Source organism: Chlorocebus sabaeus, chromosome 16 (genome assembly GCF_047675955.1).
Source record: "Chlorocebus sabaeus isolate Y175 chromosome 16, mChlSab1.0.hap1, whole genome shotgun sequence".
Taxonomy (NCBI): Eukaryota; Metazoa; Chordata; class Mammalia; order Primates; family Cercopithecidae; genus Chlorocebus; species Chlorocebus sabaeus.
In genome coordinates this window covers 52,325,657-52,394,421 of record NC_132919.1, presented here as the reverse complement: position 1 = coordinate 52,394,421, position 68,765 = coordinate 52,325,657, and the positions used below count along the sequence as shown (strand labels likewise).

The window sequence follows — 68,765 nt, the reverse complement described above, 5'->3', positions numbered from 1 at the left end:
CTTTTCCTGGCATGCACGGCCAAGTGCCTGGTTTGGCAGAGGAGTCAGTGGGCACCAGGAATGAGGGGCGGGGTGGAGTTCCTTGGAGGGGTGCCAAGACTCTGCCTAGAAACAGAGCTTTCAGAGAAATGGTGGCTTCTGAAACATAGAGGAAGGCATGGGACATAGAGATGTTTGGGATAGTCAGGTGGGAAAGTTCTGGAGCCGAATCGGCCTTAGGAGGATAAAACATCCAAGGAAGAAATCAATGGAGACAAATTCTGTGGGCAGAATCCAGAATCCACTGAAAGCCATGAGGACCCTCCAGCGAGAGAGGGCATCAGCAGCTTAGAAAAAGGGCCTAGGTATGAAGGACTTTCAAAGTGACTTAAGAAGCTGGGTGTGGTGGCTGGCGTGTGCCTGTGGTCCCAGCTACTCAGGAGGCTGAGGCGGAAGGATTACCTGAGCCCTGGAGTTCAAGTCTGCAGTAAGCTATGATCATGCCATTGCACTCCAGCCTGTGTGACAAAGTGACACCCTGTCTCAAAAAAATAAAAATAAAGGCCAGGCGCGGTGGCTCATGCCTGTAAACCCAACATTTTGGGAGGTCGAGGCAGGTGGGTCACTTGAGATCAGGAGTCTGAGACCAGCCCGGCCAACATGATGAAATCGCGTTTCTACTGAAAATACAAAAATTAGCCGGGTGTAGTGGCAGGCGACTGTAATCCCAGCTACTCAGGAGGCTGAGGCATGAGAATCGCTTGAACTCAGGAGGCAGAGGTTGCAGTGAGCCAAGGTCGCACCACTGCACTCCAGCCTTGGTGACAGAGTGAAACGCTATCTCAATAAAATAAAATAAAATAAAATAAAATAAAATAAAATAAAATAAAATAAAATAAAATAAAAACAAATAAATAAATAAACAAAGTGACTTAAAAGAATTGCCTGCCTATGCTGCTATCTGCTGATTATGTCACTGACAAGGCAAGCCAGTCTAATCATCACTCTTTCCTCAGCCTGCATGATCGTGATTTCTCCCAGCACCGCAGTAATGAAGGTGACACTGACTAATATGTAAACAGGACTTTTCATATCATAAAGCCTGGGTTGTAGGTTAAATTGTGCTCCTCACCGCCCCTGCCCAAAGATACCTGAAGTTCGAACCCCCTGAAACTGTGAATGTTATCTTATTTGGAAATAGGGTCTTTGCAGATAAAATCAAGTGACAATGAGGTCATAGTCGATTAGGGTGGACCTAATCCAATAGGACTGGTGTTCTTATAAGAAGAGGAGACATAGGACAAAGGGAGGCCGTGTAGCAACAGAAGCAAGCAAGCATGGTGGCTCATGCCTGTAATCCCAGGACTTCGGGAGACTGACGCAGGAGGATTGCTTTAGCCCAGGAGTTCGAGAGCAGCCTGGGCAACATGGTGAAATCTCATCTCTATGAAAAACATAAAAAGCAGCGGGGTGTGGTGGTGTATGCCTGTGGTACCAGCCACTCGGAAGGCTGAGGCAGGAGGATCACTTGAGCCAGGAGCCTGAGGCTGCAGTGAGCTGTGATTGTACCACTGCACTCCAGCCTGAGCAACAGGGCAAGACGCTGTTTCAAAAAACAGCAGCAAGCCGGGCGCGGTGGCTCACGCCTATAATCCCAGCACTTTGGGAGGCCTGAGGTCAGGAGCTGATCTGAGCATGGTGAAATTCCGTGTCTACTAAAAATACAAAAAGTTAGCCGGGTGTGGTGGCATGCGCCTGTAGTCCCAGCTCCTCAGGAGGCTGAGGCAGGAGAATCACTTGAACCCGGGAGGAGGAGGTTGCAGTGAGCTGAGATTGTGCCATTGCACTACAGCTTGGGCAACAAGAGAGAAACTCCATCTCAAAAAAAACAAAGTCAACTATTGGCTGGATGCAGTGGCTCATGTCTGTAATCTCAGCACTTTGGGAGGCTGGGAGGCAGGAGGATCGGTGGAGGCCAGGAGTTCAAGACCAGCCTGAGCAACATGGCAAGACCCTATCTCTATAAAAAAATTAAAAATAAAAAATTTAGCCAGGCATGGCTTGCCTGTGGTTCCAGATACCCAGGAGGATCACCTGAGCCCAGGAGGTCGAGACTGCAATGAGCCATGTTTGCACCACTGAGCTCCAGCCTGAGTGACAGAGCAAAACCCTGTCTCAAATGTTGGCTGGGCATAGCGGACACCAGTAATCCCAGCACTTCGGGATGCTGAGGCAGGAGGATCACCGGAGGCCAGGAGTTCAAGACCAGGCTGAGCAATACAGTGAAATCCCATTTCTACAAAAGAAAAATCAACTATCACTTACTAGCTATTGACCTTGAGTAAGTTGCTTCAGCCTTCTCTGAGTCTCCTCATGTGAAAGCAGGTAACATAACTGTATCTGCCTTATAAAACTGCTGGAAGGCCAGGTGTGGCAGCTTATGCCTGTAATTGCAGCACTTTGGGAGGCTGAGGTGGGTGGATCGCTTGAGGCAAGGAGTTGGAGATCAGCTTGGCCAACATGGCGAAACCCTGTCTCTAATAAAAATACAAAAATTAGCCAGGCCTGGTGGCACACACCTGTAATCCAGCTACTTGAGAGGCTAAGGCAGGAGAATCGCTTGAACCCAGGAGACAGAGGTTGAGTGAGCCACTGCACTCCAGCCTGGGCAACACAGTGAGACTCTGTCTCAAAACAACAACAACAACAACAAAAAGACTGCTGGGAGGACCAAAGGAGTTAATATTTAACTTTTGATGGTCCCTGTGGCGTAGTAAATGTTAGTCATTATGATTTGCATGGGTGACTAAGGAGATCAAAAGAGGTGAAAAGACAACTCCAGGGCAACACAGCCCGTGACTCATTGGTCAGGATGAGTCCTGAACCTGGGTCTCCTGGCTCCCTGTACAGAGCTCATGGTTCAACTGAAACCTGGAAGTAGAATGGCCAGTGAAATCCGATGCTCTACACGACTGTAACTTCTGTTATTCCCTCCTGTGTGGCAGGCTATTTCAGCAGCCGTGCACTGTCTCCCATCTAAGTACTAATCAGGCCCAACCCTGCTTAGCTTCCTAGATGAGATGAGATCAGGTGCGTTCAGGGTAGTATGACCGTAGACGCAGCCATGCACTGTCAACAGCTGGCTATGCACCTGTGCTGCGGTGGGGAGGGCAGCCAGTTGGGTCAGACTGTGGCTCTGGGCCTGACCCTGGGAAGAGAGAGCCCCTTGGCCCCTGCAAGAGGGGTGTTAGGAAGGTGTGCTAGGGCAGGCAGACAGCAGGCTGCATAGCCTCTGAGAGGGGCTTTTCTGGATCACATTTCATTGTCAGAGCAGGTCCAAGGACAGGGAAGGAGCCGAGCTGCTGCTTGTAGTCCTGGTTAGGAAATGGCCAGGAGAGCAGGACAACTGTTTTGAAAAGCAATACAACATTAGGGCAAAAGGGCTGCTGGGAGTAAATCCCTGTGGCACAGGCTGCTTTAGTTTAAGCCGACCAAAATGACCTAGGACAGGCCGGGCACGGGCGCTAATGCCTGTAATCCCAGCACTTTGGGAGGCCGAGGTGGGCGGATCACCTGAAGTCAGGAGTTCAAGACCAGCCTGGCTAACATGGCAAAAACCCATCTCTACCAAAAATACAAAACTTAGCTGTCCATGGTGGCGGGCACCTGGAATTTCAGCTACTTGGGAGGCTGAGGCAGGAGAATCACTTGAACCTGGGAGGCAGAGGTTGTAGTGAGCTGAGATCCCGCCACTGCACTCCAGCCTGGATGACAGAGTGAGACTTCATCTCAAAAACAAAAAACAAAAAACCCCAAAATGACTTATGACAAGCGGAGGCCCAGGAGCCACAGTTCCCCTGGAAGTATCTACTCCTTTCTTCTAAGTCTGTGGCACCTGCCCCACATCTGAGAGCAAAAAGCAGTGAATGGCCAGAGTGATGCAAAGAAAAAAGAGCAGAAACAAGAAAAGCTAGTGGCCTGTGCAATTCACCTTTGAACGGGCAATAATCTCTATGAAAATTGGATGCAAAGAACCTCCAGGTGTGCTTGTAGCTTTCTAAAGACTCCTCACGGCTAGGTTTTTCCTTAACGGAAAACATCAAGGAAGGTTACTGAGTGTGGTTTTTCTGAAATTGCCATCAGGACCTAAAACGTCCCATACTGAGGAGCTCAGATCATTTAGGCTGATTTACTTTTTCTCCGGAGCCTTACCATTTTCTAGAAAGAGGAAGTTAGGAGTGATGGGGCAAGACCAGACAACAGCAGATGATCATTCCATGATAATTGCCTTTGATGTCCGGGAAGAGACAACGTGCAAAGAGTCAGCTCCCAAAATATCTTGATAAGATCTTGCCTTTGGGGTTGGCTCATTTTCTCTGTGCACTCTGCCCCTCCCTCCCTACGGCCTTCTCTGTGTGTGCAGCTAACCAAGGCTTCTCACTGTAAGCCTCCCCACTAAGGATTCCATGCTCTCTGACTCTCACTGCTTCTCTCCCCATCAAACCTCCCTTCCCAGGAGTTGGTTTAATCGGATTGCCATCCTACCACACACCATTCAATCACAGCTACAGCTCCTCAGCCCCCAGACTCCACTTTAACCCTCCTGGGAAGCATTTGCTTGTTTTGAAAATAGATTTGGGCCAGGTGCGGTGGCTCATGCCTGTAATCCCAGCACTCTGGGAGGCTGAGGTGGGTGGATCACCTGAGGTCGGGAGTTTGAGATCAGCCTGACCAGCATGGAGAAACCCCATCTCTACTAAAAATACAAAATTAGCCAGTTGTGGTGGCGCATGCCTGTAATCCCAGCTACTTGGGAGGCTAAGGCGGGAGAATCGCTTGAACCCGGGAGGGAGAGGTTGCAGTGAGCTGAGATCATGATATTGCACTCTAGCCTGGGCAACAAGAGTGAAACTCCGTCTCAAAAAAAAGAAAAGAAAAGGATTTGTATTTCATTGGCTCTCTATTAGACTAACAGTCACCTGGAGCACTTGTTAAAATATAAATTCTGGCCGGGCGCGGTGGCTTATGCCTGTAATCCCAGCACTTTGGGAGGCCGAGATGGGTGGATCACAAGGTCAGGTGATCAAGACCATCCTGGCTAACACGGTGAAACCCCGTCTCTACTAAAAATACAAAAAACTAGCTGGGCGAGGTGGCGGGCGCCTGTAGTCCCAGCTACTTGGGAGGCTGAGGCAGGAGGATGGCATAAACCCGGGAGGCAGAGCTTGCAGTGAGCTGAGATCCGGTCACTGTACTCCAACCTGGGTGACAGAGCAAGACTCCATCTCAAAAAAAAAAAAAAAAAAAAGGTATATATATATATAAATTCTGATAGACAGGTTTGGGTGAGTGTCAAGAACAGTGCAAGGTTAGAGACAACCAAGTACACACGGGCTTATGTCTTTCCACAATGTCAGGCTTTTACTGATGCCATTTCAATCACAAAAGCCATGGGCTACATGGAGTTCCCAAGGAGGCAATTCTCCTTAGTACTTCCTGTTCAGTTCTCCTTAGTACTTCCTGTTCACCTGTACTCAGAGCTGCACATAGGCTCAAGCCACTCCACAGTCTATCAATACTGCAAACCATACATAATAATATACTTAAGCAATATATACATGTTATACATTAACCATTCCACAACAAACAAAGTAGCACTTAACATCCAGAGGAGAGAGATGGGAGAAAGAGTTAACAAACCAGTCTAGCAGGAGCAAAGAAGACAAAAGCAGTCCTGGTCTGGGCCCTGCTCTTCAGTCTTTCAAGGAAGAGTCTTTGATGTGGTAGAGCCTTCGAAGGCAGAGACTGGGTTCTTATTATGAGGCAGTGCAAGGCTGTGCTAGAACCACTAGAAGGTCTGCTCTTTTTTTTTTTTTTTTTTTTTTTTTTTTTGAGATGGAGGTTTCGCTCTTGTTGCTCAGGCTGGAGTACAATGGCGCAATCTCGGCTCACTGCAACCTCCACCTCCCGAGTTCAAGCAATTCTCCTGCCTCAGCCTCCCGAGGAGCTGGGATTACAGGCATGCACCACTACACCCAGCTAGTTTTTGTATATTTAGTTGAGACAGGGTTTCTCCATGTTGGTCAGGCTGGTCTCGAACTCCTGACCTCAGGTGATCCACCCACCTCAGCCTCCCAAAGTGCTGGGATTATAGGCGTGAGCCACTGCACCCGGCGGAAGGCCTGCTCTTTTAATGGTTACAGAATCATTTGGTGAGAAGTGATGGTGAGAGTGTGCTTGTTTGTCCATCCTTATCTGGTTGGATGCAGCCGTTGTTTGTTGATTTATTAAGCAAAACTTTTCTAGGGATTGGGGACAGGGTCTCACCCTGTTGCCCAGGCTGGAGAGCAGTGGTGGATCTTGGTTCATTGCAACCTCTGCCTCCTACACTAAAGCAATCCTCCTGCGTCAGCCTGCCGAGTAGCTGGGACTACAGGCACACGCCATCACACCCAGCTAATTTTTGTATTTTTGGTAGAGACAGGGTTTCGCCATGTTGCCCAGGCTGGTCTTAAACTCCCAGGCTCAAGCAATCCATCCTCTGAGGCCTCCCAAAGTGCTGGAATTACAGGCATGAGACATGGCACCTGGCCAAGCAAAACATCTTGTTCTCGTTGGGAAAGTACTCTATGAAATATAAAATGAAATGTTTGTCTAAGGTGGAGTTACTTATATTAAGGGTGTTTTATACAGTGGGTAATAGGCTTTTTAAAATTCATTCATTTTTTGTTTTTTTGAGACAAGGTCTTGCTCTGTCACCCAGGCTGGAGTGCAGTGGCAGGATCTCGGCTCATTGCAACCTTGACCTCCTGGGCTCAGGCGATCCTCCCCTCTCAGTCTCCCAAGTGACTGGAAACACAGGCATGCACCATTATATCCAGCTTATTTTTGTATTTTTTTTAGAAACGGGGTTTTGCTATTTCACTGAGTCTATTCTCAAACTCCTGAGCTCAAGCAATCTTCCTGGCTTGGCCTCCCAAAGTGCTGGGATTATAGGCATGAGCCACTGCACTGGGCCAGGTTATGGTCTTAATAAAGCTCGCAGGAGATTGTGAAGGTGGGGAACCTATAACTCCCAGGAATCATGCCCTCATGGGGATGACTTCAGACAGGCATGGGAAGTATTTGGGGAAGGGGGAAAGAGGGCACAAGAAAGGAGGAGATGCCTAATCCTTTAATTATCTTTCAACAGAGGTAGGGCAAAACACAGGGAAGAATAGAGAAAAAGAAATGTAAGACTCTCATTTTCTTTTCTTTTCTTTTTTTTTTTTAGATGGAGTCCCACTCACTCACCCAGGCTGGAGTGCAATGGTATGATCTCGGCTCACTGTCACCTCTGCCTCCTGGATTCAAGCGATTCTCCTGCCTCAGCCTCCTGAGTAGCTGGGATTACAGTCACCTGCCACTACACCCAGCTAATTTTTATATTCTTAGTAGAGATGGGGTTTCACCATGTTGACCAGGCTGGTCTTGAACTCCTGGCCTCAAGTAATCCACCTGCCTTAGCCTCCCAAAGTTCTGGGATTACAAGCGTGAGCCACCATGCCCGGCCAAGGCTCTAATTTTCTTTTCTTTTCTTTTTTTTTTTTTTGAGACAGAGTTTCACTCTGTTGCCCAGGCTGCAGTGCAATGGTTCGACCTCAGTGCACCGTGACCTCCACCTCCCAGGTTCAAGCGATTCTCCTGCCTCAGCCTCCTGAGTAGCTGGGATTACAGGCATTCACCACCATGCCTGGCTAATTTTGTATTTTTAGTAGAGATGGGATTTCTCCATGTTGGTCAGGCTGGTCTCCAACTCCTGACCTCAGGTGATCCGCCCTCCTCAGCCTCCCAAAGTGCTGGGATTACAGGCATGAGCCACAGCACCCGGCCAAGGCTCTAATTTTCTAGGTTTCATTGTGGACCCCTCTGGGCCACCTCACCTTGGCCCTACCCTATGCTGATCCCTCTTTCTCCAAGCAGCAGCTGGCCTGAATTATTCTTCATGGGGCATCCACACTGTTTGTATTGTGGCTGTTTCTCCTTTCATTCCTCATAGTTAACATCCACAATTCTTAAACTTGCCTCCCTGGTTCCCAAGGCCAGTGTGCATCACTGCATTAGTCTGTTTTCACGCTGCTGATAAAGACATATCAGAGACTGGGCAGTTTACAAAAGAAAGAGGTTTAATGGACTTACAGTTCCACATGGCTGGGGAGACCTCAGGATCATGGTGGAAGGCAAGGAGAAGCAAGTCACACCTTACATGGATGGCAGCAGGCAAAGAAAGAGAGCTTGTGCAGGGAAACGCTGCCTTATAGAGCCATCAGATCTCGTGAAACTTATTCACTATCATGAGAACAGCATGGGAAAAACCTGCCCCTATGATTCAATTACCTCCCTCCAGTTCCCTCCAGCAACACTTGGGAATTCAAGATGAGATTTGGGTGGGGACACAGCCAAACTGTATCAATCACTAACCACATTTGGGGGATGGGGATGTGAAACAGGTTTGGAGGCTTGTCAGCTAGATTCAGATTCAATGGTCCAGAAAGGGGCCCAGGAATCTGCTGTCTAAACAAACAGTGTAACTGGTTCTGAAGCTGCGCACTGATGCTGGAGGAAGTCGAGGGGCCAGTTTCATCGCCGTTTTTGCCAGCTGCTTTCCCCACCACAGAATTGTGGAGAAGAGGATAATGAGCCCAGAGCTAGCTGCACCCAATCACCGAGCTCCGCTACCAGGGGCTCTGGGATCTGTGGTTTCACTTAAGCTCCACAGCAAGTCCCAGAGGCAGGGGTCATTGCTTCGCCTTTTTTTTTTTTTTCCCTCCCCCCCCCCACCCCGCTACGGAGTCTTGCTCTGTCACCCAGGCTGGAGTGCAATGGCACAATCTTGGCTCACTGCAACCTCCACCTCCCAGGTTCAAGCGAGTCTTCTGCCTCAGCCTCTGGAGTAGCTAGGATTACAGGCACCCACCACCACGCCCAGCTAATTTTTTTTGTATTTTTAGTAGAGACAGGGTTTCACCATGTTGGTCAGGTTGGTCTTGAACTCCTGACCTCAAGCAATCCACCCACCTCAGCCTCCCAAAGTGCTGGAATTACAGGTGTGAGCCACCGCGCCCAACCCATTGCCCCATTTTATAGATAGGCAAGTTCTGTGCTCTTTGGACTCCTCTGCTGCCCCTCTGGCTCTAAAACTGTGATTCCATGTGGAGAAGTCAAAACCCAGGCTTAAGGCCAGGCACAGTGGCTCACACCTGTAATCCCAGCACTTTGGGAGGCAAAGGTGGTTGGATCACCTGAGGTCAGGAGTTCGAGACCAGCCTGGCCAATATGGTGAAACCCCATCTCTACTAAAAATACAAAAATTAGCTGGGCATGGTGGCAGGCACCTGTAATTCCAGCTACTCGGGAGGCTGAGGAAGGAGAATCGCTTGAGCCTAGGAGGCGGAGGTTGCAGTGAGCTGAGATCACGCCACTGTACTCCAGCCTGGGTGACAGAGCAAAACTCCGTCGCAAAACAAACAAACAAAAACCCAGGCTTAAGCTTTATGTCCATCGCCAGGTGACCTTGGTAGGCTCCTCCCATCCTCCCACCCTGGCCTCCAGCTTCCCCAAGAGGATAACAAGTCAGTCCCATTGTCTGGATGGGGGCGAGGAGGGCTTCTCAGAGGCCAAGCCTGGGGCACTTTGCTTTGCTGGAAGTTGAGATGGATTATACCTCGAATCATTTGTCCTCCAAACTCAACTTTCTTTTATTGCTTACACTGCAGAATCATCTAGTCACAATTAAAAAAAGAGATCCCACATAGTCTAGTGGTTAAAAAAAAATTTTTTTTTTTAATAGGAAAAAAGACCCTCAGAGGCAATTGGTCACTGGGTTTAACTGGGAGGGATTGTTTCGTGCCTGTGAATGGGTTAATGTACCAGGGTGGGCATGAGGACAAATTATAAAACTAAAGGAAAATGCCGAAAGGCCATGTGAGTGACAGCAAGAATGAAGCCCTTTGCATCCGAGGGTTGAAGTATAGACCCAGGTCCCACTTTAGCATAACCACAGCTGCTATTAAGACCCTCAAACGCACCATCAGTGGTTCTGAATTTTGCATAATGATTGAACTCTGCCGTATCATCAGAGGGGAGGAGAACGGTGTGGAAACCAAAGGGCTGAAATTTCAGCCTCTGCCAAGCCTTCTGGGGCTCCATCACACTCCCAGAATAGTGCGGCTAGGTTCCCGGCAGCCTCGGGCTGAGTCAAGCCCCAAGCACTGCTGGGGACAGCTGGGGCTGGACACCGCCCAGAAGCCAGCTGGCTGGCCCTGCCCTGCCCTGCTGGAAGCACCATCTTTGGTGAGTGGGAGCATGTCTGGCTCCCCTGCGGCTCTCCCACCATCACCTGGGGTCCCAGCTGAATCCAGTTGAGTCTGGGGTGGCCTCAAATCCCAGGCAAGAGGGTGGCATTAGTGAGTGGGTCTCCTGAAGTCTTTGGTGGCAGTGGCTGGAGAAGGTGTTAAAGGGCTGAATGTTCCTGCAGGCAGGGGAGGCTGCAGTGTGTGCCAGGCAGATGTGACCCTAGGAGGCCAGTGGCCACCAGCAGAACAGGGATGGGAAATGAAGATGGGCGGGCAGGGAGACACAGCCCTGCCTCAGGCCAGGCCATTGCCCCGTGCAGCACGGTCTTGAGGCTTCTGAAGGTGAAGGGATTATTGGGAAAAGGGAAGGTGGCCAAGCTCGTTTCTGGCTTGACAACAGTTATGTGTTTTCCAGTGTCCACCTTCATTCATTTATTCCCTTGCAAGTATTAACTGAGGCAGGGACTCAGTTAATGAAGGGTAACACAAAGATGGGTCAAGCACACATCTTCCCTTCCCAAGAGCTTATACCTTGGTTGGGGACATAAAGCATGACATAAATAACCATCAATAAGGTAGAAAATGTCAGGGCTATATAAGAGATAAGAGAAGTGTACTGGGGAGCACACGATAGAGAGGTGCAAGTCCAGTGGGCTAAAGGAAGATAGTTCTAATCCACAGCTAGCCACTGAGCCTCTATGAACCTCAGTCTTTAAATATAGAAGATGGAGACAATAACATCTGCCTTACGGTGGCTTATAGGGTTGTTAGCATCAAATATATATAAAAGGTGCTTGAAATTGTACAGCACTATACAGATGTAAGCTATTATGGCTATTGTATTATCCAACTAGCCAGCATCTCTCTGAACTTCTCCGCCTGGAATTCTGGGAGCCACAGGAAGCCCAGGATCTGAGTACTGGGTTCTCATCAGCAGCAAAGTAAAGTCTAGACCCTGAGCCCTCCCTTCCCCTTACAGAAGGCTAACAGCCCCTCTCAGCTCTTGGCCAATCAATCCAATCAACCCACAGATATGTGGTGCCCATTTTTTGGATGTATAAAGCACTATGCTAGGGATTTCATGGAGAGGCATGAAATCCAGAGTCCATTCCCTACAGACCTATCATGAGCCAGGGAGGTAAGATCTCTGTTTATAAGATACGCGGGGCCAGGCACGGTGGCTCATGCCTGTAATTCCAGCACTTCGGGAGGCCAACGTGGGCAGATCACCAGAGGTGAGGAGTTCGAGACCAGCCTGGCCAACATAATGAAACCCTGTCTCTACTAAAAATACAAATAAATAAACAAACAAACAAACAAATAAATAAATAAAAATTAGCTGGGTGTGGTGGCGGGCGCCTGTAATCCCAGCAACTTGGGAGGCTGAGGCAGGAGAATCACCTGAACCCAGGAGGCAGAGGTTGCAGTGAGCCAAGATCAAACCATTGTACTCTAGCCTGGGCAACAGAGTAAGACTCCATCTCAAAAAAAAAAAAAAAAAAAGGCAGAGCCATGTAAGAGTAGCAAATGCACGCCAGTGGTGGGATCCCAGGAGAGCAGAGGGGGGAAGAGGACTACGGGGTGGCGGGCACCAGCAAAAGCTTCTGGGAGAAGCCAAGGGCTTTAAAGGAGGATGGAATCAAGGGGTCGAGAGGAGGAGAGAGGCATCCTGGATTGAGAATACGGGACATGTGAGCGAAGTCACAGGAAGGCAAGTGCGGGGGCGAGGCAGACTCGCAGCAGGCTTCTCAGGCTGGAGTGACAATTTCCCGTGGGGGAACAGGAAGGAGAGGAGGCTGGAGCCAAGGTTAGGGTACCTACAGGTTGCAGAGGCCTTGAATGCCGGGCAAGGGAGCCTGGACTTTCACATAAAGGCACCAGAAGCCAGTGAAGGTGTTAGGAGTGAAAGGTGTTGGGGTGAAGTCAGTGAAGGTCCTGCCCCGGATGGGGGTTTGCAGGGTGACTGGAAGAAGACTGCCACCAGAGGCCATCAGTCTGGGGACTGCTGTAGCCACTGCAGCAAGGCAGAAGGAATGCTTCCCCCTGACCTGCTTACTGATTGCGGTGAGATGCTTCCTGAAGGCAGGGGAACGAATTGCAGGGCTGGCTACATGTTTCCGTTTTGATTTTGATAGAGACGGGCAGACTGAGTGGCCTGGATCCCTGGACCCTTGGCCTTGGCCTTGAGGTCTGGCTCTCAGGATTGGCTCAGTCTGAGGGTGGAGGCTGACCAGATCAAAGCAGCTCAGGAGACCCCGTTCTCTCCTTCCACAGGGAGTTGGTTAGTGGCTACTGAGCCCTGGGCAGGGAGGGGGATGAGGGAGGAGCAGATTTTGCAGCCATGGGGGAGGGTTCAGCATCAGGTGACATTCCGGTGGCCTCTGCCCAAGGCCTGCTTCCGGGTACACTTCCAGAGCGATCACCCATGGGCAGCCGGTTGTGGTGAGTGACTGTTTCACTCGCCTGCTCCCTGGCCCTGGTTTTCTGCTTCTTAACGGGCCCGGATGGGACCAAAGTCCTTTCAAAAAACTGGGCAGTTCCCGCTGCTCCACACAGAAAGTCCTATGAGCCTACGAGAAAAAGAGATTTGGCCAGACACTGCAGTCGGGGCAGTAACCAGTTAATATGAGCCTGGGAGCAAGGAGAGGTGAAATGCTAACTGTTTACCAGCAGCCGGCTGTGGGTTGCAGGGCACCCAGCCACCTAGCACAGGATTCCAGGCCCCAACTTGTCAGGAAGCAGGAGCCCCACCCTCAGCTCCGCGAGGGACTATTCCTCCCCCACTGGGGCCTGGCTGTTCGACCTGGGGCCCTCCACTCCCCAGGCAGAGGGAGCAGGCCTTCTACTCTGTGGAGGAGGAAATGGTTCCTGTTGGAGATTCTGCAGGCTGAGACTGCAATCCAGAATTCCTGCTGCCCAGGCAAACTGGGAAGTCCCTCGAAACAGCACAACTGACCTTTGGCTCTCTCTGGATAGGCCCCTCCATGCCCCAAGCCGGGGTGCCAGAGCCTCCTACCCTCACCTCTGATGCAGGGCATTGCAGCCCCAGGGGAGGCGACTTCTCCAGTAGGCACTGGGGCTTGCCTGCTTCCCAGAAAGTGGGGTACGGGAGGCAGGGTAGGGGTGGTGCTGTTTGCAAGGCTGCTGGTGTGAGGGGAAGATCAGCCGCGGCCAGCCACAGAATAACGGACATTCTATAAGCATTTACTGAAAACATTTACCCACACCCGTCTGAGTGCCAGATGCCAGGGAAAACAAGATGAGTGAGACGTGTCCCTGGCTCTCTAGAAGGGCACAGTGTAATTGGAGAAAAAACCAATTTAGAAGGCTAATTATGATACACTAGGATAAATGATAAATAAATGAATGCGTAACAGGCTGTGGGTAAAAAGGGCAACTCACAATGGGTCTTTCGTGGGAAGGTGTGGATTGCCTCGCAAAGGAAGGAACACTGGAGCTAAGCTTTGGGGCAGGGGAGATTTGTAAAAACTTTTTATTCACACAGAAAAAGGAGGGTGAGAGGCATAAAATGTTCGAGGTGGAAGGAACATCACAGGTGAAGCCTCAGAGCATGGCATGGCAAAGCTATTCCAATCATGGTGAAACAGAACAGAAAGAATGCCAGCTTCTGCAAGAGCTGGAGTCAAAAACCATTAGGCCAGGAGCGGTGGCTCATGCCTGTAATCCCAGCACTTTGGGAGGTGAGGGAGGGAGGATTGCTTGAGCCCAGGAGTTCCAGACCAGCCTGGGCAACACAGTGAGACCCCATCTCTACAAAAAATACAAAAATTAGCCATGCATGACGATGCACTCCTATAGTCCCAGCTACTCGAGAGGCTGAGGCAGGAGGGTTACTTGGGCCTGGGAAGTTGAGGCTGCCCTGAGCCGAGATCGCACCACTGAACTCCAGCCGGGGTGACAGAGTGAGATCCTGTTTCAAAAATAATTAATTAATTAATTTAAATTTAAATTATAAATAAAAACTGGTAGACCTGTCAAGGCTTAGAGGGAATGACAATCATACCAGGAAAGCGGAGGCTGATCGCTGGCTCCCTGTGAGCACCAGGCTTGTGTGAGGAACATTCCAGACACAGCTTCATTCTGGGGGTGATATCATCCAGTTTTACAGTTGAGGAAAGCAAGGCTCAGAGAGATAAGACCACTTACCCAAGTCACACAGCCGGCAGGTGGCACAGGTGTTCTCACCCCTGGGCCTTGTCAAGACCTCAGACATCTCTGAAGGAAGCTTTCCAATGAACAAAGGTGGTTTCTCACTCTGCCAGTAGGAACCCAACTCAGGTGGGGGTGGGGGTAGTTGGGTGGTGGACACAGACATGCTTCTCCGCAATCCAGAATCTTTTTCTTCCTTTTTATTTCATATATTAAAAAAAAAAAAAATTAAATAGGCTGAGCACAGTGGCTCATACCTGTAATCCCAGCACTTTGGGAGGCCGAGGCAGAAAGATCGCTTGAGCTCAAGATTTCGAGACCAGCCTGAGCAACACAGTGAGACCCCATATCATTTTCTTTTTTGTTTGTTTGTTTCAATAGAGATGAAGTCTTTGTTGCCCAGGCTGGTCTCCAACTCCTGGGCTCAAGCGATCCTCCCACCCAGGACTCCCAAAATGCTGGGTTTACAGGCGTGAGTCACTGTGCTGGGCCCCGAGATCTCTTTGAACAGTAGCACTCTTTGAACACTTCTCGGAGTGTAGTTTTTTGGTGAAAACGGAGTTCGCAATGGGTTCTACACCTACTGGGGTATTAAATTAAGGCGAAGGACATTTGGGGGCACAGAGGACCCTGTGGCTGGAGTTTCTCGGAAAGCAAAGCCACCTCCCACGAAACTTTCCTTCTAGCATCACAGGCTTGCTGTGTCCACAGCCCCCACCAGGGTCTGACTCATGGTGGAGGGGTCTCATGCCTTCTCCAACTCTTGCCTCCCCACTCTGGACCAGCACAGGCCCGTGGGATTAGAGCAGAGGCCAACAGGGACCCTGAAGGCTGAAGCCCATGTCATCCGCCCCAAAAGACTTGCTTTGTCCTTTAAAGGCAGATCCTGCCCCAGAAGTGAGATGGAGTGAACACAAAAAGAGCAAACAGCTCTCAGGAAACCTGCCTACATTTCCACCGCCATCTACCATGCAGGGCTGGCGGTAGGCAGGGCTCCGCTGCTGGGGTGCCCAGGCCTCACATGCCCCAGCCTTTTCCCTGCCTGAGTGGGGAGGGAGGGGCCAAGAGTTGCCTTTTTGGAGAATCTAGGTAGGGAAAAGAGAGTCCCGATGCTTGAAAATAAATTGAAACACACCTGCCAGATGCACAATTCATCTTTGGCTTCTTAAGGTCACAAGCAGTCTCGGAGACTATTTCCTTTCCACCTTCCTCTAGCTCTTATCTGGCTTTTCACATATGCTAATGAGCAGCCCCTCCCAGCACACTGTGTTCAGCACTGGTCGCCTGGTTCATGAGAACTAGTCCCAGCCCAGAGTCATGGATGCCCCTCGCTTAGGTCTGACCCGCCGTTTGCCTTTCTAGCGTGGGCACCCAACTGCTTGGACCCTCACAAGCGTTTGCCTCCCTGGCATGGGGGCCTCTGAATCTTAGGGTGGGGGGTGGAGCTACGAGAGGGAGTCCAAGAGTGAGGAACAAATCAGCAGCAGCACTGCGCCCCTCTTCTTGAAGAGACGTGAAACAATTCAGTCTCCGCCACCGCAGACCAGCCCCCAAAGGCAAGGCCAGGAAGGGATACAGGGTTCTAGAGAACCAGGGCCTCTCCGCCAGCTCCAGCCGCTAAGCAAACATTCCCTGCTAGAGTCAGAGAAGCCGGTGTGCGAGGGGAGGAACCAGCCTGAGGTTTATCGCTCCAGCAACTCCGGGTGATTCATAGAGTTTAGGCTCCCAGTTGTCTTACACCGGGGCAGGCACGCAAACAAGCAGCCCGGGAGATACCCACCCTTTTCCCTGCCCCCGCTCCTCCACCTTGCTACCCCCTAGCCCGTGACCAGCTACCTCCCCTCCCCCTCGCGGGCGCTCGGGGTTGAGCAAACACCGGCCGCCCGCCCCGCCTGCCCCGCCACCAGCTGGCTCCGACCGGCGCGCCGCTGGCGATCCCCCAGGCAACTCGGCGTCATGAGAACAGGCACCCCGAGACTCGGCGCCCTGCCCTCCCTCCGCGTCCCCAGGGCCCCGACCAGACCTAACAACCTCTCCCTCCTCCGTGCGCCTCGGCCCCTACGGGCCTCTGGCGCGGGCTAACTAGGCCTCGCGGCCGGTCCCTGGGACGGCGCACCCCACCCGCCGCGAGGCCAGCAGCCCCGGGGGAAGGCGGCCGGAAAATCTCCTCTTGTTTACCGGACTGGAGAAGTCCCAGCCTGGATTCGCTTCCCAATTTCTGCGGTCCACCTTCAGCAGATTCCTGGGGCCGGAGGGGAAAGGGTGGCAACCCACAGATCCACCCCGGTACAGGGAGTGGGGGTGGGGCTGGTGGGAACCTGACCTCTTGGAAAGGTCCCCCGGCTGCTGGAGGGGACGGACTCGGAGTCAGAGCCGACGTGTCCCGGAGCGCAGAGACCGAGGGGGCCGCGCTGAACACTGTACCTCGGGGAACAAAACCGTGAAGGCTAATTAGGACAAGTCGGAGCAGGGAACGGGGACGCTGGGAGGGGAGCGCGCGCTCCGAATTGGGCAGAACCTGGAACAGTCGCAGGAAATCCGGGCGCGGGATAGTCGGGCCCAGGGTGACCTTTGCCCACGGTGCGGAGTGGCTCTGGACTCGGCCCACGCGTGAGAGGAGCACTTGGTAACGATCCCACGTACGCTTTGTGACCGGTGGGGGGGTCCCAGAGAAGGACCGCGCGTGCAAAAGGCGAACCTCGGTGTGTCCACGTGTGCAAGCTGGGGAGGGGAGGGGACGCAGAAGGCGTGACAAAAAGACAGACTCTGTGTCTTGAGTGTGCGCCTCGCTCCGGCCCGCTCCCAGCGAACTGTGCCCTAAGTGTGTCTCACGGGAGGGCCAGGATGAAGGTGACAAAGGCTAGGTGTCCCCCACGGAGACGCGTCAAGGTAGCCCCACGCGTGTCGGTACGCGCGCTCTCTGGGAGACGCGGTGGGGGGTGCGCAGGGCTGCACCCCCACACCGCTTGCCCCGGAGAAGGCCGAACCCAGAAAGTGAGTGCGCGTGAGTGTGCGCGCGCCCGCGTGCGGGGGCGTGGCAGTCAACAGCAACAAACCACACGCCGGCAGGGCCAGAAACTCCCATCTCCCTCCCAAGCCGGAAAGTGCGAGTCGGCCCAGCCTGGAGGTGAGTCGGGGCGGGGAGGCCCAGGCAGGCTTTGTTCCTGTGTAAACAGAGCGCACGTACCTGGAGCGCGACGGGCGCCCGATAAGCTCCCTGAATGGAGGTGATGTAACGGTGATGCAGGCGCCAGCCCACCCTCGCCGACAGCAAGGAGTCCTGCCTGGGGACAGGCCCGCGCGAGAGCGAGCGACCCAGCGCGCCCGGCTCAGCCTCGGTCCCGGGGAGAGGCAGGCCCTGCGTCCCGGCCCGGGTCCCGCCATCCCAGCCAGGACCAGGCCTGGCCCAGCGCCCCGCGCCGAATCCCTCCCACCCCCGCCCGCCGCCCGCCTGGGGCTGGAGTTGGCCCCAAACGCTGTGCGGGAGCGGGGCCCGCGGCGAGTCCCAGGTAAGGGCTGCTGCCTTCCCGCTCCGCCCTCCGCCTCCGCCGTCCGGAAGAGTCGGGTCGGGCCGGCGGGGAGTGGGCGAGGGCAGAGGCGGGGGCTGGGACATCCTGCGGGCGGGGGACGCCGCACCAACTCCGCTCGGTCGCTGAAAGTTTTCAGACCCGAGCAGGCTGGGGGCTGGGGATGGGAGATGGGGGAGCCCGGCGCTGCGGCTCAGGCTGGAGGGAGGGGAAAGGACTCCACGATCGGGGTCTCCAATGGGAGCCCCTCCACCGCCTGCCTCTCGGTGGGAGTCCGCGGTCACCCTCTCTTGTGGGTCGGCGTCCTCTCCGCCGCCTGCTACTGTGGATGGGGAGGGCAGGTTTCTGTAGCCCTAAAAATGGGAGAGAGAGACTGGTTGCCTTGCTCCCCATTCCAGCCATCCGGGGAGCGCAGGTGTAGACCCCAGTACCGTCGACCCAAGGAGGGACGAGAGGGCTCAGAATCTCCCTGAGGAAAGTTTGGAAATTCAGACTATCAAAACGCCTCTCCTTCTGGCAGCCTGGCCCCTAGATCCCGAACCCCCACTCCCGGCTGGCTTTTCCAGCGTCCTTTGCACCTCCATCCTCAGGCCCACAGTATTACACCCTGGAAGACCCAATCACTTACAGACTCCACGATCAAGATCCTAAAGTCCAGGGGAGGAGACTGTGTTGAAGTAGGGTTTTGTGCTCCTGGAGCTCCGGCCCCCCACCCGTGCCTTCAACGGTGACTGGGGGAGGGAGTGCCTTGGGGGCCGGGGCGCATTCCAGAGTGACATTCCAGAGCAGACCCTTGACGATTTCCAAGTCTCAGAGTGCTCAGGGCATTTTGGCCCAAATGCCTGGTCTTGGTTCGAGGCAGGGATAGGGGAGGTAGAGGTGGGGTGTCTAGGCTGAGGTTCGAGGAACCCCTACCCTCCCCCCCGCCCACCAACCTACACACTGAGCCCACTCCTTCCAGGCACAGGCTTCTCCTGTGCGCCTTCTTATTGATGGGGTAAACGCCTGAGCGCCCTGGACAGAGGGGTGAGACAATGGGACCTAACCAGGGACTGGGAGAGGGGGATGGAAATGGAGGTAGGAAGGCTGTCAGTGAGGCCATCCTCTTTCCCGATATGCTGTATAGTGTGTGGGATGGGAGGAAGGCAGGTGCTCTGTGGTATACCTAGGTGAACCTCCCTGGAGAGTGCCCTGGTCACAGCACCCTTGAAGACAGCCATTGGCCATGGGTCAGTGTTGAGCTTGGTTGGCCCTGTGACATGGTGGAGCTCTCTTTGCAGGGTGATATCCTTTGCCCTGGTGAGTGGAGGGGGTCTCAGGCTTGTGTGTGGATGATGCTGGAGCCAGGAAGGGGGTTTTGCTGTGGAGAAGTGAGAAGGTCTGGTTGTCTCCCCTGTTGCTGGATGAAGCCACTTGTTGCTGGGGGAAACCAGTCAGGGCTGCTTGGGCCTCAGCCTCTGAGCCCACCAGGCCTCTGCGCCCCCTGCAGAGAGAAGGAGGGAGGAGGGAGATTCAGCAACTGGACTGGACTGATTCAGAGGAGAGCTGGGGGCCGGGTGGCTGAGCCTGGGGAAAGGCCGATTTCAGAGGCGATTAAAAATATTTGTACAACTGATTCCAGGGAAGTGAAGCAAAAGGCCCTTTTGTCCAGAAAATAATCTGAGGCTGGGGCTGGGCTTCAGCTGTGGGATGGGGGAGACTCAGGGCAGAAGGAGGTTCCCCTCCTACCCCACTCATTGTACCCTCTGAGAATCTTTAAGCAGAAGATGCAACTCCAAAGTGGAGGGGGCAGCCCTGGGTACGGATCAATGCACCTGAGACCATCCAGAGGTGACTTCCAAATGCCCAATGTGTTCAGGCACAGCACCCGCTGTGACAGTGGATTCTAGAATTCTTGTTCACCAGCTTCAAAGACCTTCCAGCCCTGGAAGGGAAACACGGATATGATTTGAATGTTCAGGGATCAGAGGCTCAGTCTTAGTGAGGGATCTAGGGACCTACAGGAAGCAGAAGGTTCCTCCAGGGTCCTGAGGAAAAGCCTCTGACCAGAACTGAGTCCATCTTGTCAGTCCCTTAGCCACCATCTTAAAAGTGGCATTGGGCCGGGCACGGTGGCTCACACCTGTAATCCCACCACTTTGAGAGGCTGAAGTAGGCACATCACCTTAGGTCGGGAGTTCGAGACCAGCCTGGCCAACATAGTGAAACCCTGTCTTTATTAAAAATACAAAAAATTAGCCAGGTGTGGTGGCAGGCGCCTGTAATCCCAGCTACTTGGGAGGCTGAGGATGAGGAATTGCTTGAATTTGGCAGTTGGAGGTTGCAGTGAGCCGAGATCACCACCATCGCACTCCAGTCCAGGCGACAAAAGTGAAACTTTGTCTAAAAAAAAAAAAAAAAAAAAAAAAAAAAGGTGGCAGTGGCTGAATGTGCACTCCCGGCATCAGAGGGCTGGAGCTGTGCTCTTCTGAGCTTCTCTTAACTCTCTGAGGGTCCTTGTCCTAGGCAGTAGATGAGAGCCACGCCCAGAAGGCCCAGCTTTCTTACCTGAGTCCATGCATTTCTGTCTTCCCACCTGCTCTTCCATTTCTGGGGGTACCAGAGAAATAAGGTCTTTCAGGATGGGACCAGGTTGTTTCCTCTGAGGCTATTAAGTTGCTCAGCAACTTCCTAAAAGCAGCAGCCTGGCTGCTGGGCAGCAGCATGGTACCCGGATGTGGTAAGGGGCAGATACAGGTTCCTCTCTCATTCCCTGGAAGTTTCTATATTGAGGGGGTTGGCAGGAGAAGCAAGACTTGAAGGGTCAGGTGCAGAAGGAAGTTGCTGGTCACCAACCACAAATTCAGGGGGAAATGGGAGGTGGGGGCTTGGGGACAGAGAGCTGTGATGCTTACCTGACCCTGGCCCAAGTGCCTGTGGGCTTCTGGGAGCTGGCAGGGTACACGCAAGTATTTCTAGGGCAAGATGGATCAAGAAGAATGAGTGGCATTGGTCCCTGGCTTGGTTTTCTGTAATGACGTGCCTGTTAGATTTGAACTTAGTGTGGGCTTTAGCATCCTTTTCCCCCACCTCTGCCCACCAACCAGTCCTTCGATTGTTTTTTGGAAACTATCTCTCAGAGCAGGCCATTATGGCTTTACCTTTGGCCTTGACCTTTAAACTGGGATGAATGTGCCCCCCGCCCCAACAAACCGATTGCCTGTGCATTTTTCCCAGACTCATTTATTAAAAGTACAACCCTGGCTATGCCCCCATCATGCTGAAAACAGCCTTCAGTGGCTGGCTGTTACCTTTAGAATAATGCCCCCAGCCTTTAGAATAATGCCCCCAGCCCCACCCCGTAGCATTTCCATTGTGTCAGCCAGCAGCTGCAGCCTCCCTTTGCAAACTCAGCTGATACTTAGCAAACTGAATTCTTTTTTCACTTGCTCTGGACTTGGGCTCAAAGGGCTTTGATTCACACCATCTTTTCTGCCTTGTTCCTCTCCTTGTTCCCTTCACCTGCTCAGCCGTTCCTCAACATTCTTCAGGGCTTAGCTTCTGGGTGTCCCTGTCTCTTGGCGGTGTCTGGGACCTGGTATGTTTTTTATTAGGTTCTGAGTAAAACTCTGTGGAACAGTCTTTCTCTGCTCTGCCTATTTCTCTTCTGTGTTCCTGTAGCCCCTGTCTCTCTCCTACAGGTAAATTCCATTGTGTGGCCCTTAATCATATTCTTCCTTGTGTAATTTTTGTGAGTACCTACCTTATCTCTCCTGATAGATTTTAAATGCCATCAAGTCAGGGATTATGTTCATGTTTGTATTTTCCACAGCTCTGGGAACAACAGGGCCTTTCCTTCCCAGGCACACAGTCAATATTTGCTGATTTGGAGTAATTGCCTGCTCTAAACTGGGCGCTGGCCGAGGGAGGTGGGGTGAAAAGCCCTTGAAAGTACAGGTGCCTGGAGGCTAAGTGGCAGTTCTGAGGGCTCTCTTCCCTATGTCCACCGTCAAGCCCAAGTTCTGGCTGATTGGCTGTGGACCCCAAGATGAAGTTGAACATTTAGGACCCCACAGAATGTTGTTATCCATAAATTATGTCCCGGGAGTGGCTCCATATTACTCCTTAGCTTTTTTGTTGTTGTTGTTTTGTATTTTTGAGACAGAGTCTCGCTCTGTCGCCCAGGCTTAGTGCAGGTGCGTAATCTCGGCTCTCTGCAATCTTCTGCCTCCCGGGTTCAAGTGATTCTTCTGCCTCAGCCTCCTAAGTAGCTGGGATTACAGGCATGCACCACCACGCCTGGATAATTTTTATATTTTCAGTAGAGACGAGGTTTCAGCATGTTGGTCAGGCTGGTCTGGAACTCCTGACCTCGTGATCTGTCCGCCAAGAGTCCTGGGATTACAGGTGTGAGCCACCGCGCCCGGCCTACTCCTTACCTCTTAGCCCTCTCTTACTCCTCTTTCCTCTTTCCATCACTTGTAAATAAAATACAGTTGGTGCTTTATTGATTTCCAAAGTCCCCTACAGAAGCTTATTTAAGTCCTGCATTAGAAGTGAAGAGAAACTAGCCGTTACAATGCCAGTTATTTAGGAAAACAACAGTATATTTGCATGAGATGATTAATTTTAAGAGTTAATCTTAAGTAAGCTTAATTGAAAGATGAGGTAGCTGAGATGGCTAAGACGACCTAAATATTTTCAAGTGGCCTGCAGACTATTTGAAGGGACTTTGACAATGGATCCTCTTTATTGTGTCCATTTCACTGAATTTTATGAGTTTCATTGCCCCTGATTTAGTAAGTGTTCTTTCACATATCAGTTATGGACAGAATTTTTTTTTTTTTTTTTTTTTTTTTTTTTGCTTCTGTGCTGAAAAGAGGGACAATTTCTATCAACTGTGGGATTTAGGGCTTTTGTTTGCCTATTAGAAATTAAGTAGCCAGGAATGGTAGAAAACAGTAAGGAGGTAAACTGTGTATAAACAACCTCACAATCCCCCTAAGAAAGGAAGAAGGGTAGCAGCCTTACAGAATACAGTTAGATAATGCCATTACCCTACCAGCCACTAGTGGTCACTGTCAGACCAGGAAAGCTTGGTTGCCGTTTTCCCAGAGAGTTCCTGATGAAGCGGGGTTACAACTAGTTATTTCAACACGGGGTGACTTAAATGTGGACTACCTGCATTCATAGAATTTTGAAATGTATAACCTGCTTCTTAAAGCATTTAAGATTTCTCTCTTTTTCTTTTTTTTTTTTTTAGTTTTCTTTCTTTTCTTGGAAACAGTCTTGCTCTGTTGCCCAGGCTGCAGTGCAGTGGTGTAATCACAGCTCATTGCAACCTCGATCCCCTGGGCTCAGATGATCCTCTGATCTCAGCCTCCCAAGTAGCTTGGACTACAGGCGCATGCCACCACACCCTGCTAATTCATATATATATATATGTATATATATGTTTTGTTTTGTTTTCTTTTGTTTTTATATGGAGTCTCACTCTATTGACCAGGTTGGAGTGCAATGGCACGATCTTGGCTCACTGCAACTTCCACCTCCCGGGCTCAAGTGATTCTCCTGCCTTAGCCTCCTGAATAGCTGGTATTATAGGCGTGCACCTCCACGCCCATTTAATTTTTGTATTTTTAGTAGAGACGGGGTTTCACCATTTTGGCCATGCTGGTCTCGACCTCCTGACCTCATATGATCCACCCATCTTGGCCTCCCAAAGTGCTGGGATTACAGGCATGAGCCACTGCGCCCGGCTGCTAATTTTTGTATTTTTTATAGAGACGGGGTTTCACCATGTTGCCCAGACTGGTCTCAAACTCCTGAACTCAAGCAATCTGTTCACTTTGACCTCCCAAAGTTCTGGGATTATAGGCATGAAGCACCGTGCTCAGCAGCATTTAAATTTTCAGTGTTAGGTTCCTGCAACTACATTTAAAACTTTTGATTGGAAAAAACTCATTGATTTGGTCTTTAATGTCTCTTAACCGGTTAAATCCATTACCTCCACTTCACATGGGAAAATCCAATCGGTATTGGGAGCAGGGGTTTGGTGTTCTTCTCTGACACAGATCTGTGGCATTTGGTAGAGTGGCAGTGAGTAGATGGAATGAAAATTACCTTGCTGGTGTTAATAAAAGCTAACTTTCTTGCCTTCTAGCTACGATGTCTTTTTTTTTTTTTTTTTTTTTTTGGAGACAGAGTCTTGCTCTGTCGCCCAGGCTGGAGTGCAGTGGCACAATCTTGGCTCACTGCAACCTCTGCCTCCTGGATTCATGCCATTCTCCTGCCTCAGCCTCCGGAGTAGCTGGGACTATAGGTGCTTGCCACTACGCCCAGCTAATTTTTTGTATTCTTTAGTAGAGACGAGATTTCACTGTGTTAGCCAGGATGGTCTCGATCTCCTGACCTCGTAATCCGCGCGCCTCGGCCTCCTAAAGTGCTGGGATTATAGGCGTGAGCCACCGCGCCCGGCTGCTACCACATCTTAAAGTCTTCTATTAAAGATTAATTCCTTTGGGTTTTGCATTGCCCTTGCCTGGTTCTTGCTTTTAAAATGTTAACGCTCTGAAGGAAAATTTTGGCATTAAGTCATTAACTCCTTAGCTGGGGACTTTGTTTATTTTATCCTTGACTTCCGCTTCTGAGTTAGGCAAAAAATGTAGGATTCTGAAGTGGAGACTTGGCACTAAAAGTGGGAAAATGACTATTTCTTCATTTTTCTTTTTTTTTTTTTTTTTTTTTTTTTTGAGGCGGAGTCTCGCTCTGTCGCCCAGGCTGGAGTGCAGTGGCCGGATCTCAGCTCACTGCAAACTCCGCCTCCCGGGTTCACGCCATTCTCCTGCCTCAGCCTCCCGAGTAGCTGGGACTACAGGTGCTCGCCACCGCGCCCGGCTAGTTTTTTGTATTTTTTAGTAGAGACGGGGTTTCACCGGGTTAGCCAGGATGGTCTCGATCTCCTGACCTTGTGATCCACCCGTCTCGGCCTCCCAAAGTGCTGGGATTACAGGCTTGAGCCACCGCGCCCGGCTATTTCTTCATTTTTCCTGGCTGTCGGTTATGCCTGATGCAGGTGCTTGTTAAGGGCTTACTGAATGAATGAATGAATGAATGAATGAATGAATGAATGAGTGAGTAAATGAATGCATGCATAGCTGACTGGCTATGGATTTAGGCCTTACAGGAATGGAGTTTAGGGACATAGCAGCTGACCTCCTGAAGCCTGGAAGTCCCAGGGCGGAGAGGAAGTGCTGGGTGAGTGGTATGCTTAGTCTTGACTTGTTCACAAAGCCCCTTCATCTTCCACCCTAGCCACCAGAGCTCAGGGAATATCTGAACCCAGGTTATGGTTGGCGGAAGGGAGGGAACTGAAAATTCAGTGACAGGTTTTTCCTTTGCCATGGCTAGGAATAGGGCTGAAAAATGGGCTTCATCTCATTTGCCTCTCTGGCCAGTTGAAATGGCTCTCAGGAGTTCTGTGTGAAGAAGGATTCTGAGGTCCAGAGAGCCTTATGGTCAGCCGGCACTGTCTGCCTGGGTTTGGGGTGGGGAAAGCAGCAACATGTATATTGGAGTCTGACTTTGGAGGACTAATTTTGTTCCTTTTCCTTCTGTCTCTAGGGACCCAACCAGAGCCTGGCCTGGGAGCCAGGATGGCCATCCACAAAGCCTTGGTGATGTGCCTGGGACTGCCTCTCTTCCTGTTCCCAGGGGCCTGGGCCCAGAGCCATGTCCCACCCGGCTGCAGCCAAGGCCTCAACCCCCTATACTACAATCTGTGTGACCGCTCTGGGGCGTGGGGCATCGTCCTAGAGGCTGTGGCTGGGGCGGGCGTCGTCACCACGTTTGTGCTCACCATCATCCTGGTGGCCAGCCTCCCCTTTGTGCAGGACACCAAGAAACGCAGCCTGCTGGGGACCCAGGTGTTCTTCCTTCTGGGGACTCTGGGCCTCTTCTGCCTCGTGTTTGCCTGCGTGGTGAAGCCTGACTTCTCCACCTGTGCCTCTCGGCGCTTCCTCTTTGGGGTTCTGTTCGCCATCTGCTTCTCCTGTCTGGCGGCTCACGTCTTCGCCCTCAACTTCCTGACCCGGAAGAACCATGGGCCCCGGGGCTGGGTGATCTTCACTGTGGCTCTGCTGCTGACCCTGGTGGAGGTCATCATCAATACAGAGTGGCTGATAATCACACTGGTTCGGGGCAGTGGCGACGGCGGCCCTCAGGGCAACAGCAGTGCCCGCTGGGCCGTGGCCTCCCCCTGCGCCATCGCCAACATGGACTTTGTCATGGCGCTCATCTACGTTATGTTGCTGCTGCTGGGTGCCTTCCTGGGGGCCTGGCCTGCCCTGTGTGGCCACTTCAAGCGCTGGCGTAAGCATGGGGTCTTCGTGCTGCTCACCACGGCCACCTCCATTGCCATATGGGTGGTGTGGATCGTCATGTATACCTACGGCAACGAGCAGCACAACAGCCCTACCTGGGATGACCCCACACTGGCCATCGCCCTTGCCGCCAATGCCTGGGCCTTTGTCCTCTTCTACGTCATCCCCGAGGTCTCTCAGGTGACCAAGGCCAGCCCAGAGCAAAGCTACCAGGGGGACATGTACCCCACCCGGGGCGTGGGCTATGAGACCATCCTGAAAGAGCAGAAGGGTCAGAGCATGTTTGTGGAGAACAAGGCCTTTTCCATGGATGAGCCGGCTGCAGGTGGGTCTCTGTGGATGCCCCCAGTGGCCCCTTTCTCCATCCTATGTCTTTTACTACAGGACAGGGATCCGGTCTCTTGAGCAAAATGGAAAGTTTTTGAGGTTTTCTGTAGTTTTCTGCCTACGTGTCTCTAAATTCCATTTAATTTAAAGATTTTTTTTTTCAGCTGGGCATGGCAGATGATGCTTGTAATCCTAGCACTTTGGGAAGCCAAGGCAGGGGGCTCACTTGAGGTCAGGAGTTCGAGACCAGCCTGACCCATATGGTGAAACCCCATCTCTACTAAAAATCCAAAAAAATTAGCTGGGTGTGCTGGCGCATGCCTGTAATCTCAGCTACTTGGGAGGCTGAGGCAGGAGAATCACTTGAACCCAGGAGGTGGAGGTTGCAGTGAGCCAAAATCAAGCCACTACACTCCAGCCTGGGTGACAGAGTGAGACTCCATCTCAAAAAAAAAAAAAAAAAAAAAAATGATTTTTTTTCTATATTCATATAATTCATGCATATATTCTCACCTTAAAATTTCCAACATTACAGATAAAATGAAAATTTCCCCAGCTGCCTCCGCAGGCCTACCCATCCCATCCTGTTCCATCCCCCGAAGTAAGCGCTATTGACTGATATAATATCTATGTGCCTCCATTTCTCCATTTGTAAAATGGGGATAATGACAGTGTCTATTTCATAGGGTTCTTGTAAAGATTAAATTCATTAGTGCCGGCTGGGTGCTGTGGCTCATGCCTGTAATCCCAGCACTTTAGGAGGCTGAGGTGAGTGGAGCTTGAGCCCAGGAGTTTGAGACCAGCCTGGACATAGTGAGAGCCCGTCTCTGCAGATAATTTTAAAAATTAGCCAGGTGTGGTGGTGTACTCCTGTGGTCCCAGGTCCTCAGGAGGCTGAGGCAGGAGGATTGCCTGAGCCCAGGAGGTTGAGGCTTCAGTGAGCCGTGATTGCACCACCACATACCAGCCTGGATGATCTCAAAGAAAAAAAAAAATTACTTAGTGCCCGGCCCATGAAAAGCACTCTTGAAGAATTAGCTATTTGCTGTGTGTGCGTGACTATTATTTTACATATTTTACTAATACCATCTTTCCAGAACTTGTTTTTCTATTATATATGTATCCATAATCACCTTAGTTTTCTTTAAAAGGAAGTATTTTTCAGATAATTTTTTTTCTCTTTTCATTTTTATTTTTATTTTTTGAGACGGAGTCTTGCTCTGTCACCCAGGCTAGAGTGCGGTGGCACGATCTTAGCTCACTGCAACCTCCGCCTCCCAGGCTCAAGAGATTCTCCTGCCTCAGCCTCCCAAGTAGCTGGGATTACAGGCGTGTACCACCACACCCGGCTCATTTTTGTATTTTTAGTAGAGACGGGGTTTCACTATGTTAGCCAGGCTAGTCTCGAACTCCTCACCTCAAGTGATCCGTCTGCCTCGGCCTCCCAAAGCGCTGGGATTACAGGTGTGAGCCACTGCACCTGGCCTTTTTCTCTTTTTAATAAAAGTACTTGGGGTGCCGCGTAGTGGTCTCAGCAGCGCCCTTGTTAGCTGTGCAGCCCACTAGCATTTCCTCAGCACCCGCTCTGTGCCAGCCCCTGTGCTAATCCCCTTACCTATGTGGCCCGTTGTGCGCTTCCCACCTGCTCTTCCTCAACCTGCTGGCTGCAGCCCCTCATCTGAAAATGACCTGGAAATCTGGGGGTACCATCTCAAAGGCCTGACCCTGTCCCCAAACTGTGCTGATGTGGAGGCCTAGGGGCTTCAGACTTTCTTAACTGCCCGGTTAACAAGCACCGGCTCTGGGGTCTCTGCCGGGAGGTCAGAGTCAGGCAGTGGAAGTTCCAGAATTAGAGACATTCCTTTCTCTTCTACAAACTCTGAAATCCTCATAATCCCTGCTTTGGGGAAAGAAATGACCGTTGTCCTGCCGGGCACTTGATCTTTGATCTGCCCACCTGGGCTGAGGTGCTGGCCGCAGCCCTAGGTGGTCCCTGTCACACGCACAGTGTGCATGGGGGGGCGGAATGGGCAAAACCCTCCGGAGAGGCGGGGCTTATGGACAAGTGCTGGGAGGAGCCTCAGGCCCCGCCCCCACACCGAATGCCTGTCAGGGCCAAATGGTTCTCAACCTTAGGGCTGAGTTTTTATTTCCTATTTTTTTTTTTTTTTTCTAAATGGAAAAATCAATAGAGTGAGCCCAGCCTCAGCACTTAAGAAACCCTATATAGGTTGCGGTCCCTCAGAGCTGCGGGACCGTCAGCCTTGCTGGAGCCAGACATCCGCTGTGCTGTCCTCACAGCAGGGCCTGCTCCGAGGCCCCGGGGTGGGTCAGCAGCCCTCCTCAAACACCCTGGGAGTGCCCAGCAGGGCGGAGCACATCGGGAAACCAACACCCCAAAGGCACAGGGAAGTATCCCTGGAGCTAAAAATAGTTCTGGAATTTTGCCAGGGGGCTATAGGATGGGACGTGTGTTAAGGCTCCCTGGCCAGGCTCCGGGTTGGTGTAGTGGGGAAGGGGCTCCCAGGTCGGCCCTGGGAAGACATGAAGAGGCTTAGGCCGTGGGGTCTCAGATGTATTTGCCCCTGCGCCTGGCAGCTGGCCCGTGGTGACAGGCAGAGCTGGAGGCTGGCCATCTTGGAAGGTGGCCGAAGGTCCATGTGTCCTCTTGGCCCCTGGCCCTGGAGGGCGGATGGGGATGTGGAGGTTGCTGACAGAGCATTTTCTCAGGTGTTGGGTCAGGGGCGGGGGGGTCTACAGTGCAGGGAAACCCAGCAGTGTTGTTCACTCCCATGCATCTGTACAAAGGGGTGCTAGGTTTGGGAGGGGGCCCCCGTGTTCACAACCTCATCCCCAACTTGGCCACTCCTGGGTTAGAGACTATGCCAGGGTTGGCCTGCCCCCTGTACCTCTTCCCTGCCCCCAGAGAGCCTTGCTTGGCTTGTGGGAGGTGGGGAAGGGAGCTGAGAGCCCTGGAATCTTCAAACTGTTCCTGCTTTTCCTTGCAGCTAAGAGGCCGGTGTCACCATACAGCGGGTACAACGGGCAGCTGCTGACCAGTGTGTACCAGCCCACCGAGATGGCCCTGATGCACAAAGTCCCAGTAAGTGGGTTCCCCAGGTCCCCGTGATGCAGCTGGGCTGCAGACACCAGTCTCAGCAGGCCAGCGGGAGAGGGCCATGTGGCCAGAGCTGGGTTGGGTGGAGATGGTAGGGGGAAGGCAAGCTTCTCCATCTGGTGCTTCTACCTGGGGAATCCAGAGCCCCAGTTCTTAAATTCCTTGTCCTGGAGTCAGCGTACCCACCACCTCCAGCTGCACTGCAGTGGGACCCGCCCTGTGTCACTGGGGCATTGCACACAGGCTCTGTCAGGATGCTTACAGGGAGTGCTGGGTAGCCTCTCCCTGGTGGGAGCTGCCAGCTTTACCCTGGAGAGCCTGTGGAGGGACAAAGGAGGGTCTCAGCCAGGTGTTTCCAAAATGGACCAGGGTCCAAATGTTGCAGGTCTGGATAGGTGTTTCCTTCTCAACCACAGCTGTGCCAAGGGGGCCCATGACTCCCCTCCCGCTCCGGCGGGGAGCAAGTCTCGACCTTACACCTCCCCTGGGTTCTGGAAACTAGATGCTCCATTAGCCAGGGGAGGGGATGGGAGCAGGAAGACAGTGGGTTGGATTCTACTCGCTCCTGTATGTGTTCCTCCTCCCGGCTGGCAGAGGCTGTGGGGAGAGGTCAGTGACCCGTCTTGGCAGGACACTGGGAACAGGAAGCAAGGAGGTCAGCCGGGTGGCGTTCTCATCCCCCTCCCCGCCCTCTCTGTGAGAGCCGCAGGGCAGGGGGAGGCGAGTGTGGCTGAAACTTCCAGTCCCAGCGCCTCCCCTCTCCCTGAGCCTGAACCTGAGCCTGGGCGGAGGAGAGTTTTCGGAGGACCAGGAGTGGAGGCTGTGGGCCACCAGCTCTGGTGGGGAGTGGGTAGCTACAGAAGCTTTTCCTGAATAGCTTCCCTCACTGTTGTTGTGCCTCACTCCCCAGCACCTTCGGAGTCCGCTTCCTGGGGGATGATCTGGATGAACAGGGGTATTTTATCTGACCGGTTCTCAAAACATGGTACCCGGACCACCAGCATTAGCCTCACCTGGGAGCCTGCTAAAAGTGCAAAGGGGGCCAGGTGCAGTGGTTCACATCTGTAATCCCAGCACTTTGGGAGGCTGAGCAGGTGGATCACCTGAGGTCAGGAGTTTGAGACCAGGCTGGCCAACATGCCGAAACCTCATCTCTACTAAAAACACAAAAATTAGCCAGGCATAGTGACATATGCCTGTGGTCCTAGCTACTGGGGAAGCTGAGGCCAGAGGATCCCTTGAACCCGGGAGGCGGAGGTTGCTGTGAGCCGAGATTGTACCACTGCACTCCAGCCTGGACAACACAGTGAGACTCTGTCTCAAAAAATAAATAAATAAGAAATAAAAAAAATAAAAGTGCAAATGGGACGGGGCCAGAGCTGGGATGGAGCTGACTGTTAGCACCCCTTCAGGGCATCGGCACCATGGGGGTACTACTCAGCGCAGATCCGCAAGCCCTGCTTTCAGCACTCCCTCCCCTAGCCCCAGTTGTTGCCAGCTGCGGGGGGCCCACTGTGTAGGGTCCGGCTATGAGTCGGTGAGGCTTATCAAGCAGTGTAGGTGATTCCAGTGCATACTCATCCGTGGATTGGGGCCACGGACATAGATGTTCCAGGGGCCACGTGGACAGGGCTGAGGGCCTCCTGGGCCTGATTGACTTGAAGGCTGATTTGGGGCCTGGGAGCTACAGAGATTTGGTTGGTAGCAGCTCTTTCCCATAGGGCTAAGACAGATGGGGCCAGGAATTCACCTTCCCTCCAGCATGGGAGCCAGAACAGGTACTTCAGGACCCTCTTCACCCCACAGCTGGTGTCTCTCACCCACATGGGAGCAAGACCCAGCACCAGGCAGAGAATTCAGGTTTCAAGACTCCAAATCAGGGCTGGATGCAGTAGCTCAGGCCTTTAATCCCAGTGCTTTGGGAGAGTGACATGGGAGAATTGCTTGAGGCAAGGGGTTCAAGAGCAGCCCTGGCAAGGTAGTGAGACCCCCCTCAATCTCTACAAAAAAAAAAGACTCTAAATCAGACCGGCCAGCCTAGATGCCTAGAGAGATGTGTGGGCACACCCAGAGCCATGTCCTCGGCCAGAGAAGCCAGCAGCTGTGATGCTGGGGGATATGGTAGTGACAGGCGGTAGACTCGGGGTAAGATTCTTGGAGGAAGGGGCCTGGGAGCTATACCAGACAGGTAATAGCAGCTCTATGTGGCTGACCCTCCACTGGCCCTAGCATTTCCCTAAACAATTAGAAGCGGGAGGGGGCTTGAGAAGAGGACCCCACTCTGTGAAGCCCCAGCACCATCGAAGGTCACCAGGGGCCTTGTTCCCATGCCCAGAGGCAGGACAAGATAAGGGGCTCAGGTGTGGCTGTCCCAGGCCGTCCCTAGGGCCCAGCCAGAGGGGGCAGAGGAGCCAAGGGGGGAGTCGGGGGGGATCTGGCAGGCCCAGCCCTGCAGGAAGTGAGTGTTTGTGCATCCGCCCCGGCGGAACCTGGCTCCCGATCCCCGACTGTGAGACCGCCTGTTCTTCCTTCCAGTCCGAAGGAGCTTACGACGTCATCCTCCCACGGGCCACCGCCAACAGCCAGGTGATGGGCAGTGCCAACTCGACCCTGCGGGCTGAAGACATGTACTCGGCCCAGAGCCACCAGGCGGCCACACCGCTGAAAGACGGCAAGAACTCTCAGGTCTTTAGAAACCCCTACGTGTGGGACTGAGTCAGCAGTGGCCAGGAGAGGCGGGCGGATTTGGGGAGGGCCCTGAGGACCTGGCCCCAGGCAAGGGACTCTCCAGGCTCCTCCTCCCACTGGCAGGCTCAGCAACATGTGCCCCAGAGCTAGAAGGGCCTCTCTCTCTGCCAGTGTTCCGGTGGGTGTCCTGGGTGTCCTCGCCCACTCCTCAGTGTTTGTGGAGTCGAGGAGCCAACCCTGGCCGCCTGCCAGGGTCACCTCCGCGGTCACACTCCAGCCAAATAGTGTTCTCGGGGTGGTGGCCGGGCAGCGCCTATGTTTCTCTGGAGATTCCTGCAACCTCAAGAGACTTCTCAGGCGCTCAGGCCTGGATCTTGCTCCTCTGTGAGGAACAAGGGTGCCTAATAAATACATTTCTGCTTTATTAACTCTCGCTTTGGGATTGTGGTTTCTGAGCTGGGCTCCTGGTTTCTGATGAACCTCTCCTCCTCCATGGCCTGTGGGTGACTTCTCTTTCTTCCCTCCAAATCCAGCTCATATTTAAAGCTGCTACAGATTTTTCCTGTGCAATTAAGTAGCTGATGCCTCTCCCCAGTGAGGGGTTCTTTAGCAGGTCCTCTGTCTGTATTGTGTGCAATCAGAATGAACACCCAGGCTCAGTGCGTGCCTAGGATGCAGTCCTACACCTGGGCTTGTCTGAGGTCAGGCAGCTTTCCTCTGGGAACCCCCCTTCAGTGGCTGCAGGGACAGGACTGGGAAGGTGGGCCTTGAGCAGGTGGCTCTGTGTATAAGGGAAGATGAACTAATTTCAGCTTCTCCTGGGATGAATAATGGTGAAGATCCCATAGCGGACAAAGTGGAGACTCATTCTGCTCCATGCTTTGAGATCACACCGTGTGATACGTGCAAAGGAATGGCCTAGAGAGGGTCAGAAATTGTTTACAAATGGGTTGACAAAAGTGCAAAGGGTTGGGCCAGGTCCTGGTTGGGTTCGTTCCTGAGCGGTCATTGAAATGTCCATTTGTGCAGGGCGCGATGGCTCAAGCCTGTAATTCCAGCACTTTGGGAGGCCAAGGTGGGAGGATTGCTTAAGCCCAGGAGTTCCAGACTAGCCTGGGTAACATAGTGAGACCCTGTTTCTACCAGAAAAAAAAAAAAGTGTTTTAATTAGCCAGGCATTAGTCCCAGCTACTCATGGGGCTGAGGTGGGAGGATCTCCTAAGCCCAGGAGGTCGAGGTTGTAGTGAGCTGTGATTGCACCATTGCACTCCTGTGTGGGCAACAGAGCGAGACTCTGTCTCAAAAAAAGAAAGTCAGTTTGCTCAGTACTTTATACTAAGCAAAAGCCTTTCTTCAGCAGCTCATTTTTTAAAAAATTTAATTTAATTTTTTTTTTTTTTTTGAGACAGAGTCTTGGTCTGTTGCCCAGGCTGGAGTCCAGTGGCGCAATCTCGACTCACTGCACCCTCCACCTCCCAGGTTCAAGTGATTCTCCTGCCTCAGCCTCTTGAGTAGTTGGGTTTACAGACATGCGCCACCACACCTGGCTAACTTTTTGTATTTTTAGTAGAGACAGGGTTTCACCATGTTGCCCAGGCTGGTCTTGAATTCCTGGCCTCAAGTGACCTGCCCACCTCAGCCTCCCAAAGTGCTAGGGTTACAGGCACGAGCCACCTTACCCGGCCCATCAGCTCATTTTAATCCCCAAGGCTGCCCTGGAAGGTGGGCAGGACTAGTATGCTCTCCCTTTTCCCAACTCAAAATCGCAGAACTGTACCACTTTGGGGTGAGACAGGGCCTCAGAGTGGTCACACCGCCCCCTTTTACAGGTAAGCGAACTGACCCAGAGAGGTCAGGCCAACCCCAACCAGGTTTTCCTAAGACTCTGACGTCCAGCAGCCTTTCTCCGTGGCCCACCCTGGGTAAGCCAGTCCAGTGGGTGGCACTTCCAGCCGTGAGGATGAGACAACAGGGTCCTGACCTTTGGACGCTGCTCAAGGCTTTGCCGGGGGCTGCCAGGCCTGCCCAGGGGAGCCTGCTCCTCCCAGGCTTGGGAATGTTTCTCCCCAACTAGTCAGAAGCTATTTTCTGATACCGGTTGTAGGGGAAAAACTGTTTTTGTTGAAAGGGAGAGAAAAGTTGCTGGGGAGAAAAAAAAAAAAAAAACTTGAAAGGGAGAGAAAGGTTGCTGGAAAAAAAAATAAACTTCTCCCAAACTTCTTCTTCTGTGCTCAGATTGCATCAGCCTCCTGGGGACTGAAACACTATTTTTAAGTAAAAACTAGTGCTTGGGCCCTGCGTGGTAGAGTCCCCTTTGACTCTTGTTCTTTCTGGTCACTTTAGGCTCAGTCCCCGCAAAGTAAAACGAGATGGTAGAAGCCCTCTTCCCGGGACCGCACGGCATCCTGATCCTCATTCCTCTGTACCCAGGTTGGGCTGGGCCCAGCACCTTTCCTGTCCTTGTCATTGGAGCTGGGAGGGGCCAGAGGCCACCGACCTGAAGCAGTGGACCGAGTGGGCCCCTGTGAAGCCCTGAGTGTGTGACTGGAGCGCCTAGGGCCACCTCCCTTTCCTGCCCAGCCCATCTTCCTGGTTCCCAGGGGACTGCAGCTGCAAGGAGCTGTCCGCAGGCCCCCAGGCTGCCTCCAACCCCCACTCTTGACACCCCCTGCCCCTCACCAAATCATAGCCCCTATGTCCCCAGGCTGTGGTTCTTCAGATTGCCATCCTCCCCTCTGTGAACAACAGGCCTCAGGGCGCCGTCTTGACTCTGGACCTTCCTGGCCCTGCCATTTTGGTGTCTGGCACTGGCTTGTCCCGCCCTCTGCCTAGATGGATCTCCTGCATGAGTCTTTGAGGCCAAGCCAGGACAGCAGTTGGCCCTTGCTCTTCTCACCAGGGCCTCCTGCCACCACCTGGACTGTGGAAGGCCACTGAGATGGGGGCAGAGCTCAGCCCGAGGCTTGGGCACACTGCTTCTCTCCACGGCCTACGGGTCCCGGATCTGAACCCCTGGGGTGTTTCACTTGAGAGCCCCTGAGCCGTCCCCATCTTCCACGAAGCCGGTCCCACCTGCAAGCCAGGGCCAGCCCTGCCTGAGCTCTGCCCCCAGTGCCCCTCACCGTCTGTGACGAGGATGAGCATGCTGGGATGGGGGCTCTCTTTATCCAGCAGTACCTCATGGACAGCTCACTAAGGAGTTGGGAATGGCAGGCCACCCTGGCATCTGGGGTTCAAGGTGGCTCCTGTGGCAGGAACAGGTGTCCATGACCCTGATTACCTGGATCTCACAGGTTCTGGGAATGCAGTTGGATTCCCCGAATGCCTGCTGTGGCTATTCCAACATCTCTGGTCAGGGCCTGGAAGTACCCTTAGGACACGTGGGGTCGGGGTTCGGACTGCATTCTCAGGGACCAGTGGAGAGCCCTGGACCAGATGAACTGGAGTCTAGGCCTCTCTCGTGACTGGGACTTGTGGGACGTGGGAGGCCCGTGAGATCCAGGACTAAAGATTATGCTATTTCCTGATGGGCAGATATGTAAGTAGGTAAGTGGGATCCTCAGGTAAGTGGGATCCAGGACTAAAGACTCTGCTGTTTCCTGATGGGCAGACGTGTTGAGTTTCTACCTCATCTTGAGCAGCACCTGGATGTGCTGGTGCCGGTTCATCACTGGAGGAGCCTCTTGTGTTCTGAGCCCTCAGACATGCTCCAGAGGATCCTGACGGGCACCCAGTGAAGAGGGTGCCTTCTCAGGGCCTCCATGGTGCTGGCACTGAGGAAGAGATGGGCACAGCTCCAGGCTTGCGGAAATGAACTCTCTATAGCATTGGCTTCCTGGGGTTTTTCCTGCCCTTATCCAAGGTGGGCCCTAGAGCTCAGTCCCCAGCCCAGCAGCACCTCTGGGTACCGGGGTGGAGGGTGACGACCAGAGCAGCTCTCTGGGTGGGGGTGCCCTGTAGTCCGTCCCACAGCCCTCCGGTGCTACTCCCATCCCCAGCAGCCTGTGCCTTTGTCACTGGCGTACTTTTCCAGAGCTAAATTGGGCGAGCAATCCCTGCAGAGTAGGACTGCAGCCCTGACTGTGGCCCCCGGCCTGTCTTTGTTGCTTGCTAAAGTCCATGAACAGAGTGTTGTTTCCCTCCAGTGGAAGGGAAGCAGGGAGCTCTGTGGACTTCACCCTGCGCTTGGTCTAGCTTAGCAGCCCCAAGATCCCTTAGTGAATCGAGGCGCTGCGTTGCTTTCCTATGTGATAATTTCAAAGGAGTCCCTGGCAGTGCCTGTTGCCCAGAGGCTGCAGTCTCCAGTGGATGCGGGTTTGTGTATAGCCTGAGTCCTCTGGGGGCTCCGCGCGTGAGGCCCAGGGTGGGATGGGCTCCTAAAAGATGCAGGCCTGCCTGTATTCAGGAGTACGCACCGGCCCTGCTTACTCCTGCCCGGGCTAAGTGGAGAAGAAGTTAGATGAGTTCTTAAGAGGAGAGAGGTGGCTTCTTTGAGGTGGTCGAGTGGCATCACAAACAAGCACTGAATGGAAGAAAACTAGAAGAGGCAGAGCCTGTCGCGGGTTCACCACCATCCAGCCAACACCGTGGGAAATCTCACACCCACCACTGTCAAACCGAGGACTCTGGACTTCATAACTGCTCGGAATTAAATGACCTTACCCTCTGTGGGTGAGGGCTTACTGCCATTGAATTCCTGTGTGTTCATAAATTCTTCTGGGAGTTACTAGTTTTTTTTAAAACTACTATTATTTTATTTTTAGAGACAGGGTCTTGCTACGTTGCCCAGGCTGGTCTTGAATTCCTGACCTCAAGCGATTCTCCATTTCAGCCTTCCGTGTAGCTGGGATTCCCGGTGCCTGCTCCCCCACCCCCCACCCTGCCTCTGGGATTTTTTTCATGTGTATTTCCCTGCTAGTCCTCTTGCTTTTTATACCAACAAAGGCTGTTTGATTCCAACTAACCTTTTTCTCTGTTGGGGAAAATCAGGCCTCCAAAAACCACTGAGCTCTCTACCAGTCAAGGACAGAGAACTCTGACACCTACACAAGATATGAGTGGGGAGTGGGGCAACCCCAATAGTATCCCTGTTGCTGCCTGGCATGGCTGGAAGAGGCAGCCAGGACACCTATTGGGTGAAATTCTCAGTGCACAGAAAGGCATACCAGAACCAGGGATGGCTGGTAAATCCCCCGGGCCATAAAGACCTGCCGAGTGCCATGCCTGACTTTCCAGTTTACTCATGGCCCTGCACTTGTTCGTCAGCCCCTCGCAGCTCATAGAAGAAAGCAAGCAACGGAGGCTAAGTGCCTGTCCCGTGGGGGTGCTGCTCGGAAGGGTCTGTCGGCCCTCCAAGCCATTCTCGCCAAGGCCAGCATTTTCACTAGCCCCAGAGGACGCGCCAAGGTCAGGCACAGGTGCCAGGGACCAGAATGTGTTTCCTGTCTGCTGCCTCCACTCTGGGCCCTCCAGGAAGCTGCAGCCCCTGTTCACAGCAGCTGCATGAATTATTTAGCACCTGCACCAGACCGGGAGTGCTCTGACCTCATCCTCCTTGGGCTCGGGGTGCGGCTCTGACCTCATCCTCCTTGAGAAAAGGTTGCTGATGGGCAGAGGCTGGAGTGGCGCATCCCTCTGGGGTGCGGGGGATTGAAAGGGAGACATCAGTACCCTCAGAGAAGGAGGTGGGGAGCAGGGACCCATGCCCCTGTAGCAGGGACCCATGCCCTTGTAGCAGGAGGCAATTCTGCAGCACGGAGAAAATACGACTTTGGAATCAGAGGCTGTGGGTTCAGATCCTGGCTGTTAGTAGTTCTGTGACCTTCAGCAGCTCCCTTGGTCCTTCCTCAGTCTTCTCATCTGAAAAATGGGGGTACCAGCCTCCTGAGTTTGTGTTTGGCGTTCTGTCCCCTCCAGGTAACCCCCATGAAAGTCACAGCCAAGGCAGAGCATCCAGGCACCATCTGCCCAGTGTTTCCTGCCCAGACAAGCAGGTCTTCCAGCCAGATTTCAGTTTGGCACCTCCTGGTGCCACATCCTCCCTTCCCTCTGCGCTGCCTCATGCCCTGGGTCCCCAGAGTGGGTGGCTTGGCAGGTTGCCGCGATTGGAAGAGGATGCTAAGGAGAGAGACCCTTGGCAGTGCCCGCGCCCTGACTGGCAGGGGAGAAGGGCTATCAGAGGCATTAGGAGGGTCTCCAGGTGCACAGGAAGTCTAGGAAGCTAGGCTGAAGAGCTGGGACAGAACTGCTTTCTGACAGCAAAGTCCACTGTCTACTGGGTGGACAGGAGGCAGTGGAGTTAAGAGCGATCTGGTCCCTGCCCTCCTTTGCCAGGTCAGGCCTTAGGGCTGAAGTGGGAGCGGCCATGTAAGTTCCAGCAAATGCGTTTTGAGATTAAGCAGGCAGGTGCCTTCAGCAAGCTTCCCCGGGCATCCACTTCTCAAGCGGCACCTTCGTGGCGGGCAGGGCATCTCGGACAGGTCCTGGCTCCAGCTAGCTCTGTGGCCTTCAACAGCTCCCTTGACCCCCTCCCCATCCCCACAAGGGTTTCCTCATCTGTAAAATGCACCCTGATGTCTCCAGCTCTGTCTAAGCCCTGAAGTTGGTGTCCCCAGCAGTGGAGAGGGGACCTAAAGCCCCAGGGCTGTGCCACAGATACACCCCTAGGGGTTCCGACTCAAAGTCTCGAGCAGAACTGGGTGGACACAGGGTCACCGCCTGGCTATGCTTTGGACAGAGAAGCTGGGTCCCGTCGGGGGTGAGTGGTGCTTGTCCCAGCCGGTTGTCCGCCCCATCCCCCCACCTCTCACCCCCGCAGACTCCTCCAAGCCAGGGGCCTGGAAGTGGCTCCTTCTTCTGATTCACCCAAAGGCGACAGTGGCTTGCCTCATCCCCAACTCCACCGACGGCATGAGAGGGCCATGGAGGCCAGGGCCCAGGGAAGGTTTTACGCTCCGTCCTTAACCCAGCGTCATAATCTGACCGGGTTGGGAGAGGGCGCGGGGCCCCGGAACCCCAGCCGCAGACAGCCCACTCCTCCGCACGCACCTGGGTCGGGGGAGGTGGGGGTGGGCCCGAGCAGCAGGCGCGCCCACGTGCCTCTCCCGCGAGGGCCCGGCCACCTCAGCTCCAGCCAACCTGAGGCCGCCTCTCGTGCCCCACCTCAAGCCCCGCCCCGGCCCCTGCAACCCGATCTTCGCTGCCGGGCGGCGGCCGGAGCCAGCTGTCCCAGCTCCTGCTGTAGCCTGGGGCCGGGCCGCCGCGCTCCGCCCCTCCCCGCCCTCAGAGCCGGGCCTCGCAGCAGCCGGGGATTGCGGGGGCCGCATTCATCCACGTGTCTCTCAGGCCAGCGCAGAGACGGGGGTGGGGTGGGTTAGGCCAGGGAAGCAGGCCCCTTTTCCCAAGGGAAGAATCCCCTCCCGGAGGCCCGCCGGGTCGTGGAGTTTCCACGGGTGGACGTAGTGGGGCCGAGGGCACGGGGAGCCCTGCCGCTGCCTTATGTCTGGTTCTAGACCGGGGTTCCTCGGCTCCACCAGCGACATTTGGGGCCGGATCGCTGTGTAGTGGAGCTGGCCTGGGCACTACAGGATATTATCCCTGACACCCTCCACTGGATGCCAGGAGCACAGCCAGCCCCCTAACCGTACAAACACAAACGTCTCTGAACACGGCTAAATGTCCCCTGGGGGCAAACTCTCCGGGTAGAGACCCACTCCCCGAGGGTTTTACGGTGGGCATTTGAGGCAGCCACACGGCCTGGGGGGCAGGAGCCCGAGGTCCCTGCAGCCAGGACGCTGGTGCTGGCCTCCCCTTCTCCCCGCCGCTGCCAGCTGCTTCAGGCCGGCCTAGGGACTGTGACCCTTGACCTGACAGTATTTCGGCAGCATGTGACCTGCCAGGCTTTCTCACCATAGGGTGCCCCCCACCCTGATGGGGTGCTGGGACAGGGGATGCTGGGGACAAGCCCATCACTAGCAGTCAGGCCAGCTGGGGCACCAGAAAGGGATTCAGGCACTGGGTGTCCATGGGCAGCTTGAGTTTCCCCAGGAGAACCTGGGCTGAGGCTACCGTGTGAGCCCAGGGGCTGTCAGGACTGAAGGTCAGAGGGCATCGTGGCCCACAGGGTCCACCCCTTACACACACACACACACACACACACACACACACAGGGTGGGGCGTGGGAAAGACAAAAGGAGTTGGTCCCAGCCGGGGAGGATCCCGCCCTGTCCCTTCACCAGGCCCATTTGGGGGCGGTCATCAGAGCCAGGAGGGCCGTGAGAGGGCTGGGACAGGGCACTGTTGGCCCCAACCCCCATCTGCATGCCACCGTGCCATGCAAAGCAGAATTTTCAGAAGAATCCAATTCCAGACTTCACAGGGGAGGTTTTAGTAGTCCCCCTCCCCCTGTGTATTCACAATTGGCTGTATTTGCATGGGAAATCTGGAAAGAGACAAAAGGCACCATAGCAGATGTTAAAGTGGACCATTGGTGGGGTTGGCCGGGGGTGGGGGGAAAAGGGAGCTGGGTGTGGGGGTGGGAATCCACAGGTACCAAGCAGATGCAGGACAAGAAGATTTTTTGTCTTGTTTTGCTTTTTCTGTCTCTCTTTCCTTTCTCTCTTTTCCATAAAAATAAATTACGTAATTTAAAAAAGTTCATCTGAAAGAAAGAAAAAGAGCCAGAGGTAGCAGTGGCCCTCCATCAGCAGCTGCAGTGGCCTGCGACGTCCCTGCCCTAGCCCACACAAAGACCAGAGTGAGCTACTCTCAGCCACACTCCCCTTCCTCATCTTTCCCCCTGAGAAAGATGGGCCAACTTTTACCCTGCCTGAATTTTCAACTCGTTCTCTCCTTGGGAGGGTTTTCAAGGAGGCTGGGGTGGGGAGTGTGTGTTCATTGCATGTATGTGGCCTGGGGCGCCCACCCTCCACCCAGCCTTTCTAAATGATTCTTCGAAGGCAGAATTAGATTTATATCCGTGGAGTAGATTGGTGTGCTGTTTCTCCGCGTGTAGCTCATCGTTATAAAACACGCCTTGTCCCACGGGGCAGACAGCAACAGACATGGGAATAGCATTTGGCTCATTAATTCATTCGTTCATCAGGTTTTCATCCATATTTATCAAAGGCTGCTCTGTGCCATCATTCTAATTAACATCGATTCCCACACTGATCTCTCTTCTAGTATCCCAGTCTGTGTGGCACACAATTCTTTCACCTCCTCAAATCTGAGGCTTCTGTCTCCCCAGCTCACTGCAGCCCGGTGTGCTGGGTCTCTGAGGGGAACCTCTCACTGTGTGTGACAATTCCTCAGCCAGTTGACGGTGTCCATAGATGCTGACCTGCTCTGAGGTCTACAAGGGCAAAGACACCCCCATCCCTGCGTCCGTGTTCATGTCTCTGTGTTGGGGGTGAGAGTTCACTGATGGGGACTTTGGTCACTTGGGGACAGCTGTGTCCCGGCTCTGAAAGTGAGGCTGGTTGGCTAGGCATGATGGCTCACACCTATAATCCCAGCACTTTGGAGGGCCAAGGCAGGGGGATTGCTTGAGGCCAGGAGTTCAAGACCAGCCTGGCCAACATGGTGAAACCCTGTCTACTAAAAATACAAAAATGAGCCGGGTGTGGTGGTGCTCACCTGTAATCCCAGCTACTTGGGAGGCTGTGGCAGGAGAATCACTTGAACCCAGAAGGTGGAGGTTGCAGTGGGCAGACTGTGTCACTGCACTCCAACCTGGGTGACACATTGAGACTCTGTCTCAAAAGAAAAAAAGAAAAAAGAAAGTAGGCCAGGGAGATGGCCTGGGTTGAGGTGGGGGACTCTCTCCTTTGGTCATAGAAAGATTAAGAGGGTGCTCTCCTGGGCACCAGTGAAGTGCCAGGTATTCTCATAACCCCTATGCACTCCAGTTCCTAAACTTGTCTGATTCTAGAAATCATCTGGCGGCGTTTGTTAAATGACAGATTCCCAGTCCCCACTGGAGAGATTCCTGATTCAGCTGGTCCGAGGCAGGCCCCAGAATCTGCATTCTCAGCCAGTACCCCAGGTGTTTGTTACATCAGCCAAACTTGGGCCCCACTACTGTAGGGGAGGCTGAGATGGGTTAATGCTGCCTCCACCATTGCCTGGGGGTATCGGGAGAAGGAGCTGGGTGATTGAGTGACTGGGAGGCCTTTTAAGCCATCACCTCACTTTTTCAGTGGTGGAGGTGGGACCTTGTGGAAGGAGTGTGGTGCGGGGTTGGGGTAGGAGAGGGAAGAGTCAAGAGATCTAAAGCTGTGGTTCCCCAGCTTCCCCCACGACTGAGGACCCATTTGAGGACACGCTGGATGTTTTTCTGTATTTTTCAAGGGTTCTGTTCACCCTCCTTCCAGAATTCCTCAAGGGGGAGAGTGAGCAAGTGGGCTGGGAAGGAGGCACGGGGCTGGTGTCCAGGACCCCTGGGCCACTTGTCTCCTGACATTTCCCTGCATCTGATAGAAGGGGGCCTTCCTACCTAGGCCCCTGGGATTTCTGCCTCTCACCTTTTAAGGCAATCCTGTGTTTTCCCGTCTTTGTTTACATGTTTTCCACAAAACGATGAGCTCCTGAAAAGGAGATAGTGCGGTATTTTTATCTTCATGTCCCCATCTTTGGACCCAGTGCCTGGCTCAACGGGGACAGCCATTAATGTTTGTTGAACAAATTGACAGTGCCTGGGCACCGAGCGCCACCTGGCGGCGTCAGTGGGCATGGTGGTGCTTAGATCTCAGTTGGAGCAGCAGACCTTGGGGGATGCGTCCTGGTCCCCTGGTTTGGGGCGGCCCATCCAAGTGTGACGTCATGTAGGGGTGAGGTAGGGGTCCCTGAACAAGGTCTGGTGGGGAGGTGAGGGGTGGGCCTTTGAAAAATGTGACTCTCTCAGGATAACAAGGGGCAGGTGGGAAAGGGAGCTGGGGACACTCAGGGCATGGAAAAAGAAGAGGGAAAGGAGACTGTGTGATGGACGGGGTGAGGCCAAGGAGGCTCTTGTGCTCCTTCTGGGTAGGGAAGAAGAGGCACAGGCTGCAGCACCATGCGTTCCCCGTGAGCATGGAGGGTGGTGGTGATATAATAAAGACTGCAGATAACAATAATCCCGACATTTATGGAGTGTGGACACTGTGGAGTGGTGTGATATTTTTCCCCATTTTGCAGGTGGAGAAGCTGAGGCTCAGAGAGGTTAGTAACTCAGCCAAGGTCACACAGCTTATCAGAGGCAGGGCTGGGATTTAAACCAGGCAGTGAAACCCAGAATTCATGCTCCTCATCACTCTCGGCATCCATCCATCCATCCATCCATGCATCCATCCATCCATCCATCCTTCCATCCATTCATGTATTCACTTTCAGAACCAACTTTATGGGCAGGATTCAGCAGGAGGCTGGGACTTGTCATGCTGAGTCCTCCCTGAAGAGACCCCCTCCTTGTCTGTGGCGAGCTTAGGTAGTCCCAGGGTTGGAGAATATCTCCCTGAGTTGGAATGGCCAGCTGACTTCTGCACTTCCTCCACCCCCTCCTATGCACTGTCTGGTGTCTGAAACCTCTTTTCTCCCACTGCAGTGCCCTCCCACCCTCCCCCTTCCTCGGGGTGTGGAATCTCTGCCAGGGCTCCACTCATGGACTCAGGCATGGATGTTTTTATGATTCTTCTTTAGAGACAGGGTCTCCATATGTTGCCCGGCCGGTCTAGGACTCCTGGGCTCAAGCCATCATCCTACCTCAGCCTCCTGACTGACTGGGATTGCAGGTGTGGGCCACCATGCCCGCCCCCGAAGGTCCCCAAAGAATTTTCATGTGCACCTAGGCTTGAGACTTCTGCCAGAATCTGTGTATGCAAATGTGGTCAGCGGGACCGGGAAGCTGCATTGGAGTTATGTCTCTTTCTCCTTCACCCCACAGAGCTCTCTTCAGGTCGCTGCTGTTTTTGCTACACTCTGAGTCCCCACCCCAACATGTACACTCTGACCTCCTGTGATGGTTGATACTGAGTGTCAGCTTGATTGGATGGAAGGGTGCAAAGTATTGTTCCTGAGTGTGTCTATGAGGGTGTTGCCAAAGGAGACGAACATTTGGGTCAGTGGACTGGGAGAGGCAGACCCACCCTCAATCTGGGTGAGCACCATAAAAGCAGGTATGAAAAGAGCAGACCGGCTGAGTCTTCCAGCCTCCATCTTTCTGCTGTGCTGGATGCTTCCTGCCCTCAAACATTGGACTCCAAGTTCTTCAGATTTTGGTCTCTTTGACCTACACCAGTGGTTTGCCAGGGGCGTTGGGCCTTTGGCCACAGACTGAAGGCTGCAGTGTCAGCTTCCCTGCTTTTGAGGTTTTGGAACTCGGACTGGCTTCCTGGCTCCTGTGCTTGCAGATGGCCCATTGTGGGGTCTCACCTTGTGATTGTGTGAGTCCATACTCCTTAATAAACTCCCACTTTATATCTACATCTATGTTAGTCCTGTCCCTCTAGAGAACCCTGACTAATACACCCCCAAAACCGCCCACGATAAAAGTTGACCCTCCTATTGTCTAGAAGCTAGAGATCTCAGCAGTATTTATTTATTTATTTTTTATTTTTTGAGATGGAGTCTTGCTGTGTCACCCAGGCTGGAGTGCAGTGGCATGATCTAGGCTCTCTGCAACCTCTGCCTCTTGGTTTCAAGCAATTCTCCTGCCTCAGCCTCCCAAGTACCTGGGATTACAGGCACCCGCCAACACATCCGGATAATTTTTTGGAGTTTTTAATAAAGACAGGGTTTCACCATGTTGTCCAGGCTGGTTTTGAACTCCTGACCTCAAGTGATCCACCTGCCTCAGCCTCCCAAAGTGCTAGGATTACAGGTGTGAGTCACCACGCCCGGGCCCTCAGCAATATTTAAAGTCACAATGCTGGGTTCCTGCACCTATGACCAAAACACATGTTCACAAAGGGGTCACTGCCAGCTGGGAGCCCTGGGGCGGTGTCCCTTGACCCCAGAGCCTTAAGGTAAAGCATGTAACCTTACTCAGGGGAGGGGAGGGAGGCGTGAAACCCAGGTTCCTGTCTTTGTCCTCTCAGTCCTAGAGGCAACTCCCCGCCTGCAGCCGAGCCCCTCCCTTCTCCTGGAACAGTCCATCGGAGGCAGGCCGTGGGGCCACAGTGCTGCAGCCTGTTCTCCTGGAACAGTCCATCAAAGGCAGGCCGTGGGGCCACGGTGCTGCAGCCTGCTTACGCTACTGGGGCAGCTGGACAGTCCCAGTTTGGCCTCAGGGCTACAGGCCTTCTTGGGCATTGAGAGTCCCCTGGGTCTCCTCGACTGCCAACCAGGAGCCCAAGAGACCAGAGAGGCCAAGCCACGGCACCCGTGGACCCTCCTGGGTGGCCTGGTCTGAAGGCTGGGCATTGTGCCTTTTCCTCCTCTGTGACATCTTTTTAAAACATTTTCATTATTTTTTTAGAGACAGGGTTTCTCTCTGTCTCCCAGGCTGGAGTGCAGTGACACGATCATAGCTGTCTGCAGCTTCCACCTCCTAGGCTTAAGTGATCTCATGCCTCCGTCTCCCAAGGTGTTGGGCTTGAGCCACTGTGCCCAGGCCTCCCCTGTGACTTCTGCCTCCCCTTCTCTTTTCATCCACTCCTCCTCTCCCTTGGAGGGCTTCACCCTCTGGAGCCTTCAGATTCTCCTCCAAAGGGGCTGGAGTCTTCCCCTGTTCCTGGTCTACCGGCTGGGGAGTCTGGAAGGATCCGCATACAGACGCCTCTCCACTTCCAGACCTGCAGAGATAAGAACTGATTTGCCTGTCCAAGAAAGTGGGCAGCTCTAGCAGCCACCATCAGATGGCGACAGGGGCTGCTTGTGACTAGCCAGTTCAGACTTCACCAGAGTTCCAAGGAGAGCAGCTTCTTCAGGGGGCTGCAGACTGCACCCCTTCCTGGCTGCTGGGTCCCACTGTCTGATTGGCATCCCCTGGCTCCAGCCACTTTGGGAGTTAGGAGCAGGACTGTGGGACCCCCCCTCAAGCACCTCCCCACAACCTGCCTGTTCCAGGGCTAAGTTTCACCATCTGGCCCACCCCAGCTCCACTCTGTCCAGTCTCTGCTCACTCCCCTCCCTGCCACCGTAAGTTTTTAGGGTCACAATGTGTCCCCTTGGGGCCAACCAGTTATGGGACAGACAACCAGGGATGGGTGGGGGGTGGGGACAGAGCCAAGGCGGAGCCAGTGTTCTTTTTTTTTTTTTTTTTTTTTTTTGAGACAGAGTCTCACTCTGTCACCCCAGGCTGGAGTACAGTGGCGTGATCTTGGCTCACTGCAACCTCTGCCTTCCAGGTTCAAGCGATTCTCCTGCCTCAGCCTCCTGAGTAGCCGGGACTACAGGCGTGCTTGGGTTTGGGGCCTGCATGGAGCAGTGGCATCATGGACAGGAAACCTTGTGGGACGCTGAGGCTCCCAGGCCTCTGACTATGATCACCACACATCTGCCTACAGCTTCCTCTTCCTCTTCATCTTGACCACAATACACCCAGGACCAACCAGGAGAGCAGGTAACCAGTCATCGTGACCAGCTGGTGTGGACTATGTATGGCCTGGGGACCGTGGGACGTGCCAGGGCATGAGTTGCTGAAGCTGCCTGAGCCTCTGGGGGCTGCAGGAGGGGTGGGGAAGCTTCCCCAGAGATGGGCAGGAGGGCAGGGCGTGGGCTGTCCCCAGGTAGCATCAGGCTCTTGCAGTTGGTCTCACCCAGGCTCCTGCGGAAAGAAAGGAAGCGAGATCTTCCTAGTCCCCCGTCTCTGTCCTTCCCTAATGCCCCTCCCCCTGCAAATCTCATTCAGACCCTGAGTACACAACTCGAAGTACACACAGCAAGAGCACCAAGCCACAGCAGGTTCCCCCGAGAGGTCAGGAGGTCAGCCTGCCCCCCTTTCCATCCTGTGCTCAGCAGCTGTCAAGCTGTTCGTCCCAATGGGGGGCCACAGTCACGCCGCCCCGATCCCGCTTCTCAGCTCTGGATGCCCAGCCTCTGGGCCGCCCTTGAGTGGCACCCATGGGGCTGAGGCCCTCCCAGCTTCAAGCTCAGGGGAGGAAGGAACAGAGTGGATGGGGAACAGCCAGGCTGCCCCGGCAGGAGGGTGGCTCTGAGACTGGGCTGCTTTCAAAAGGGAAGTTCTGCTGGGAAGTGCCATAGCCCATCCACTCCGCAAATCTTTTCTGAGGACCCTGTGGTTCACAGGGCACAATGCTGCTGCTGCAGGTCTTCCCAGAAAGCTCCCAACCCCACATCACCACCAGCACCTCTCACTGGCCTCTGGGCATGTGTGTCCACACCAGGAAGAGACTCCAGAGCTGATCAGAAGTTTTGTGGTTGCTGTGGGACCACCCCCCACCCCCACCCCTGGGAAATGGGTCTCAGCCCTGTGGCCTCAGCTCATCCTCCCCCTGAGTCATGTCACCTGACGGCTATCCAGACATAGCCAGAATGTGCAACTTCCTGAATTCGCTCATGTTTTGTGGTTATTTTGCACCATTTTGTTTCTTCCTTTTGGTTTGTGGACAGGGTAGGGTGAGCAGGATGGGCGTGGCATGGTCTAAGGGATCCCCCGATCCCTTTCCCTTGCAGTAAGTCAGGTGTTTCTCTATGTGCCCAAGGAGAATTGCATCTCATCGATTATCTGTGAAGCACACTTCCCGTTGAATCCAATTTTCCTATTACCTTTCACCAAAAGTAGAGATGTATTCCCTCAGAAAAACTGACCTGAGGATGTTAACGAACACCGACATTTCAGTATTTGTATAATCATTATAATATTTATTCCCACAGAGAAGCCGTCATTATTGACGTTTTACAGAAGCCACAGACTTTGCTCAAGGTCATTCAGTGGTAAGTGGACAAGCCACACCAGAACTTAGCCTTCCGCTTCTCTGTCTGGCCTGGATGTTTAAGACTGCAGCAGCTCCTTTTCGGTCATGGTTGAATCAAAAAATAATTTTTGAGAAACTTTGCAATGATCAGGCCACAAAAACCACCGAATATGACGCATCTCCTGCATTTTTATGTTCAGCTCAACAGTGTCATGATCCGAAGTGTCTTGAATCTTTTTTTGTTTTTCGAGATGGAGTCTTGCTCTTGTTGCCCAGGCTGGAGGGCAATGGCACGATCTTGGCTCACTGCAACCTTTGCCTGCTGGGTTCAAGCAATTCTCCTGTCTCAGCCTCCCGAGTAGCTGGGATTGCAGGCGCCCACCACATTTTTGTATTTTTAGTAGAGACAGGGTTTCGCCACGTTGGCCAGGCTGGTCTCGAACTCCTGACCTCATGATCCGCCCGCCTCAGCCTCCCAAAGTGCAGGGATTACAGGAGTGAGCCACGGCGGCCGGCCCCAAAGTGTCTTGGATCTTAATGAGCTTTAGTTAATCTATGACTGCATCATCATGGAAATTTCCACAATGTCCCCCAGGCTCTGTCCTTGAATCTTCCAGCCGCAGAGCCCACAGGTCTCCTTGGCCTCCTGACACCTTCCTGGGCAAGGTGCTCCTGGGGCTGGAAGGAAGAGGATAGTGAAAAATTCCAAAAGGAGCAAGAAGGGCATTCTTGGGATCCCATAGCTGGCACAGGGCTCCGTGTGGGTGGACGCTCTGAGCTTGGGGACTGTAAGTTCCCAGGTGACGCATTACACATTAGGAGTGGCATTTCCTGTGCCCACCTGGTCATTCTGTGCAAGCCGGGGCACCTACTCAAGGCACGTGTGTGAGACTGTGTGTGTGAGTTTGCGAGTGTATGTGACTGTGTGTGAATGTATCAGTGTGTGTGTGAGAGTTTGTGTGTGTGAATGTATATGTGAGTGTATTTCAGTTGTATATGTGTGTAAATGCATTGTGTGAATGTGTGTTTCAGTGTGTGTGAATGTGTGTTTGTGTGTATCAGTGTGTGAATGTGTGTTTGTGTGTGTGTGAATGTGAGTGTGTGAATGTGTGTGGGTGAGAGGGCCTGTGTGTGTGTGAGTGTGTATATATGAGCGTGTGTGTGAGTGTATGAATGTGTGTGTGTGTTTGTGAATATGTTTGTGTGTGTGTGTGTGTGTGAGAATATGTGTGCGTGTGTTTGTGTGTGTGTATGTGAGTTTGTGAATGCGTGTGGGTGTGAGTGTATGTGTGAATGTGTGTGTTTGTGTGTGTGAGTGTGTGTGTGTTTGTGAATGTGTTTGTGTGTGTGTGTGAATATGTGTGTGAGTGTGTGTTTATGTATGTGTGAGTTTGTGAATGTGTGTGGGTGTGAGTGTATGTGTGAATGTGTGTGTTTGTGTGAGTGTGTATGTGAGTGTGAGTGTGTGAGTGTGTGTGTTTTGAGTCTGAACTCCGTGTGGATCAGGAAAGAGAGGGGTCCTTACAGGCTCACTGAGTCCCTATTCTGTGCCCAGCCCCGAGCTGGCTCCAATGGGGCTATATAGAAAGGAAGGTGTGGCTGGAGGACCTCCGTGTCAAGTTGAATACATTTCCAAGACTAGGAACCATTCAGGGACTCTGGGGCCACGATGACAACTCCCCTTCCCTAAGCCCCGAAGCCCAGGCCTGGACCCCCAAGGGACTCAGGGAAGGGACTCAGGAAAGGGGAGTTCCCCCGGGCAGCCTCCTCGTGGGCACCACCGAGGGTGAGAGGAGCCGGCTCGGCGGGCCCCTCCCCCAGGGTTGCCCATCTTGACTACAAGGAAAGGAGGAAGGAGTTATTGGGCCTTCCACTAGAAGGAGACCCGGGGAGGTGAGAGTCGGGGAGCGGTCCTGCAAGCTAGGGAGTCACTACAGGGAGAGGTCTCATCACTAGAAATAGCCGAGGAACCTGCAACCTCAACCTGGGTTAAGGAGGACGCGCCGTTCCCAGGGGAGGCTTAGCCGGGGCTCCCCAACTTCCTCCATTTTCTGGCCGGCTCCAGGAATAGAACCAAAAGAAGCTGAACAAGGAAGCAGTGCGGCACCAAGAAAAGCAGAAGTCAGGGCCTTGGAGTTGTGACTGTCCCCTCGGGTCCGGCTGGGGCCTGGCGCTGCAAGTGCCGCCTGTGCTGGGGAAGGGACCATGTGGCTGCCTTGGGCTCTGCTGCTTCTCTGGGTCCTAGGTAAGAGGCTCCCTGCCCGGGAAAGTCTGCATCAGGGAGGGAGGGTGCAAGGGGCAGGGCCGCAGGGCAGGTGTCACACGAGACACTCTGAGTCTGGACTCGGTGCAGAACGCAGAACGGGTTGCGCTCTGTCCACCATATAAGATGGACAGATGAAGGGCCACACCCCTGGGAGAGGAAGGAGCCAGAGCCTCTCCCTGCTCTGCACCCAGGTACCTTGGCTGAACCACAGTGGAGCGAGTGATAAGGGGTTGGTGCAGAAAAGGAACCTTTTAGGTTTTCAGTTGAATTCTTACAGGAAGAGGGACGAGAGGCAGGACGGGTGGAGAGTGGCAGCCACTGACTGCGAGGCGCATGTGGGGAGGGTGGGGGAGATGCCCGGCTCACCAGGTGCAGGGTGTGGAGGAGGGGTGTGTGGGGAGGGTGGGGGAGATGCCCGGCTCACCAGGTGCAGGGTGTGGAGGAGGGGTGTGTGGGGAGGGTGGGGGAGATGCCCGGCTCACCAGGTGCAGGGTGTGGAGGAGGGCAGGGCGGTGGGGGAGGTAGGGTGGGAGTGGGGAACGGGTCAATAGTCTCTGGAATGTGGAGATTTAACCAGGGCAGCCCAATGGCTGGAGCCTGAGCAGAGGAAGTCCCGAGGCAGGCCTGGCTACGGTTAGCCCTTGCGTGGGCCTGAGAACCAGGGGTCAGTCCTCTCCAAGAAGGGCATATGGGACAGAGGGGACAGAAAAGGTGGTAGGGAGGGCGAGGAGGGAAAAGGCCGGGCAGAGAAACGTGGGGTTGAGCCTTCCCTGTCCAAGCGCAGGGCTTCCTCCCGCAGAGTCACCCACTGTGCCTTCAGTCACATCCACCGCTCTTCTCAGATGGGTCCTGTGCAGACTCCTCAGGCCTAGTTCTAGGATATTTTACATCTTTTTGGTTGCTTTCCTTACAGATCAGAGGTTTTCTGCAATTATATTTGCTAACTACTTGTCTGTGGGAAGGTTATTACTTTTGGTGTCTTGACTTGGAAACGGGTCATCCTCCCGTTTCCACTGGTGCTCCTGCGATTCTCTTGGGTGTTCTTCTGTTTCCATAGGATCGGTGTGCATGGGGAGTTTTCAGTTCCTGTCTGATATCTGTTTCTCTTTCTCCCATTGACTCATTGGCTGGTACAGCCAGAATGAGGCCCAGCGGACGCAGTGGTGGTGGCTGTCCCTGCCCTGTCGCTGACTCGGGGGAAAAGGACCAGAGCTTCTCGTTAGTAGGAAGAAGGGATCCACTAACAACTATCCACAAAGCATTTTCACTTTTATTTATTAAATTTTTTTTCTTTTTTGAGATGGAGTTTTGTTCTTATTGCCCAGGCTGGAGTGCAAGGGCGCGATCTCGGCTCACTGCAAACTCCACCTCCCGGGTTCAAGTGATTCTCCTGCCTCAGCCTCCTGAGTAGCTGAGATTACAGGCATGCACCACCACGCCTGGCTAATTTTGTATTTTTAGTAGAGATGGGGTTACTCCATGTTGGTCAGGCTGGTCTCAAACTCCCGACCTCATGTGATCCACCCGCCTTGGCCTCCCAAAATGCTGGGATTGCAGGTGTGAGCCACCAAGCCTGGCCAGCATTTTTATGTTTTGAGACAGGGTCTCCCACCATCACCCAAACTGGAGTGCAGTGGTGCAATCACGGTTCACTGCAGCCTCCAACTTCCAGGCTCAAGTGATCCTCCCACCTCAACCTCCCCAGTAGCTGAAACTACAGGTGTGTGCCGCCACACCCAGCTGGATTCTTAATTTTTTTTAGGGACAGGGTCTTACCATGTTGCCCAGGCTGGCCTCCACCTCCTGGGATGGAGGGATCCTCCCACCTTGTCCTCCCAAACTGCTGGGATTACAGGCATGAACCACCACACCTGGCTCCTACAAAACATTTTTTATTTTATTTTTATTTATTAATTTTTTGGAGACAGAATCTCACTCTATCACCCAGTGCTGGAGTGCAGTGGCTTGATCTCTGCTCACTGCAACCTCCACCTCCCAGGTTCAAACAATTCTCCTGCCTCAGCCTCATGAGTAGCTGGGATTACAGGCACCTGCCACCACTGCTGGCTAATTTTTTGTATTTTAGTAGAGACGGGGTTTCACCGTGTTGCCCAAGGTGGTCTTGAACTCCTGAGCTCAGTCAATCTGCCAGCCTTGGCCTCCAAAGTGGTAGGATTATAGGCATGAACCACTGCTCCAGGCCCCCACAAAATACCATTTTTATTATCTATAGAAATTATTATTGTTTTTATCCTTTCAACTATGAAGGAGGTGAATTACATTAGGAGATCTGGTCAGATGTTTGTCTTGATATATTATGCTGACTTCATGAAAAGAATTAGGGAGAGCTCCCTGTTTCTGTGTTCTCTGCAAATGTTTAAATAAAACTGAAATTATTTGTTCCTTGAAGTTTTGAAAGAACTAACTTGTAAAATTGAGTTTTGCTTCTTTTCTTTTGATGGAAGGGAAATAATTTCTTAATAACAGTCATAATAACTAGCTGGTCTTAATAACTAGCTGGGTACAGTGGCTCACCCCTGTAATCCCAGAATTTTGGGAGGTTGAGGTGGGAGGATAGCTTGAGCCCAGGAGTCTGAGACTGGCCTGGGCAATATAGTAAGACCCTGTCTCTTAAAAAAAAAAAAAGTCTACTCTTGGCCTACACTGATAATTTATATTTTCCTAAAAAATCATCAGTGTCATCCAGATTTACAGACTTATTTGTAGAGAATTGCAAATTAAACTGCTATTTTTCTTTTGAATTTTATGTCTATGTCTTATATATTTTTTTTTTTGGTCTGGCTACCCACTAGTCCAATTAATTGTTTGAGGCCAGGCACATTGGCTCACACCTGTTATCCCAATACCTTGGGAGACAAAGGCAGGTGGATCACTTGAGATCAGGAGTTTGAGACCAGCCTGGCCAACATGGTGAAACCCTGTGTCTACTAAAAACACAAAATTAGCCAGGCATGGTAGCACCCACCCTGTAGTCCCAGCCACTCGGGAGGCTGAGACATGAGAGTCACTTGAACCCAGGAGGCCAAGGTTGCAGTGAACCGAGATCATACCACTGCCCTCCAGCCTGGGTGACAAGAGTGAAACTGTGTCTCAAAAAAATAAAATAAAATAGTTAATCATTTACCCCTTACCAAAAAACCCATTTATTAATGTATACACTAACTCCACTGTTTTTCTGTTTCTTAATTCACTGATTTCTGTGAATTCACCAATTCGTGAAAGATGACCTTGTTCTTTCTGTGTTGTGTGTGTGTGTATTCTGTGTTGTGTATGTGCGTGTGTGTGTTCCTCTTCTGACCTCTTGAGTTGGACAGTTCAGTCATTTATCTGAGAGTTAATGGGTCAAGACTCTGTGATCTTAAAGGAAAACATTAAGACGACAGAGGAATATCCTAGTAGAGGACCCTGGCCCCAAGGTGGTCCCCAGTCTCCTGTTTATGATTGGAGGGGTTGGGGGTGGTGATTCGGGTTGGAGGAGAGAAAGCACACAAACACAAGCGTGGGAGCACTGGGGGTCCGTGTGGTCATTCCAGGTAAGTGGAGAAGCAAACGGAGGGTTTTCTGACACTTCGCAATCTCTAAATTATAATGACACCTTCATTGGGTGTCACTGGGGCAGAGCTGTCATTGGGTGACAGATGGGGCAGAGCTTTGGGGAGACTGGGTGACATTATCCAAGATTTCAGAGGAAAGAAGTTAATCAGGAGAAAGAGAAAGAGAGAGAGTAAGAGAGAAAGAGAGAGAGTGGGGGAGAGAGACTAAATCCAAAGGGAAGTCAGACACTGGAGATAGGACGAGAGACAGGATTGGGTGCTGTGGGCAGAGGTGGTGGAGTCACTGAGGTCAGGAGAGAAGCCAAAACGTGGACAAAGAAAGATGACGATTCGCAGCCCAGGAGAGGCAGGGAATCGGGTCAGGACAGGGAGCAGGAACAGTATCTTGGGTGAAGGTGGGCTGGGAACTGACAGTATTTATTTATTTTTTGAGATAGGGTCTCACTCTGTCGCCCAGGCTGGAGTGCAGTGGTGTGATCACAGCTCACTGCAACCGCCACCTCCTGGACTCAAGTGATCCTCCCGCCTCAGCCTCCTGAGTAGCTGGGAATACAGGCACATGCCACCATGCCTGACTAATTTTTTGTATTTTTGGTAGAGATAAGGGTCTCACCACGTTGCCCAGGCTGGCCTCAAACGCCTAGGCTCAAGCAGTCCTCCCACTTTGGCCTCCCAAAGTTCTAGGATTACAGGCATGAGCCACTGCACCTGGCCTATTTATTTATTGGAGTCAGGGTCTCACTCTGTCACCCGGGCTGAAGTGCGGTGATGCAATCATAGCTCACTGCAGCCTCGACCTCCTGGGCTAAAATGATCCTCCCACCTCAGCCTCCTGAGTAACTGGGACCACACGTGTACACCAGTACACCTAGTTAATTTTTGTATTTTTTTGTAGAGATGGGATCTCACCATGTTGCCCAGGCTCCATTTACTTATTAAGCACTTAATGTGTCAATTTTAGTGATTTGTGTTTTTCTAGGAAATCACATTCATCCAAGTTTATGAATTTTCTGTAGGGAATTTCTGCAAAATAATATCTTAACTCTTCATTCTTTCTTCATCTATGGTCCTTTTCTCTTGTCATGTCTTATTTAGGCCAGCCCAAAGGTTATCTAGTTTTATTAGCTCAAGTCATGTGAAACCCTGTTGTCTTGGTCAAAAGGTTGAATATCAGCCATTTCATGTGATTCAACCTAATGTTATTTACCAGGCGTTTTACACCTATGATCTCATTTAACACCTGCAAAGGCCATATGAGTCAGGGACAATTGTCACCATTTTATAGGTGAGGTGTCTGAAGCTCTGAGAGGTTAACTACCTTGCCCTGGAACACACAGCTGATACGTAATAGGGTAGAGATGTAAACGCAGATGGTTCTGAGGTTCTTTCTTTTTGTCCTGGGAATTGCTGCTGAGAAACATCACACCTGTGGCAAGCTTAGAACGGCCTTCCCTGCAGGGGGATCTGTTCATCCAGGCGAGGAGAGGTTTGGATGGGCCTCTGGGAGAGGCACCGAGGAGCTTGTCATCATCTTTGGGCGCAGTGGGCTGGGTGTGGAGCCAATGGGGTCGAGGAGGAGCTTGCACTGAAGTTTTTAGAGAGGGCCTACCATGGTGCGAGGCACCTGCAGACATTGAAGGTATGAGAAGGAGACCCCTACCCACCTGGGGCTTTCATTAGCGTGGTCTCAAATTCTCTCTCGTGTGTGGAGATTTAAGCATTTGAAACAGTAAGTAAAATTAAAGAGTTTTGGCCAGGCGCAGTAGCTCATGCCTGTAATCCCAGCATTTTGGGAAGCCAAGACGGGCAGATCACCTGAGGTCAGGAGTTCGAGACCAGCCTGGCCAACATGAAGCCCCGTCTCTACTAAAAACACAAAAATTATCTGGGTGTGGTGGACGCCTATAATCCTAACTACTCAGCAGGCTGAGGCAGGAGAATCACTTGAACCCAGGAGGTGGAGGTTGCAGTGAGCTGAGATCCCACCACTTCACTCCAGCCTGGGCAACAGAGCAAAACTCCACCTCAACAAAAAAGTTCTAACCCGAGGAAAGGAGAGCAAGCCCTCCTCCCACCATCCCCGGCCAATATGGGGCCACAGAATTACAAGGGCAGTGAGACACTGCACACGTAACTGCCCGGCGGGCACATGCCCATCTGCCCTGGGCAGGGGCCATGTGTCCTCTGCTTGGCGGCTGACACTAGCTTCGAGCCATCACCTTACTCTCCCCGCTTTGCATCTGAGAATTATTTGGGAAAATGGTAGACATAATTTTCAAGGAAGCTCATTTATTTCTGAGATTTAAGTCGGAGAGCTGGGCAAACTAAGACACAGGATGAACTGAAGTTTTTGTCAGTGAGCCTTCTGCGTTTGTGACTTGAGAGAGGGAGTCTCTGTTCTGTCACTCAGGCTGGAGTGCAGTGGTGCGATCTCAGCTCAACGTAACCTCTGCCTCCGGGATTGAAGAGATTCTCGTGCCTCAGCCTTCCCAGTAGCTGCAATTACAGGTGTGCGCCACCACACCAGGCTAAATTTTGTATTCTTAGTAGAGACGGGTTTCACCATGTTGGCCAGGCTGGTTTCGAACTCCTGGCCTCAAGTGATCCACCCGCCTTTGCCTACCGAAGTGCTGGGATTACAGGCGCGACCCACTGTACCCGGCCAGTATTCTTGTCAGAATGGCTTGACAACCCTGTTACTGCCCGGGTTTGCCCCCTTGGTGGGACCAGATCAGTATGAGGGCTGATCTTCCTCTTGCTGGAGCGCCCAGGGCTGGGGTGGCCCTCCCGGGAGGGCAGGTGCTGAGGGGCGAGTTCTCACGGTCCTGGCAGGTTTGGAAGCAGGAGGCCCCCAGTGGGTGAGAGGATTGGGAAGGGTAAGGGAAAGGAGGCAGGGGCTGGAGAAAGAGGCTGCTATGAGCAAAATCTTGGGGGTGGCAGAGCAGAAAAGAGAATGCTCAAGGTGTAAATCTGGCTGATGGAGCTGATATGGGTGAAGGAGTCAGGGGCTGAGGGCTGGGGGTGCTGATGTGCAGTTGGGGAATCTTTGGAGGAGGTGACCCCAGGGCGCCCAGCCTGAGCTCTTCCAGTCTCCTTGGAAAGCCTTTGCCCCGTTTCCACCTGTGCATGGAGGGAGCCTCTCAGTCCCCGCTTCTGGGTGGACAAGGTCTGTCTGCCTGCCACTACCTCCTCCACACCCCCAGGGTCCATGCAGCCCTGACCCCAGGGCACCCTTGACCAGGCTCATCTGAGGAAGAGCTGGGACTCGGGCTTGTGTTTTCCAGGTTGTTTTGCTCTGAGAGGCCCCAGCACCGTGGACGGCCCCGTGGGGGGATCCCTGAGCGTGCAGTGTTGCTATGAGGAGAAACACAAGACTCTCAACAAATACTGGTGCAGACCACCACGGGTTCTCCGATGTGACAAGATTGTGGAGACCAAAGGGCCAGCAGGAAAAATGAATGGCCGAGTGTCCATCAGGGACAGTCCTGGAAACCTCAGCTTCACAGTGACCTTGGAGAACCTCACAGAGGAGGACACAGGCACATACTGGTGTGGGGTGGATACACCGTTGCTCCAAGACCTTTATGATCCCTATGTCCAGGTTAAGGTGTCCGTGTTCCCAGGTGAGCCCCTCCTTCCGTCAGCACCTAAATAGGCTCAGGTTGGAATTGTTGGGGCAGGAATCAGATCAGAGACGTGAAGCCGACTATGTGTGTGGTGGGTGTGTGTGTGTGTGTGTAAGAGAGAGAGAGGTGGGGGCCAGGGGAACACAGTCAGGACGTCTCTCCTGGAGCAGCCGACATGTCTGCCCAGTATTGAAGAAGGGGAGGGTCCGGTGACAGGGGGGCTGAGAGAGCGTTGCCTGTGAAGGAGGCAGGAGTGCACCTGTGGCTCAGCCCCACGGAAGTGCAGCTGCGTGGGGGAAGGGTGAGGCTGCACAGAGAGGCTGGGGGGCCAGATGGGAAGCTGCTGCCCTCAGGGGGAGCCTTAGCACAAGACAGGTCAGATTTGCAGTGTAGACAGACTCCTCTGCAGCATGGAGGCTTGCAGGAGACCTGGACCCTCATCAGCAGGATAGAAAATCAGGACCATTGGGAGTGGCATCTGCATCCTGTTCAGAAATGCTCAGTTGGCCCAGGAGGGTCCTGGAGAGACTGTGGCCCCGGGGTCCTGCATCCTGTCCCCTTCCTGAGTGAACATTTTGTGTGAAATCAAACCAAAAAGGCATCCTGAGGGGTGGGAGAGCCGGAGGACGGCTCCCTGGGTCTGATAATGTGGTTTTGCCACCAGCATCAATGTCAATGACACCTACAAGCATCACTGCAGCCAAGACTTCAACAATCACAACTGTATTTCCACCTGTATCATCCACTTCCCTGTTTACAGTGAGTGCCACCCACAGTACCAGCAACTGGGAGGAAAATGAGGAGGTCGTGAGCTCACAGTAAGCACCCTAGCCCCTGAGACATGGAAGGGGCCCTGTGCGGGGAGGAGCCCAGGGCAGGGACCTCGGCCATATGGGTCAGCCAGAGGTGTGCATCACTCCCTTTGCCCCAGGCCCAGGTTGGAAGCCACAGTCTGTACACCCCGGCTTGGACCTGCTCTTGGCTTTGGATGGGGGCTCAGGTCCGGGAGAAGTCGGGGGGCAGATGGAAGGAAACTGATAGTTACTGAGGGCTGGTGACATCCTACGAGGCCCGTGTTAGATGCTTCACATGAGTGCTCTCGTTTGCCCTTCACTGCAGCCCTGTACTGTTGTCATTCCCGATATTAATCTGTTTTCACACTGTTGATAAAGACATACCCAAGACTGGATAAATTATAAAGGGGAAGAGGTTTAATGGACTCACAGTTCCTGAGGAGGCCTCACAATCAAGGCAGAAAGCAAAAGGCATGTCTTACGTGGCAGCAGGCCAGACAGAGAATGAGAACCAAGCAAAAGGGATCTCCTCTTATAAAACCATCAGATCTCGTGAGACTTATTCACTACCACGAGAACAGTGTGGGGCAAACCACCCCCATGATTCAATTATCTCCCACCGGGTCCCTCCCACAACACATGGGAATTATATGGGAGCTACAATTCAAGACGAGATTTGGGTGGGGACACAGCCAACCCACATCAATCCCAGTTTTACAGATGAGTAAATAGAGACTCAGAGAGATTAAGCAATTTGCCCAGTCAAGTAGCTACAAGAGGCTAAGGCTAAGCTTCCAATTCTGGTTTATGTGACTCCAAAGCCTTGAGTTCTCCTCTCTAAATAGTGGTTCTTAACCTTTTTGGGGGTCACCAACCCCACACAGAATCTGACATCTATGGACACTCTCCTCAGAAAAACATGTGCAGTCACAAACTGTTTCTGGGATTCATGGACTCCCTATTCCAGCCCAAAACCCCACAATTCAATCCTGGTGCTAGCCACTCAGTGTTAGTGCAGACCCCACAGGTGAAGAGCTTCCATATCCACAAGACCGCCCTGATTTAGATGCCAGTTGAACTTTGGGGATCCCCAGGCCACCATGCTTCTGACCAACTGGCTGCAAATTTGGGGGTTCCAAGGACCCCCTCAGGTTCAATAATTTGTTAGACTCAGAACTCTGGAAAGTATTATACTTACAGTTTTATCATAAAGGATAAAGGATAAAGATTAGGACCAGCCAATGTAGAGACACATAAGACAAGGCTTGGGAGGATCCCAAACAGTTTCTGTGCCCTCTCCAGCTAAAATCAGGGAGCATCACCTGCACCCTCCCCACTGCACCTCAATATATTTATCAACCAGGAAGCTCCTCCAAGCTTTGGCGTCCAGAGTTTTTATTGGGGTTTCATTACATAGGTATGATGTGATTGAACTGTCTCCACCTCCAATCCCTCTTTGGGAGGTTGGGCCGGTTCAGGGCTCCAGATCTCTAATTACGTGGTTGGTCTTTCTGGTGACCAGCCCCATCCTATTGTCTCATCACCTACCAAAGTCCAGGTGTGATTCATGAACAACAAAGACACTCCTAATTCTTGGGAAATTCCAAGGATTTAGAGCCTCCCTCCTAAGAGCTGGGGACGAAGGCCAGCCAGATTCTTTACTAAACAACACCCAGAAACCCCTCTACAGGCTTCTGCCAACATATAAGACAAGGCAAAGTTCAGGCTTGAACCTGCCTCTTCCAGAAGCTTACCCTGTAGATGCACACAGGTAGCAGCACTGGGTTCTGTGGGGCCTGAAGGTTGAGCAATTTGCGGGGTGGGTTAGTGGGTGGGAAATCTAAGAAAAATATGACAAAATTATGGATGCAAACATAGGCATGAAGGAAGGGGCCCAAGCAATGGAGGGGCCTGAAGCTGGGCTGCATCAGCCTCCTGGTCAGTCTGCTGCTGCCTGGTCAGGTGTGAAAAGGTGGAGCTGCAAGGCGATTTATAGGCAACGTTTACCATTGCAAAGGACTGGGGGAAATGCCCATTCAGAGGGAACATTTAAATAAATCACTGTCTATACACGTATTGGAATACCCTGCAGCTATAGGAAAGAGTGAGGGACTTCTTTATGCCCTGACGTGGAAAGACCTCTAAGATGTGTTGTAAAGTAAAACCAGAATAGTGTTAGAGGAGGCCTCCTTTGTGTGAAAAGAGAAGGGAAATCCCGTACATTCGTATTTGCTTGTATACACATAAAGAAACTCTGGAAGGTTCTTAAGAACAGCATGTGTGTGTATGTGGGGAAATTGGGGAATGTGTAAATGGGGGTGTGTAGAAAGCAGGCTTTATACTGTCTATTTTTTTTTTAATTGACCTTATCTATCTACTTAAAAAGTTAGAGAAGGAGACCAGGTATGTTGGCTCATGCCTGTCATCCCAGCACTTTGGGAAGCTGAGGCAGGAGGGTGGCTTGAGCCCAGGAGTCTGAGACCATACTGGGCAATATAGCAAGATTACGTCTCTACAGAAAATTTAAAAATTAGCCGTGGTGGCCTGTGCCTGTAGACCCAGCTACTTGGAGGCTGAGGCAGGAGGATCATTTGAGACCAGGGGTTCAAGGCCGCAGTGAGCTATGATCACCACTGCACTCCAGCCTCCTTTGGGTAACAGAGCCAGATCCTGTCTCAAAAATAAATAAATAAAAATTAAAATTAAAAAAAAAATAAATTGGAGAAGGCAAATTCACCCTGCCCTCACCACCCTGTGCCTCCTCCAGGCTCCCGCTGCTCCTCTCCCTGTTGGCGTTGTTGCTGCTTCTGTTGGTGGGGGCCTCCCTGCTAGCCTGGAGGATGTTTCAGAAACGGATCAAAGGTGAGTTGGCTCCCCACACCCCTCTGCCCCACCTGGGGTGGTCAGGCCTTGACCACAGACACTCATCTTCAAAGCTATGTCCTCGTCTCACAGTATTGCTATCAAATGCGACACCCAGACCGCACACCCTGGGTGATCCTACAGGGCAGGTCCCAGAGGAGGCATCCTTGTGCGTGGTGGTTACAGGCTGTGGCTCCCTAGCAGGAGGCATTCCCATTGCCAGCCCAAGGGTGGTTGGCCCATGAAGCAATGATCCTTTTCTGTTTAAAACCCTGGCATGGTGACCTGGGTACAGTGATGTGCATCTGTAGTTCCAGCTACTCAGGAGGCTGAGATGGGAGGATTGCTTGAGCCGAGGAATTCAAGACCAGCCTGTGTAACACAACAAGACCCCCATGTCTATACAATAAAATAAACCCTTGCATGATCTCCCCCACCATAAAAAGTCCAGGTCTCCCCAGGAGTCACGGCCCTCCACGATCTGGCTCTACCCACCTCCCTCTCCCCATCCGTGCACCCCGGAAACCAACTTCTTGTATCTCCTTTAATGAGAGCCTCAACCTCAGCATCTCTTCTCCTTCTGGGTTTGCTCTGGACACCTGGAGGGCCTCCCCTGCCCTCTCTCCCCAGCTTGCTCCCAGTGGACTCACGGTGGTCCTCAGACTTTCTTTTCTCTGGGATCTTTTCTTTGACTCCAAAGAGTGACTTGGGACCCCTCCTGACTGTACCTCTGCTGTCACAGCCTTTTGGAAACCAGACTATCATTGCTGGTGTCCTCACCTGTCTTCCCACAGGCATGTGCTTCAAGGAGGTACAGAACCAATATTCATCAAATTAATGTGTTACTCAATATCTCCAGCCACAGTGGGCACCCCAGGGGGCTCCAGGCAACCTCTAGTCCAGCTGCCCTCCTCTGAGCTCAGATTAAAAGAGAGAACAGAAACTCTTGGCACTCAGTAAGTAGGTGCTCAATAAATACCTGATAGGCGAATTGAATAAGCACAGGAACAGAGGAACAAGTGGAGGTGTGGCCACCAGTCCTCTAGGAGAGCAGATTCCTGGCCAAGGTCAAGTGTAAGCCTGAAACTTCCTCCCTGTTTGGAGAGTTCAAGATTCCATGGGCAGAAGATTCTCAGGGGAATCTTTGTCCAAAGCCTTCCAAGACTGCAAAGTGAGACTGGGGTGGGAAAAGATGGGGTTATCCTGTCCCACTCATAGCTGCAGGATAGGCTGGTGCATACTTGGTGGGGGGCACTGCTCACACGCACCCCCAATGCTTCCCGTGGCGCCCAGGCTTTTGGGGGAGAAATCAGCTATAGTAGATCTGTACAGGGTGTATGGGAAGAAAATCACTTCCTCTTTCCCGTCTGCTTTGCTTGTGTCATTTTCTGGCAACCCCAGTCTAAACTTCAGCACTCACGTGGACGCCACTGGGTTGTTTGAGTTCTGAGTCCCTTTCAGTTTCCTTGTGCCCTTTCACCCAGAAAGGCTCTCACTCCTCCCTTAAGAAGGATATATGTGATTATTGTAGGAAATTTGAAAAATGAGTAAAAGCACAAAGAAGGAAATAAATCCCCCATCATCAATGATAACTAAAAACCCCACCACCTAGAGAAAACCAGGCACTGGCACCTGAGGTGTCTTTCCAGTCTTTTTTTCTATGCCTTTATAAATTCATCTATGATTTCTTGTTTTGTTTTCTTTTTCTCTTTTTTTAAATTTTGAGACAGAGTCTCACTCAACAAACTCTTGAGTTCCTACCATGCTTCAGGCCTGAAGGGATAGGTCCCCAGGGCTGAAGTCTCTAGGGAAAGGCCTTTTCCCAGAAAGCTTGTAGGACCTTCCATCCTGGCCCTTGCTCCAGGATTCAACCTCCTTCCTGTCCTCTTATCTCTAGCTGGTGAGCATTCGGAGCTGTCCCAGAACCCCAAGCAGGTAAGGGGGGCTTCAGCAGGAGGTGTATCAGGTGGCTGGGTGGAGGGTACAGAGGATGCTGGGGAGTTGGACAGTCCCATCGGCCAATGGAGGATGGATGGTGGATGCATGGAGCGGGGAGCTCACCCAGAGCAGGACAAACGATGCTGGGAGATGTGGTCACTGGGTCTTGTTCTGAGTCCTGGCCAGCCTGTCCCCTCCCAAACAGGGCAAATGGAATGAAGGGAGGCCCTCCCAGCGGAGCTGACCTGGGGAACATTCAACTACTGGACAGAGTGGGGTGGAGGCAGGAAGGGGAAGTGGGGGCTGAGGCGCTCAGAGCATAGAGGAGGGGGAGACACGTGCAGACATGCAGGGACAGAGGCTGCAGAGCTCCGTGGACACCCACCTGGGACCTCCCGCCCACCCAGGCTGCCGAGCAGAGTGAGCTGCACTACGCGAATCTGGAGCTACTGTCGTGGCCTCTGCAGGAAGAGCCAGCACCACCAAGAGAGGTGCAGGTGGAATACAGCACCGTGGTAGGTGCAGGAGCCCGGCTTCTGGGCATGAGGCCCCTGGCTGTGCCAGGGCACCTCTAGGGGGGTGGGCAGAAGGGGAAGGAAGGGGTGAGCTTGGTGATCTTGTGCCTGTCAGGGATGGGGACACACGGAGATGGAACAAGTGTTGATTTTGCCAGAGTAGAGGTCCTTAGAAGGGCTTGGTGTCATTGCAGCTGGGTGGTTAGGGGGGTGGCCAGCAGCTATGGCTCTGAGAGTCCGTGAAGTCCAGCATGGGTTAAGCACCTGCTGTGTATCATGCACCAAGGTGAGAAACTGAGACTTCTCACTGTTTTGGTCTCATCATCTCTTTGGCATCAACTCTGCTTTCCAGGTTTTTGTCTGTGACCCGCTGTGGGTCAACCCTTGGGCGCAGCCACCTTCAACTGGGATAACGGGATGGGGGCTGCCTCCCTGGGTCATGACTCACCTACTAGTGGGAGAGTTCAAGCAGAAGCTGGGGGTCACTTGGCAGAGAGGATCGGGAGAGATGTAAGCATCAGACAGGGATGTGTAAAGAACCCCCCAGGCCTGGGAGCTGAAGGGGCCCCTCAGACATGCTGTGTGGTGCCATGGAGGGCTGGCACCAGGGTGACAGGGGACACTGTTGCTGGTCTGCCTAGAAAAGTGGCCCAACTCCCTGGGATATCTCCAGCCTGGTACCATTCTCCCCAGGCCGCCGTTTTGCACCGGACAGGGGAAGAGGGGATCCAGTCCTGCAACTGCTGGGTCCTCTGATAGCCACACCCCTCCCCAACCTCCCGCCAGCTGTTAGAATGAGGATAAGGATGGTCTGGGGACCCAGGGTCCTGGATGGCTCCTGGCCAACTTTCTTTCTTTCTTTTTTTTTTTTTTTTTAAGGCAGAATCTTGCTGTGTCCCCCAGGCTAGAATGCAGTGGCACAGTCTTGGCTCACTGCAATCTCTGCCTCCCAGGTTCAAGCAATTCTCTTGCCTCAGCCTCAGCCTCCAGAGTAGCTGGGACTGTAGGCACATGCCACTGCACTGGCTGATTTTTGTCTTTTTAGTAGAGACAGGGTTTCACCATGTTGGCCAGGCTGGTCGCAGACTCCTGACCTCAAGTGATCCACCCGCCCTGGCTTCCCAAAGTGCTGGGATTACAGGATTGAGACACCACACTCGGCTAGCTCCTGGCCAAGTTTCTGAGCGCCCCTGTGATGGTCAAGCCTGACTCCTTCCTTGCGTGACATGATCTTGCGTCCACAAAGCTGCATGGCCTGAAACCAGCAACATCTTTGTTGTTCTAACTTGTTGTCTCATGATCTAAAGTGGATGGGGCATGGTCTTACTCTTCTCCCAGCCCCCATGGTACAAGTTGGGACTCATGCCCACAGCACAGCCAGTTAATCAGAGCTGCAGGGCCAATGTGGTACCCCTGTACTGGCTTCACCTCTACCTAGAGAACTAGGGGTCCTCTGCAGAAAGGGACCTCAGAAAGGGACCCATGGCTGCTTCATTGTGAGAACTTTTCTGTTCTTTTCTTTTTCTTTTTTTTTTTTTTTTTTTGAGACAGAGTCTTACTCTGTCACCAGGCTGGAGTGCAGTGGTGCAATCTTGGCCATTGCAACTTCTGCCTCTCCGGTTCAAGCGATTCTCCTGCCTCAGCCTCCCAAGTAGCAGGGATTACAAGTGCCCACCACCATGCCCAGCTAATTTTTGTATTTTTAGTAGAGACTGGGTTTCACTATGTTTCCAGGCTGGTCTCAAACTCCTGACCTCAAGTGATCCACCCGCTTGGCCTCCCACAGTGCTGGGATTAGAGGCGTGAGCCACCGCGCCTGGCCGCAAGAATATTTCATTAAGAGAAGCACAGAGGTGTCTCAGGGGAGCCCAGCCAACTCTCAGGGCCTCAGTTTCTTCTCTGTAGAATGGACCAGGCTGGGTCAGCCCCAAGGAGTCCAGGGAGCCTCCTGCCTCTGATGCTGGGGATGTTGTGGTGTGGCTTGTGCAGGTGGGGAGGAGCAGGGTGGACAGGATCATGAAGAGAAAGAGGCCAGGACAGTAGATCCTCTACAGTGAGGCCTCCCCAAGGCCCCTCAGGTGTGCTCCCTCCTCTGTCCTATGCCGGGGGTCCTTCCTTCCCCTGCTTCTCCCGAGCCTCCAGTTTCTCGGTTTCTCTCTGCAGGCCGCCCCCAGGGAAGAACTTCACTATGCCTCGGTGGTGTTTGATTCTAACAGAGCTGCTCAGAGGCCCCGGGAGAAAGAACCAGATTCACATTACAGTGAGATAAAGAAGACATAGGCCTTTGTCCTGCCTCACTGTCCGGAGGTCTCATGGGCCCCAGGAAGTCCAGGGATGGCTCCCTTATCCCTGGCCCACGTCCTTCTCAGCCTGCCCTTGACGACAGTGACCAACAGACAGGCAGCTGGGTTTCCCAGGCTGTCCCTCTGTTGCCATCAGCTCGACTGGCTTCCCTGAGGGCCAGCAGGGCTGGGGACTCCGGGGAGCAGCAGGAAGCACTCCCAGTCACCAGCACCTGTCGCTCCTTTCTCCTTTGCCCCTGCTTCATCCCGGCTCTGTGTGTGGAGGACGAAGATCATTCGCGTGGCTCCAGGAAAAGATGTGGCTTACGTAGGCGGCACCTGCCAATAGCTTTGTCAATCACAGCCCCACAGGAATGTCTGGAATTGCTTGGGAGCTGGGGAGAACTGTCAAGAAGAGCCAAGGGAGTGCCAAAGCGGAGATTTATTCACGTGGGGGCCATGGCGGGGGGACCCACTAAAGATCAAGATCAAAGATCCTCCCCACCTCACAGACAAGGAAACTGAGGCCAGAGGGAGGAGAGAATTGCTCATGGCTCCAGGACTGGTGGCAAGTTTCTCTGGACTCCTAGGTTTATTTTTAATATGAGATATAAAAACAGTTTCAAATATCTTATTAAGGGAAAAGTAAAAAGTTATTTAAACAATGCTTGCTATGTGTCTGCAATCCTCTGCTAAAGAAAGCTCCCAGCTTTGATACCAGATGAGTGCAGAGAAGCCTTGTGGGTGCAGTGGGTTGGGGACATCCTAAGAGAAGTCCTCACTGAGTGGGAGAAGGTGGGTCACAGCTGCTTCTCACCATGATGTCTGTTTGTTTGCTTGTTTGTTTTTTGAGACGGGGCCTCGCTCTGTCCCCCAGCCTGGAGTGCAGTGGTACCATCACAGCTCACTGCAGCCTGGAACTCTTGGGCTCAAGTGATCCTCCTGTCTCAGCTCCTGAGTAGCTAGGACTACAAACATGTGCCGCCATGCCTGACTTTTTTATTTTTTGTAAAGATGGGGTCTCGCCATGTTGCCCAGGCTGGTCTTGAACTCTTGGGCTCAAGCGATCCTTTTGCCTTGGCCTCCCTGAGTGCTGGGATTACAGCATGAGCCACCATGCCGGGCAGTTTCCATGCTGGAAAACACAGCAGTTTTCTTGTCGGGAGATTTGAAATTTGATGCAGAGTTGTCCAGGCTGTCTTGAGTCTGTGGCAGCAGCCAACAGCTTTATGTTTTTATTTTTTCATTTTAATTTTTCTTTTTTAGAGGCAGGGTCTCACTGTGTTGCTCAGCCTTGAACTCCTGGAGTTGTGCAACGTGGACTCCTGGATCTGAAAGGTGAGGCTGCCATGAAGCCTATAATGTGGGTTGGGGCTTAGACACGCACCTGGTACGGAGGGGAACTCAGAAATAGTTGTTGACTTCGCTTGAATTGAGCCCGGTCACGTTCCAGTCCCGACCTGCAGTAACCCTTCTTGGGGTCCTGTTTGCAGAGACAGAATTCTGCAGGGTGGTTTAAAACACAGAGGCACATGGCACCAGACTCACTCTAAGACTCAAGGCGTTGTTTGAAGGACCCCTTCTCCTCAACGGGGTGAACTTCAATTCTCTAAAATAGTATTTTCTCTTTAATTCTGTCTGAATTTCTATCAATTGGAAGTAAGTCCTCTGTAAAATGCAAATGTCTAGGCTATCAGTTGGTTATCAATGCCAGCTGCTATAACAACCACGACCTCCACAATAAAACTGGGTGGAGTGGCCAGGGGAGGCTGGGACAGGAGGGTATTGCAGCCACAGCCACACACTGGCCCAAGCCCCCTGCCCCGTCAATCTCTAAGGCTTGGTGGAGGAATAAGTTCCCTGGTATAAACCACTTGCCTTTTGGAAGGTGGCAGCCCCTTGGGAGTCCTTCATAGTCCTCCTGCCAGAGAGTTTCAGTTGCTACCACCCCCATTCTCCAAGGAGGCCTCATAGCAGGAGGGAGTAGGCTGGCTCGAAGTAGTCTTCCAGAAGTCTTACTGGCCAACTCCCTTCCAGGAAGCTCTGCATACCAAAGGATACTGGGAAAGACCATCTTTGTCAAACCAGAGACAGGGTCTTCCTCTGTTGTCCAGGCTAGAGTGCAATGGCACAATTATGGCTCACTGCAGTTCTCCTGCCTCAGCTTCCTGAGTAGCTGGAACTACAGGCGTGCGCCACCACACCCAGCTAATTTTTTTGTAGAGACAGGGTTTCATCATGTGACCCAGGCTGCTCTTGAACTCCTGAGCTCTAGCAATCCACCCACTTTAGCCTCCCAAAGTGCTGGGATTGTAGGCATAAGCTACCATGCCCTGCCCAAACTCAAAATTTACGGAGAATATACAGTGAAAAGTCAGTCCCTTTATTATTTCTGTCACCAGAAATCCAGAGATAAATAAGGTTAATAGTTTCTTATGTTTCTCCCCTGAGATAGTTAATCATCTTGCACATATATACATGTATATACAGCCTACATGTCTATGCTCCTCCCCATTCCCATATATGGGGATATCCTCCCCATTCCCACCA

General features: G+C 52.7%; 2 protein-coding genes and 1 long non-coding RNA gene across 8 annotated transcripts; 2 read left to right on the top strand and 1 right to left on the bottom strand.

Annotated features, from left to right (window-relative positions):
• Positions 1 to 13,530: 13,530 nt before the first annotated feature.
• Positions 13,531 to 17,780, bottom strand: LOC119622190 (uncharacterized). Of its 3 annotated transcripts, XR_012088843.1 has the most exons (5): positions 17,671 to 17,780; positions 16,807 to 17,204; positions 16,662 to 16,725; positions 14,338 to 14,679; positions 13,531 to 14,244 (listed from the first exon to the last, which is right to left on the bottom strand). It is a non-coding gene; the product is annotated as an uncharacterized lncRNA (long non-coding RNA). The 3 variants fall into 3 exon arrangements; XR_012088841.1 differs by having other exon boundaries at positions 16,662 to 17,204; XR_012088842.1 differs by lacking the exon at positions 16,662 to 16,725.
• On the top strand, positions 17,004 to 37,196 carry GPRC5C (G protein-coupled receptor class C group 5 member C). Of its 3 annotated transcripts, none has more exons than XM_037993803.2 (5): positions 17,004 to 17,109; positions 25,613 to 26,695; positions 29,706 to 29,800; positions 32,351 to 32,500; positions 34,847 to 37,196. In XM_037993803.2, exons 2-5 carry the CDS (start codon positions 25,645 to 25,647, stop codon positions 34,877 to 34,879), a joined length of 1,329 nt encoding a protein of 442 aa, XP_037849731.1. In that variant the 5' UTR covers positions 17,004 to 17,109; positions 25,613 to 25,644; the 3' UTR covers positions 34,880 to 37,196. The 3 variants fall into 3 exon arrangements, with proteins under 3 accessions (XP_037849731.1, XP_008010080.1, XP_037849730.1); XM_008011889.3 differs by lacking the exon at positions 17,004 to 17,109 and adding an exon at positions 17,148 to 17,610; XM_037993802.2 differs by lacking the exon at positions 17,004 to 17,109 and adding an exon at positions 17,725 to 17,992.
• Positions 37,197 to 46,810: 9,614 nt separating this feature from the next.
• CD300A (CD300a molecule) lies at positions 46,811 to 66,880 on the top strand. Of its 2 annotated transcripts, XM_073005065.1 has the most exons (9): positions 46,813 to 47,042; positions 48,317 to 48,376; positions 50,423 to 50,602; positions 57,483 to 57,821; positions 58,489 to 58,642; positions 61,386 to 61,480; positions 63,378 to 63,415; positions 63,826 to 63,933; positions 66,097 to 66,880. In XM_073005065.1, the coding sequence occupies exons 3-9, from the start codon at positions 50,563 to 50,565 to the stop codon at positions 66,211 to 66,213; spliced, it is 891 nt and encodes a 296-aa protein (XP_072861166.1). In that variant the 5' UTR covers positions 46,813 to 47,042; positions 48,317 to 48,376; positions 50,423 to 50,562; the 3' UTR covers positions 66,214 to 66,880. The 2 variants fall into 2 exon arrangements, with proteins under 2 accessions (XP_072861167.1, XP_072861166.1); XM_073005066.1 differs by lacking the exon at positions 63,826 to 63,933 and having other exon boundaries at positions 46,811 to 47,042.
• Positions 66,881 to 68,765: the final 1,885 nt, after the last annotated feature.

Bases quoted from the DNA above. Each gene is read 5' to 3' on its own strand.
- GPRC5C (XM_008011889.3), top strand. From the start codon at position 17,328: ATGAAGGTGACAAAGGCTAGGTGTCCCCCACGGAGACGCGTCAAGGTA. The intron at 26,696-29,705 runs GTGGGTCTCTGT...TTTTCCTTGCAG, and splicing joins CATGGATGAGCCGGCTGCAG to CTAAGAGGCCGGTGTCACCA. The intron at 32,501-34,846 runs GTCTTTAGAAAC...TGGTCACTTTAG, and splicing joins AAGACGGCAAGAACTCTCAG to GCTCAGTCCCCGCAAAGTAA.
- CD300A (XM_073005065.1), top strand. From the start codon at position 50,563: ATGTGGCTGCCTTGGGCTCTGCTGCTTCTCTGGGTCCTAG. The intron at 58,643-61,385 runs GTAAGCACCCTA...TGCCTCCTCCAG, and splicing joins GAGGAGGTCGTGAGCTCACA to GCTCCCGCTGCTCCTCTCCC. The intron at 61,481-63,377 runs GTGAGTTGGCTC...TCTTATCTCTAG, and splicing joins GTTTCAGAAACGGATCAAAG to CTGGTGAGCATTCGGAGCTG.